We start from the raw sequence: 72,089 nt of genomic DNA on the forward strand, positions 1-72,089 counted from the left end.
AAATAACTCCTCTGAGGGATCAAGTGAGGCGGCTGTGGTGGCTGTGGTGGTAGTGGTGGTGGTGGCGGCGGGCGGGAGAGTGATAACTTGAGAGCAGGTGACCAAAGCTGAGCTGGAGGAGGATGGTGCGTCAAGGTTCTTAGCGGAAGCTGTTGAAGATTGGGTGTCCTGTGTAAGCCAGTCATCTATTTTCTCTGAATTTTTTGGGTTCAGGGTACGTGGCCTCTGAACACTGGGCATTATTCCAGGGCCAGTGGAAATCACAGCACCACGAACACGACGGCCCCTGCGGCGTGGCCTGCCTCTGCCTGTCATTTTTTATTAGATAAGTGTTACTATGCGTGCAAGGTAGTGTGCCACCCTATATAAGTGGTGGGCAGTGGGCACAGTACAGTCTGTGTGGGCCTGACACACACTGGCTTGCAACTGTGATTATATCACAGAAAAATATTAAATAGAATTTTTTTTATCTGAAAGGTATTTGTGAGTAAGTGACACCCTGTAACGGTATAAGTGGAGGCCTAGCCACTAGCCAGTGGCCACAATACAGTCTGTGTGGGCCTGACACACACGGGCTTGCAACTGTGATTAGATCACAGAAAAATATTAAATATTTTTTTTTTTTTATCTGCGAGTAGAGTTGAGCGAACACCTGGATGTTCGGGTTCGACGAGTTCGGCCGAACTTTCGAAAAATGTTCGGGTTCGGGATCCGAACTCGACCCGAACTTCATCCCGAACCCGAACCCCATAGAAGTCAATGGGGACCCGAACTTTTGGGCACTAAAAAGGCTGTAAAACACACCCGGAAAGGGCTAGAGGGCTGCAAAAGGCAGCAAAATGTAGTTAAATCCCCTGCAAACAAATGTAGATAGGGAAATGATGAGTTAACATAAAATAAATAAAAATTAAACAATATTAATTGGAGTGAGGTCCCATAGCACAGAATCAGGCTTCAAGTCACCCACCAATGGAGAAGGTCACTTACTATTATTTTGACCACAGCACCCAGACAAAGGAGAGAGGTCCCACAGCAGAGAACCAGGCATCATATCACCCACCACAGGAGTAGGCCACCATTTAGTTACTTTGACCCCTACACCCAGACGGAGGAGAGAGGTTACACAGCAGAGAATCAGGCATTTAGATCACCCACCACAGGAGTAGGCCCCAATTTAATGGGACCCCGGCAACCATGTCAGATGGCACAACCATCAGCTTCATATCAATCAGCACAGGAGAAGGCGACTTTGAAAGACTTTGACCCCTACACCCAGACGGAGGAGAGAGGTTTCACAGCAGAGAATCAGGCATTTAGATCACCCACCACAGGAGTAGGCCCCCATTGAATCAGACCCTGGCAACCATGTCAGATGGCACAACCATCAGCTTTATATCAATCAGCACAGGAGAAGGCGACTTTGAAAGACTTTGACCCCTACACCCAGATGGAGGAGAGAGGTTTCACAGCAGAGAATCAGGCATCATATCAACCACCACAGGAGAAGCCACCATTTAGTTACTTTGACCCCTGCACCCAGGAAGAGGAGAGAGGCACCACAGCACATATTCTGGCATCATATCAGCCACCACAGGTGAAGCCACCATTGAGTTACTTTGACCCCCGCACCCAGGAAGAGGAGAGAGGCACCACAGCACATATTCTGGCATCATATCAGCCACCACAGGAGAAGCCACCATTGAGTTACTTTGACCCCCGCACCCAGGAAGAGGAGAGAGGCACCACAGCACATATTCTGGCATCATATCAGCCACCACAGGAGAAGCCACCATTGAGTTACTTTGACCCCTGCACCCAGGAAGAGGAGAGAGGCCCCACAGCACATATTCTGGCATCATATCAGCCACCACAGGAGAAGCCACCATTGAGTTACTTTGACCCCTTCACCCAAACAGAGGAGAGAGGTTCCACATCAGAGAATCAGGCATCATATCAACCACCACAGGAGTAGGCCACAATTTAATGGGACCCCGGCAACCATGTCAGATGGCACAACCATCAGCTTCATATCAATCAGCACAGGAGAAGGCGACTTTGAAAGACTTTGACCCCTACACCCAGACGGAGGAGAGAGGTTTCACAGCAGAGAATCAGGCATTTAGATCACCCACCACAGGAGTAGGCCCCCATTGAATCAGACCCTGGCAACCATGTCAGATGGCACAACCATCAGCTTTATATCAATCACCACAGGAGAAGCCACCATTGAGTTACTTTGACCCCTGCACCCAGGAAGAGGAGAGAGGCCCCACAGCACATATTCTGGCATCATATCAGCCACCACAGGAGAAGCCACCATTGAGTTACTTTGACCCCCGCACCCAGGAAGAGGAGAGAGGCACCACAGCACATATTCTGGCATCATATCAGCCACCACAGGAGAAGCCACCATTGAGTTACTTTGACCCCTGCACCCAGGAAGAGGAGAGAGGCCCCACAGCACATATTCTGGCATCATACTAACCACCACAGGAGAAGCCACCATTGAGTTACTTTGACCCCTGCACCCAGGAAGAGGAGAGAGGCCCCACAGCACATATTCTGGCATCATATCAGCCACCACAGGAGAAGCCACCATTGAGTTACTTTGACCCCCGCACCCAGGAAGAGGAGAGAGGCACCACAGCACATATTCTGGCATCATATCAGCCACCACAGGAGAAGCCACCATTGAGTTACTTTGACCCCTGCACCCAGGAAGAGGAGAGAGGCCCCACAGCACATATTCTGGCATCATACTAACCACCACAGGAGAAGCCACCATTGAGTTACTTTGACCCCTGCACCCAGGAAGAGGAGAGAGGCCCCACAGCACATATTCTGGCATCATATCAGCCACCACAGGAGAAGCCACCATTGAGTTACTTTGACCCCCGCACCCAGGAAGAGGAGAGAGGCACCACAGCACATATTCTGGCATCATATCAGCCACCACAGGAGAAGCCACCATTGAGTTACTTTGACCCCCGCACCCAGGAAGAGGAGAGAGGCACCACAGCACATATTCTGGCATCATATTAGCCACCACAGGAGAAGCCACCATTGAGTTACTTTGACCCCCGCACCCAGGAAGAGGAGAGAGGCACCACAGCACATATTCTGGCATCATATCAGCCACCACAGGAGAAGCCACCATTGAGTTACTTTGACCCCTGCACCCAGGAAGAGGAGAGAGGCCCCACAGCACATATTCTGGCATCATATCAGCCACCACAGGAGAAGCCACCATTTAGTTACTTTGACCCCTTCGCCCAAACAGAGGAGAGAGGCACCACAGCACATATTCTGGCATCATATCAGCCACCACAGGAGAAGCCACCATTTAGTTACTTTGACCCCTTCACCCAAACAGAGGAGAGAGGTTCCACATCAGAGAATCAGGCATCATATCAACCACCACAGGAGTAGGCCACAATTTAGTTTATTTGACCCCTGCACCCAGGAAGAGGAGAGAGGCCCCACAGCACATATTCTGGCATCATATCACACACCACAGGAGAAGGCCTCTTTCAGTGATTTAGGCCTTTGGACCCAGACAGAGGAGAGAGGTCAGAGATTAGCTTCATATCCCCCAGCACAGCAGAAGACCGCTTTATTTGACTTAGGCCTCAGCACCCAGACAGAAGACAGAGGTAGCATGGCAGAGGTTATGGCTTCATGTCACCCGTTAGTTTAACCGGCCACTTTCATCTGGTTAGGCCCCGGCGCCCAGACAGAGAAGAGTTTCATTCAACTGTGGGTTTCATAAAATTTGTATCAAATAAAGAAGTGGCCCGTAGCACAACAAGACATGTTTTAGGCAGTTAATAAGGACTACTCTGCACAAGGGAGGGACAGGTCCTGTGGGATCCATGCCTGGTTCATCTTTATGAAGGTCAGCTTGTCCACGTTGGCTGTGGACAGGCGGCTGCGCTTGTCAGTAATGACGCCCCCTGCCGTGCTGAATACGCGTTCAGATAAAACGCTGGCCGCCGGGCAGGAAAGCACCTCCAAGGCATAACATGATAACTCTGGCCACGTGGACAATTTCGAAACCCAGTAGTTGAATGGGGCCGAACCATCCGTCAGGATGTGGAGGGTTGTGCAGACATACTGTTCAACCATGTTAGTGAAATGCTGCCTCCTGCTAACACGTTCCGTATCAGGTGTCGGTGCAGATAGCTGTGGCGTGGAGACAAAACTTTTCCACATTTCTGCCATGCTAACCCTGCCCTCAGATGAGCTGGCCGTGACACAGCTGCGTTGGCGACCTCTTGCCACTCCTCTGCCTTCACCTTCCACCTGTTCCCCTGTGACATGTGGGAATGCTCTCAAGAGCGCCTCTATCAGCGTGCGCTTGTACTCGCGCATCTTACGGTCGCGCTCCAGTTCAGGAATTAAAGTGGGCACATTGTCTTTATACCAGGGATCCAGCAGGGTGGCCACCCAGTAGTCTGCACACGTTAAAACGTGGGCAACTCTGCTGTCGTTGCGCAGGCATTGGAGCATATATTCGCTCATGTGGGCCAGGCTACCCATGGGTAAGGACAAGCTGTCCTCTGTGGGAGGCGTATCGTCATCGTCCACCGTATCCCCCCAGCCACGCACCAGTGATGGGCCTGGGCTGCCACCCCGCTGTGAACTTGCGTCATCCTCGTCCCCCTCCACCTCCTCCTCCTCATCCTCCTCGTCCTCCAGTACAGTGCCTTGGCTGGCGACTTGTGAACCTGTCCTCTGCTGCTTAAACAAACCTCCCTCTGAGCCACTTCGAACAGACTGGCCCGAAAGTGTTAGAAACGAGCCCTCATCCTCCTCCTCCTCCTCCACCTGGGCCACCTCCTCTAACATCATTGCCCTAAGTGTTTTCTCAAGGAGACATAGAAGTGGTATTGTAACGCTGATAACAGTGTCATCGCCACTGGCCATGTTGGTGGAGTACTCGAAACAGCGCAGCAGGGCACACAGGTCTCGCATGGAGGCCCAATCATTGGTGGTGAAGTGGTGCTGTTCGGCAGTACGACTGACGCGAGCGTGCTGCAGCTGAAACTCCACTATGGCCTGCTGCTGCTCGCACAGTCTCTCCAGCATGTGCAAGGTGGAGTTCCACCGGGTGGGCACGTCGCATATGAGGCGGTGAGCGGGAAGGCCGAAGTTCCGCTGTAGCGCAGACAGGCGAGCAGCGGCAGGATGTGAACGGCGGAAGCGCGCACAGACGGCCCGCACTTTATGCAGCAGCTCTGACATGTTGGGGTAGTGGTGAATGAACCTCTGCACCACCAAGTTCAGCACATGCGCCAGGCAAGGGATGTGCGTCAAACCGGCTAGTCCCAGAGCTGCCACGAGATTTCGCCCATTATCGCATACCACCAGGCCTGGCTTGAGGCCCACCGGCAGAAACCACTCGTCGGTCTGTTGTTCAATACCCCGCCACAACTCCTTTGCGCTGTGGGGCCTGTCCCCCAAACATATGAGTTTCAGAATGGCCTGCTGACGTTTACCCCGGGCTGTGCTGAAGTTGGTGGTGAAGGTGTGTGGCTGACCGGATGAGCTGGTGGAAGCAGTGGAGGAGGAAGCCGAGTAGGAGGAGGAGGCTACAGGAGGCAGAGAATGATGCCCTGCGATCCTAGGGGGCGGAAGGACGTGCGCCAAGGAACTGTCCGCCGGGGGCCCAGCCGCCACTACATTCATCCAGTGTGCAGTTAGTGAGATATAGCGTCCCTGGCCGTGCTTACTGGTCCACGTATCTGTGGTTAGGTGGACCTTGCCACAAATGGCGTTGCGCAGTGCACACTTGATTTTATCGGACACTTGCATGTGCAGGGAAGGCACAGCTGTCTTGGAGAAGTAGTGGCGGCTGGGAACCACATACTGCGGGACAGCCATGGCCATCAGCTGTTTGAAGCTGTCTGTGTCCACCAGCCGGAATGACAGCATTTCAAAGGCCAGCAGTTTAGAAATGCTGGCGTTCAGGCCAAGGGCTCGAGGGTGACTCGGGGGGAATTTGCGCTTCCTCTCTAAGGTTTGAGATATTGAGAGCTGAACGCTGCTGTGTGATATAGTGGAGACGCTAGTTGACGGTGGCGGTGGTGGTGGTGTCGGTGGCACATCCTCTGTTTGCTGCTCGGCAGGTGGCAACATTCCTCTCGAGGCGGAAGCCGAGGCAGCAGCGGTAGAGGGAGCAGGGGGAGCCTCAGCGAGTGCCTGGTTTTTAAGGTGTGTACCCCACTGCAGTTCATGCTTTGCATGTAGATGCCTGGTCATGCAGGTTGTGCTGAGGTTCAGAACGTTAATGCCTCGCCTCAGGCTCTGATGGCAGAGCGTGCAAGTCACTCGGGTCTTGTCGGTAGGACATTGTTTAAAGAAGTGCCATGCCAGGGAACTCTTTGAAGCTGCCTTTGCAGGGGCTGGGTCCCTGTTGGCGATGTCCAGTAGCAGGCGAACTCTGGGGGCGGCGGCTCGTCTGCTTTGGCCCCCTGCTCCCTCTTTGGCTTCGCTGTTGTCTCGGTCTCACCACTACCTCTTCCTCTGAACTGTGAAAGTCATCGCCACGACCTTCAGTCCATGTGGGGTCTAAGACCTCATCGTCCTCTGCATCGTCTTCCACCCAGTCTCCCTCCCTGACCTCCTCCTGTTCAGTCTGCACACTGCAAAAAGACGCGGCAGTGGGCACCTGTGTTTCGTCATCATCAGAGAGTCGGTGACTCTGCTGTGGTGGTATTCCCATGTCCTCTTCATCTGGAGACATAAGTGGTTGTGCGTCAGTGCATGGTATGTCTTCCTCCACTGGGGAAGGGCTAGGTGGACGCCCCTGGGAAACCCTGGAAGCAGAGTCTTCAAACAGAAGAAGAGACTGCTGCATAACTTGTGGCTCAGACCGTTTCACTGATATGCTTGGGGGTGATGTGACAGACTGATGGGCTTGGTTTTCAGGTGCCACCTGTGCGCTTTCCGCAGAAGACTGGGTGGAAGACCATGTGGTGAACGTGCTGGAAGCACTGTCGGCCACCCAATCGATTAATGCCTGTACCTGCTCAGGCCTTACCATCCTAAGAGCGGCATTGGGCCCCACGAGATATTGCGGTACATTCTGCCGGCTAGTTGAGGGAGTTCGTTCCCTACTGTGTGCGCCTGGGGCCGAACGGCCACGTCCTCTACCAGCAACAGAGGCTCCACGGACACCACCACGACCGCGTCCTCGTCCCTTAATAGTATTTTTCTTCATTGTTGCGATTCAACTCGCACCACAATGAAATATATTATTTTTTATAAGCAAAATCCCCTCACTGGAATACTTTCATTCTTTTGACTGTATGGATTACAGATGGAATGACTGTTATATGTGAGTACCGCTTTCTTTGACAGATTCTAGTATGGGTACATATATGTTTTCCCAACCCCAGCACATTAGTTTGCTAATTCCAGATGTATGAAACGCAGGCCTAACTGTATCTAGTATATTTAACGCCAGATAAACTAACTTGGCCTTTTTTAAATAAAAAAAAAATTCCCTCACTGGAATACTTTCAGTCTTTTGACTGTATGGATTACAGATGGAATGACTGTTATATGTGAGTACCGCTTTCTTTGACAGATTCTAGTATGGGTACATATATGTTTTCCCAACCCCAGCACATTAGTTTGCTAATTCCAGATGTATGAAACGCAGGCCTAACTGTATCTAGTATATTGAACGCCAGATAAACTAACTTGGCCTTTTTTAAATAAAAAAAATTCCCTCACTGGAATACTTTCAGTCTTTTGACTGTATGGATTACAGATGGAATGACTGTTATATGTGAGTACCGCTTTCTTTGACAGATTCTAGTATGGGTACATATATGTTTTCCCAACCCCAGCACATTAGTTTGCTAATTCCAGATGTATGAAACGCAGGCCTAACTGTATCTAGTATATTGAACGCCAGATAAACTAACTTGGCCTTTTTTAAATAAAAAAAATTCCCTCACTGGAATACTTTCAGTCTTTTGACTGTATGGATTACAGATGGAATGACTGTTATATGTGAGTACCGCTTTCTTTGACAGATTCTAGTATGGGTACATATATGTTTTGCCAACCCCAGCACATTAGTTTGCTAATTCCAGATGTATGAAACGCAGGCCTAACTGTATCTAGTATATTGAACGCCAGATAAACTAACTTGGCCTTTTTTAAATAAAAAAAATTCCCTCACTGGAATACTTTCAGTCTTTTGACTGTATGGATTACAGATGGAATGACTGTTATATGTGAGTACCGCTTTCTTTGACAGATTCTAGTATGGGTACATATATGTTTTCCCAACCCCAGCACATTAGTTTGCTAATTCCAGATGTATGAAACGCAGGCCTAACTGTATCTAGTATATTGAACGCCAGATAAACTAACTTGGCCTTTTTTAAATAAAAAAAAAATTCCCTCACTGGAATACTTTATGGCTTTTCACTGTATGGATTACAGATGGAATGACTGTTATATGTGAGTACCGCTTTCTTTGACAGATTCTAGTATGGGTACATATATGTTTTCCCAACCCCAGCACATTAGTTTGCTAATTCCAGATGTATGAAACGCAGGCCTAACTGTATCTAGTATATTGAACGCCAGATAAACTAACTTGGCCTTTTTTAAATAAAAAAAAAATTCCCTCACTGGAATACTTTCAGTCTTTTGACTGTATGGATTACAGATGGAATGACTGTTATATGTGAGTACCGCTTTCTTTGACAGATTCTAGTATGGGTACATATATGTTTTCCCAACCCCAGCACATTAGTTTGCTAATTCCAGATGTATGAAACGCAGGCCTAACTGTATCTAGTATATTGAACGCCAGATAAACTAACTTGGCCTTTTTTAAATAAAAAAAATTCCCTCACTGGAATACTTTCAGTCTTTTGACTGTATGGATTACAGATGGAATGACTGTTATATGTGAGTACCGCTTTCTTTGACAGATTCTAGTATGGGTACATATATGTTTTCCCAACCCCAGCACATTAGTTTGCTAATTCCAGATGTATGAAACGCAGGCCTAACTGTATCTAGTATATTGAACGCCAGATAAACTAACTTGGCCTTTTTTAAATAAAAAAAATTCCCTCACTGGAATACTTTCAGTCTTTTGACTGTATGGATTACAGATGGAATGACTGTTATATGTGAGTACCGCTTTCTTTGACAGATTCTAGTATGGGTACATATATGTTTTCCCAACCCCAGCACATTAGTTTGCTAATTCCAGATGTATGAAACACAGGCCTAACTGTATCTAGTATATTGAACGCCAGATAAACTAACTTGGCCTTTTTTAAATAAAAAAAAAATTCCCTCACTGGAATACTTTCAGTCTTTTGACTGTATGGATTACAGATGGAATGACTGTTATATGTGAGTACCGCTTTCTTTGACAGATTCTAGTATGGGTACATATATGTTTTCCCAACCCCAGCACATTAGTTTGCTAATTCCAGATGTATGAAACGCAGGCCTAACTGTATCTAGTATATTGAACGCCAGATAAACTAACTTGGCCTTTTTTAAATAAAAAAAATTCCCTCACTGGAATACTTTCAGTCTTTTGACTGTATGGATTACAGATGGAATGACTGTTATATGTGAGTACCGCTTTCTTTGACAGATTCTAGTATGGGTACATATATGTTTTCCCAACCCCAGCACATTAGTTTGCTAATTCCAGATGTATGAAACGCAGGCCTAACTGTATCTAGTATATTGAACGCCAGATAAACTAACTTGGCCTTTTTTAAATAAAAAAAATTCCCTCACTGGAATACTTTCAGTCTTTTGACTGTATGGATTACAGATGGAATGACTGTTATATGTGAGTACCGCTTTCTTTGACAGATTCTAGTATGGGTACATATATGTTTTCCCAACCCCAGCACATTAGTTTGCTAATTCCAGATGTATGAAACACAGGCCTAACTGTATCTAGTATATTGAACGCCAGATAAACTAACTTGGCCTTTTTTAAATAAAAAAAATTCCCTCACTGGAATACTTTCAGTCTTTTGACTGTATGGATTACAGATGGAATGACTGTTATATGTGAGTACCGCTTTCTTTGACAGATTCTAGTATGGGTACATATATGTTTTCCCAACCCCAGCACATTAGTTTGCTAATTCCAGATGTATGAAACGCAGGCCTAACTGTATCTAGTATATTGAACGCCAGATAAACTAACTTGGCCTTTTTTAAATAAAAAAAAAATTCCCTCACTGGAATACTTGGGCTTTTCACTGTATGGATTACAGGTGGACTGGTATAAGTAGGGGTGACACAAGCACACCCAAGTCCCTGATGTAGGATTTCTATGGCACAGACCACTATTACAAGTGATTAATGGACGTTGGGAGAGATTGTGCTGCAGCACTAGTCCCAAGATGGCCGCCGCCTATCAGCCCAGTAACATGTGCCACAAAATGGTCTGCACAACCTTTAAAAAAAATAGCCTTGGACTGTGCTGCTAAATCGCTATTGGTCTGAATCCCAGGTGTAGATGTCTGACTTGTTTGGAGCTTTGGAATGCACACTGTGGCAGCTTCTGCTGCAGCACTACAAGTCGCAAAATGGCGGCCGGCGGTCAGCCCGGGTACATGTGGATGGAAAAATCACTCTGGCCACTCTAAAAATAGCCAATCCCTATCAAAAAAGCAGCTCAGCTGCAGTTGTTCAGATGAATCACAGGTGGAGGAGAGAAATTTGCTTCCAGTTATTCAATTATCCCTGCCTATTCTCGCCCTAGCATCAGCTGCGTCTATCCCTGTTCTATTCACATCGGGAGTGAGCACGTCCCGACGTGCGCACAAGCTTATAAAGAGGCTGAGTCACATGCTGCACTTGGCCAATCACAGCCTTGCCAATAGTAGGCATGGCTGCGATGGCATCTTAGGGCAAGTAGTATGATGCATGTTGATTGGCTGCTTTGCAGCCTTTCAAAATGCGCCAAAATACATGCCGAACGACGAACCCGAACCCGAACTTTTACGAAAAAGTTCGGGTTCGGGTCCGTGTCACGAACACCCCAAAATTCGGTACGGACCCGAACTATGCTCGAACTGTTCGCTCAACACTATCTGCGAGGTATTTTCTGTCACACCCTGTATGAATGGTGTGCACACAGTACTGTCTGTGACTGAGCCTGCAGACTCTCACACACGGGCAGGCAACTGCAATATATATATATATATATATATATATATTTATATATATATATATATATATATATATAAAAAAAAAAAAAAAAGCAGACTGATGTACCAGCCCTGAAAAGGGCTTTTTGGGGTGCTGTCAGGACGCTGTCCTGACAGCAGATGAGTCTGTGGACACAGAACACTGCCCTAGCTAACGCTTTCCCTATTGAATCAGCAGCAGCAGCACTGTCCCTCCTCTCACTGAGAATGCAGATTCTGAATGAATCTAGAATGGATGCTGTCCAGGAGGTGGGAGGGTCTGGGAGGGAGGGTCTGCTGCTGATTGGCTGGAATGTGTCTGCTGACTGTGAGGTACAGGGTCAAAGTTTACTCAATGATGATGTATAGGGGGCGGACCGAACATTGCATATGTTCGCCCGCCGCGGCGAACGTGAACAAGCTATGTTCGCCGGGAACTATTCGCCGGCGAACTATTCGGGCCATCTCTAATAACAACCTCTATGCTCATAATTTTGTTCCCCTTTTCCAGGAGCTTAATCCGCTCATGGCTAAATGGATGCCCTTGCCAATTTCTTTACTGGGGCGCATTGCAGCGGTCAAAATGACCATATTGCCCAAATTATTATATGTGATGGAAACTATTCCAGTACTCATACCTAAGAGGGATATGAGAGCTTTGCAATCTTCCATCCTTAGGTTTGTCTGGAATGGAAAAAGACATAGAATTTCTTGCAGTATCCTTACTGTCCTCAAATCACAAGGTGGTCTGGGGCTCCCTGATGTAACGAAATACTACTGGGCGACACACTTACGTCGTATCCCTGCATGGTCTTCCCTCCCGGCATTCTCTAGATCAGGCATGCTCAACCAGCGGCCCTCCAGCTGTTGCAGAACTACAACTCCCAGCATTCTCAGACAGCCTACAGCTATCAACCTACAGCAGGGCATTGTGGGAGTTGTAGTTTTACAACAGCTGGAGGGCCACAGGTTGAGCATCCCTGCTCTAGATGGATGGAAATTGAGAAGCTATGGTTGGCCCCTATTCATCCTAATGCCCTCTTGTGGTCGTCATTACCGGCCAATTGTACTACCCAATTGTTGGGTCCTATGTCACTAACATATAATGTCTGGAAAAGCTGCAAGCAGAAATTTCCGTTGGTATCTGATAAATCCTCCATGACCTCGTTTTTATTCAATCCCGTATTTCCGTTAGGGTTGCAATGCACATCTTTTAAACCATGGTTCTCTAACAAATTATTTAGATTTGCCGATATAGTGGAATATAGGACCCTTGAGATTATACCATTTGAATTGCTTAAGGAAAGATACAAATTACCTGAGTCCTCTAGATGGCAGCATTTACAAATCCAACACTTGCTTAGAACCCTATTTAATGATACTCCGTCAATGTTTGAGCAACTGTGTAAACTCTCGACCTCCACTAGGGGTCTTATATCAGACATATATGTTCTTCTCTCAACTCCGGAATCCCCAAGGATTCTGAGTCATGCGTATATGTCTAAATGGGAGAGATACTTGGAAAAAGAGATACCGCCGAGTGACTGGCAGCTTATATGGCGTAGAGCAGCAATGTCATCCACTTGTGTGACCTATAGGGAGAATTCATATAAGCTTTTGATGTTCTGGTATCATACGCCCCAGATGCTCAGACACCTGAATCCTACTGTTTCTGGTGCTTGTTGGAGGTGTGGCTCTGGCCAAGGGTCTTTATTTCACATCTTTTGGGACTGTCATGCCATATTCCCATTATGGAGAGAAACCCAACACCTTATACTGCAGCTAATTAATACAAAATTCTCACTAGACCCATATATGTTTTTACTGAACATGCCTCCAACAGTACTAAAGAAACCCGTACTCTGCTTAGTACTTCATATATTGTCAGCAACCAGACGCCTTATAGCTAAATACTGGAAGAGACAGGACATACCGACTCGGCTTGATCTGTTTTCTAGTGTTATGGAGGTTAGAAGAATGGAATATTTAACCGCGCTTATCAATAACACTATAGACAAATTTCATAAAGTATGGCAGCCTTGGGACACATTCTCAGAGATCGCTGAATAGTATCCCTCCCCGCTCATCCTCTGTCCACCCTCTTGTGTCTTGTCTTGTCCTTTGTTCTGAGCAATAACATTGTTATATAATACGTTTGCGTATTTGAGGGCAGCTCTTGCCCAACTATATTATCATTTCCCCGGTGATCGGGTTGTATACAAATTGGTATTGATGGAATTGGAATTGCTTGATATGCCTCTATGTGCTTTATTTGCATTGTCATTTCTTTCATATTTACTGATCATTTGATTGTCAGCAGACTTCATAAGGAAATATGTATGTTTCTTTTATTCTTATACTTTTCTACAATAAAAAGACAATTATACAAAAAAAAAAAAAAAAAACAGATGTAGTGAGAGCCCAGCCGGGCAGATATTTGTTTTGTTTCGATGTATGTGGGAACCACACCACACCCAGTGGTTATTAACTGGTCTATTCCGTGTATGAAAAATGTCCCAATAAATGCAATGTTTGGCCCCGAAAGCTGCGGTGGGCGACGATTCTTGTGAGAATGACCCCCCAAATCCAGCGATCCCTTACACTATGTAACAAATGATCCACAAGGAACAAGTCAGATTAACCCTTGTGTTGCCAATCTATCTGATTTCCTGTCACCTGTCACGGGAGTGTCCGTGACAATACCCCCCTTCTACCGGTGACCTCAGGGCACCAAGGACAGACCTTATCCAGGTGAGATTTGTGAAAGGTTTTCACCAAGCGACTGGCATTCACGTCGGATGCTGGTACCTACATCCTCTCTTCTGGTCCATAACCCTTCTGGTAGATAAGATACTGAAGGCATCTACGGAGAACTTGAGAGTCAACTATCTTGGTGATCTGAAATTCCAAACTACTGTCCACCATGACAGGAGAGGGTGGCAAGGAAGACAGCTCCAAATGTTCAACATATCTCTTCAACAAAGATTTGTGTAACACATTATGAATTTTCAGGGCCTGAGGAAGTTCAAGATGAAAAGCTACAGGATTAATAATGGCAGTGATCTTATATGGATCAATAAATCTTGGACCCAACTTCCAAGAAGGTACCTTCAACTTAAAGTTTCTTGTGGACAGCCACACAGAATCACCCACATTTAGGTCCAGACCATTCACACGTTTCCTGTCAGCCACACTATTATACTTGTTGCCCATATTCTTCAAATTATTTAGAATTTTTCACCATATCGATGACAATGATGCCGAAAAACGTTCTTCCTCAGGGATACAAGAAGTATCAGAACCAGAAAATGTGCCAAACTGCGGGAGAAACACATGTGCCCCAAAAAACAGCGACTCACCAGTGGACTCCTGACTACGATTGTTAATGGCAAACTCTGCCAAAGACAAAAAGGAAGACCACTGCTCCTGGTTCTCAGATACAAAACATCTCAAGTAAGTCTCCAGACTCTGATTAGTGTGCTCCGTCTGTCTGTTCGACTGAGGATGAAAAGAAGAAGAAAAGGACAGTTGTATCCCCAGTCGAGTACAGAAAGCTTTCCAGAATCTGGAAACAAACGGAGTCCTGAGTCCCACAATCAGAGACCATGTCAGAGGGAATGCCATGGAGTTTCACAATGTTGTCGACAAATACTTGTGCAAGTGTTTTAGCATTAGGTAGGCCAGGTAAAGCAATAAAGTGCACCATTTTACTAAAGCGATCAACTAACACCAGAATAACTGTCTTTCCTGAAGAGTTAGGAAGATCAGTGATAAAATCTATGGATAAATGAGTCCATGGTCTGGACGTGATAGGTAACGCAAGTAAAGATTCAGGAGGTCGAGTATGTGTCACCTTAGCACGTGCACAGGTGGAACAGGCTGAAACATAGTCCTTAACACACTTACGCCACCCTGGCCACCAGAATCTATGAGATATGAGGTTGGATCTGCTTCCAGGGTGTCCTGTAAGAATCGTACAATTATGTTCCTCAAACACCTTGTGAAGCAATTCCCGTGGCACAAATAGTTTCCCAGAGGGACACAAATCCAGTGCGTCTCTCTGAGCTTCTAACACCTTCTCCTCAAGGTCAGGGTAAAGAGCGGATATCACCACCCCTTTAGAAAGTCTGGGACTCGGATTGTCAAAATCACCACCTCCAGGAAAACTATGTGACAAGTCATCTGCCTTGACATTCTTCGCCCCAGGATGACAGGTTACAGTGAAATTGAATCTGGTGAAATACAATGACCATCTGGCTTGTCTAGGGTTCAGTCGTTTGGCCGACTCCAGGTAAGTCAGATTTTTGTGATCTGTGAACACAATGATCGGATAAATTGTCCTTTCCAACCAATGATGCCACACCTCCAAAGCCAATTTAATGGCCAGCAACTCTCTGTTAACCATATCATAATTTCTCTCAGCGGGAGAGAGTTTTTTAGAGAAAAATGCACATGGACGCCATTTACCAGGTGACGGGCCTTCCATTCATCCCCTTCCTTGATCCTAACCAGATTATATTCCCCCCTTAGGTACAACTTGGAGAACACCTTAGCGCCAATAATCTGGTTAAACAAATCGGGTATCAAAGGAAGAGGGTTGGGATCATGGACAGTAAACCAATTAAGTTCATGGAAATCCAAACATGGCCGAACACCTCCGTCTTTCTTTTTAACAAAAAAGAACCCTGCTGCCACTGAAGACTTGGAAGTTCTTATATGTCCTTTGGCCAAACTCTCAGTAATATACTCTCTCATGGCCTGTCTTTCAGGTTCAGAAAGGCTATACATACTACATTTAGGCAACTTAGCTCCGGGAATAAGATTGATAGGACAATCATATTCCCGATCTGAAGTTAAATCGTGGCATCCACCCTCAGAAAACACGTCAGAAAACTAAGATATAAAAGAGAGTAAATTCTTGGTAGTTACAACAGAAAAATATATATTAAGGCAATTGTTAATGTAATAACCACCCCAATCCAGAATCTTCCTAGCTTGGCAATCGATAGTTGGATTGTGCTTTCTAAGCCACGGCAAACTTAGAACCACTGGCACAGGGAGACCTTCCAACACAAAACACAAGATAAATTCTTGATGAAAGTCACCCATTCATAATCTGATATCATGCACCACTTGAGACAAACAATTCTGAGCAAGAGGTGCAGAATCAATAGCGAATACGGGAATGTTTTTTTCGAATACACTTGGTGACAACCCGTGCATACTGACAAACTGAGCATCAATAAGGTTCACCCCTGCCCCACTGTCGATAAACACCTCAATCCCCACAGTCTTGGACTATAGCGCCAACTCGCCAGTCAGGAGAAATTGGGTACTGACTCTCCTCTCACTCCACCAAGAGTCAAATTAGAATTAAATGTCTTTTTTCTCTCTTTTTGCCATTGCATGTCTGGAAATACATTGATAAAATGTCCCCTTTTTCCAAACCAAACACAGGAGTGGCTTCACCCAAAATGTCAGAGGAACACGATACATTATGTAATAGATTGTCCTGAGAGAGTGGGCCCTTCGATCTCTCTCTCTCTCAGGCGTCTATCAATATGTATAGCAAGATACATAGCGGCTTCCAAAGACTCAGGATTCTTATGAAAGGCCAAAGCGTCCTTCAGCCTCTCAGATAATCCCTGACAGAACTGACTATGGAGAGCCAGATCATTCCACTCAGTATCTGTAGCCCACCTCCTAAACTCAGAGCAATAGATCTCCGCAGAATGCTCTCCCTGATGCAAGCCACGTAACTTGGTCTCGGCCAGGGAGGTCCGATCTAGTCATAATAGATGAGACCTAGAGCTCTGAAAAATTCATCCACCGATCGGAGGAACTGTGATCCGGTTGGTAGAGAAAAAGTCCAAGACTGGGTGTCCCCTTTAAGCTACAAAATAATCACACCACTCTCTGACTCTCATCCCCAGATGAGTGTGGACGTAGCTTAAAATACAATTTGCACGCTTCCCTGAACCGAATGAAATTATCACTTCCCCCTGAGAATCTATCCATGAGGGCAACTTTAGGTTCAAGATAGGCCTGGTAACCACCACTAGGATCAGTCACCTGTGGGCACTGAATCTGTGAGACGGTAGTGCGGAGGTTAGCTACCTCCAGAGATAGCCCCTGCAGCTGTCCTGCCAGTGCAGCGATAGCATCCATGGCTAAAATGGATACAGACAAACAAAATTACGGTTATTTGGCGGTTTATAATGTCACGGATGCGGTGTGGGTGGGAAACTCCACACCGAGCACAGGAGGAAAGGGGAAAGGAACTAGGCCTGAAAACTAGTGTAAAAGAGAAGGTCAGCTCCTAGAATAAACCTAATCCATGTCCTGACTACCTATCAATATGAACTGACCTTGATGGTAGGAAAGTTCATACACAGGAGCCTAGGGCCTTAACACGCCCTGTAGGGCCCTGGTATAGTGAAAGGACTTGAGACAACCTATTCCTCCACCAGAAGGATGAACAGTAGTCCCCCTCATGCCTAGATACAAAAAAAAGGGAAATACAACAAACAAAATACAAATAAAAAGGGACACTTAACTTCACATGGAGCAAAGGCAGCGCCAGGAGCTCAACCGAGATCCAACAACCAGCTAGGCCAGAGTCCAGAAAACTGAAGCTATAAACCACACCCCCGGAAGGGGTAAGCAGTAATAAATAGGGGAAGTTAAATGACCAAACAAACAACACCTACAAGAGGTGTGGTCATAGCCAAAACAACACAGACACAAATGATCCACAAGGAACAAGTCAGATTAACCCTTGTGTTGCCAATCTCTCTGATCTCCTGGCACCTGTCACGGGAGAGTCCATGACAGTATGTCTTTTATGCTAAAGCTCTATCCCTTTAATTGTCATAGTTTTACCATTTCTAACATTAGACACAAATGATGGCAGTTGAAGGATGGAACGGAGCGTGTAAGACCACCTCAGTAGGTGGACGTGAACATCACTATACAGAATAAACACCAGAGAGTGCCTTTATGATACAGCAAAAATAATACAATTGTCACAGAAAGTACATCACAAATAGTTTTTCATGCTGAATTATATAAAAATAACATTTAATGGTGGCACAATCCGTTTAAGGGGTTACATTCAAATCTAGAAATTGTATATGATGTAAAAAAAAAAAACATACATGCTTATCAAAAATCTCACAATAAGTCCAAAAAGTAGTTCTATCCAGTTCAATACAAGTGATAAACCGTAAAAATCATCAGTATTTAGCAGCTCACTAGCTGGTATCAGCAGGAATTGGTTTTTGAGACCATTACAATTTATCCAAATTAAATGCCTGCTGCTGGATCCTTGAAGTGCTGAAACTAGTTTCCTTTCTAGAATTATATCTCACATTATACATCACAACATGAGTAAATGAAAACAAAATGGGATGACATTTGACTGTCCCCCATGAGGCTTTCAACCTGGAATATATCCAGCATGAATTTAATTATAAGGGATACAACATTTTACTTAGGACAGTGACCAGAATTTTTTAGGTGAATCTTTTCTGCCCAGTGGACCTTGCAGTTCACCTAATTTACCTTGTATGCAAGGACACAGAGGGGCCGGCAATCATTTCTGCATGTCATCTAGTGCCTCTGGATTTAAACCAGCGTCAATATACTGGAGGTGCAACTAGGAAAAGTTGAACAGCTAAGGCTTAGTTCACATCACCGTTCAGCCTTTCCATTTTCCTGCTCCATTTAGGAACAGGAGAACTGAAAGGACGGAGAAAGCACATACAGTTGCAAGAAAAAGTATGTGAACCCTTTGGTATGATATGGATTTCTGCACGAATTAATCATAAAATGTGATCTGATCTTTATCTAAGTCACAACAATAGACAATCACAGTCTGCTTAAACAAATAACACACAAAGAATTAAATGTTACCATGTATTTATTGAACACACCATGTAAACATTCACAGTACAGGTGGAAAAAGTATGGGAACTCCTAGACTAATGACATCTCCAAGAGCTAATTGGAGTGAGGTGTCAGCCAACTGGAGTCCAATCAATGAGATGAGAATAGAGGTGTTGGTTACAGCTGCCCTGCCCTATAAAAAACACACACCAGTTCTGGGTTTGCTTTTCACAAGAAGCATTGCCTGATGTGAATGATTCCTCGCACAAATGAGTTCTCAGAAGACCTACGATTAAGAATTGTTGACTTGCATAAAGCTGGAAAGGATTATAAAAGTATCTCCAAAAGCCTTGCTGTTCATCAATCCACGGTAAGACAAATTGTCTATAAATGGAGAAAGTTCAGCACTGCTGCTACTCTCCCTAGGAGTGGCCGTCCTATAAAGATGACTGCAAGAACACAGCGCAGACTGCCCAATGAGGTGAAGAAGAATCCTAGAGTGTCAGCTAAAGACTTACAAAAGTCTCTGGCATATGCTAACATCCCTGTTAGCGAATCTACGATACGTAAAGCACTAAACAAGAATGGATTTCATGGGAGGATACCACAGAGGAAGCCACTGCTGTCCAAAAAAAACATTGCTGCACATTTACAGTTTGCACAAGAGCACCTGGATGTTCCTCAGCAGTACTGGCAAAATATTATGTGAACAGATGAAACCAAAGTTGAGTTGTTTGTAAGAAACACACAACACTATGCGTGGAGAAAGAGAGGCACAGCACACGAACATCAAAACCTCATCCCAACTGTGAAGTATGGTGGTGGGGGCATTATGGTTTGGGGCTGCTTTGCTGCGTCAGGGCCTGGAGGGATTGCTATTATAGAAGAAAAAAGGAATTCCCAAGTTTATCAAGACATTTTGCAGGAGAACTTAAGGCCATCTGTCCACCAGCTGAAGCTCAACAGAAGATGGGTGTTGCAACAGGACAACGACCCAAAGCATAGAAGTAAATCAACAACAGAATAGCTTAAACAGAAAAAAAATACACCTTCTGGAGTGGCCCAGTCAGAGTCCTGACCTTAACTCGATTAAGATGCTGTGGCATGACCTCAAGAAAGCGATTCACACCAGACATCCCAAGAATATTACTGTACTGAAACAGGAGGGATGGTCAAGAATTACTCCTGACCGTTGTGCACGTCTGATCTGCAACTACAGGAAACGTTTGGTTGAAGTTATTGCTGCCAAAAGAAGGTTCAACCAGTTATTAAATCCAAGGGTTCACATACTTTTTCCACCTGCACTGTGAATGTTTACATGGTGTGTTCAATAAAAACATGGTAACATTTAATTCTTTGTGTTATTAGTTTGAGCAGACTGTGATTGTCTATTGTTGTGACTTAGATGAAGATCATAATTTAATTCAAATAGCCTACTTGTCTAGACTAATAAACTCCCGTTTCTGGTCAATATAAAACTTAACATTTATTTCATTTTATTTGTAAGAAACATAACATAACGGGAGAACAAAGAATAGTTTAAAATTCTAGGTGTGGTAGGGCACTGGTGGCTGGGATAGGGGTTACTTCACCCATATAATCAACCCCATAGCATCCGTTTGTCCCACTTTTTCCTTTTGTCAGCAGTAGTTTTACTTTGTCTGCCTAGGTGAGCATAATGCTAGGAATGCACTTATTCATTCACCCTAAGTCTCTGGAATGTCCAGTGATTTTCCTTTGTGCAATTCTCAGCCACTGGTGTTCAAACACGATCGAGTCTGCAGTTACTCCGTATTGTAACACTTAGTCCTACCTACTCCCAATCTAAAAACTAGCACAAGAGCTCCCCCAACATGTTTCACCACTGGATGTGGCTTCTTCAGGGGATGGAGCTACTGATCAAATCACATTGTATGACCAATTTGTGCAGAAATCCAAATCATTCCAAAGGAATCACATACTTTTTTTTGCAACTGTAACTGAGCCAAACAGAGCCTTTAGGACCCCATAGACTATAATGAGGTCCGTTATGTTTCCGCTCAGAAGATGAATTTGAAGCGAAGACAAAAGTCCTGCATGCTCAACTTTTGTCTCCGCTCCAAAATCATCTTCTGAGCGGAAACATAACGGACCCCATTATAGTCTATGGGTTCCTTAGGCTCCGTTCGGCTTAGTTATGTGCCTTCTCCATGCTTTCCGTTCTCCTGTTCCTAAACGGAGCAGGAGAACGGAATGGCTGATTGGCGATGTGAACGAAGCCTTATGCAGTTTACTCTATAGATACATTATATCCAACTCTAAAGAAAAGATACATTGTTGTTTATACTAAGAAAGAAATGACAGATATTAATGGGCTTGCCCACGTGTCTAATTTTTTATCCTGTACAATAATAAAATAAATCAACAGTCACCTTTGGTCCCCTACAACTCAAGTACCAGTCATCCCAGTTGGCATGCTCAGCCTCTCATTGACCAGAGTGGAGACTTAGCCAGTGATTGTTTGAGCAGTAATTTTCTGTGTTAACAGGAAGCAGGAAGAAGAGACCAGTGGGGCACCAGGAACATCAGAACAGGGATAGTGGAGGATCAAGAATAAAGCATTGATTTAAGTATTATTTTAAACCATAAGGATCCTGCTTTTTTTAATGGACAGCCCCCATTAAAAGAGCATACATTTTGAAGGACATCTGTCAGCAGATTTGTACCTATGGCTGACCTGTTACATGTGCGTTTGGCAGCTGAAGGCATCTGTGTTGGTCCCATGTTCATAGGTGCCCGCATTGCTGAGAAAAATTATGTTTTAATATATGCGAATGAGCCTCTAGGAGCAACGGGGGCGTTGACTTTACACCTAGAGGTTCTGCTCTCTCTGCAACTGCCGCATCCTCTGCACTTTGACAGGGAGAGGAGTGATGATGTATTCACTGCCTTTTATCCTATAGATGCTATAAGATTATCAAGTGACAATGGACAAGTGACTGCCATGAACAATGAGAAATTTCTGAATGATGCCCTGATATAATTGCTTTGCAAGTAGATTTAAAGGTGTCATCCTACCAATTTAAAACTAATTTTCTACTTAGTAATTCGGAGGACTTTCTTCCCTTTTTGTGGGGCTGCCAGCAGCTTATCACATGAGACTATCAAACACTCGAATCTCTCAGGATTAATTACAGTTAGCTCTTGTTAACCCTTTCCTTCCTCGTATAGAAAACAGTCCCTCACCTATAGTCCTAGAGATACATATGGCAGGTAATGCCCCAAAAATGCTCTTCTCCACTGTCTAGAGAGAGATAATGCAATAGATTTCTATGAATTTAGAGGTAAGGATGGATGAATGAAAAGTTACCTCTTATCTCTCACTTTGTAAATTGTACTTATTACAGCTTGATTTTTTTTGTGTACTAAGTTTTCCTTTTGCCTGCCAAAATAAAACTTGGCTACATTATTCTGTATTTGTTCAGTACCTTGAAAACACAATAAGGATGTATGGAATGTCCAAAATGCAATGAGGTTTTACGGCATAAGCTTTTGCTTCCATTAAAATCTAACGAGAAGCCTACTCTCTGGCAAATCAGCAACCAATATATTACAATGAAAATATGCGAACAATAGCAAGGTTAAAAAACAGCCTAAAACAACAAGAAGGTTGGGAGAAAGAGCTGATGTGTTGTGAAGCTTTTTAAATGTTTGGCTGAATTACCCGGCTTATGTGTAAATCATTTAAATGAACTATGAGTCAGGGCCTTTAAGTAAAGGCAATCTCAATAAACCAATTATTCCTGCATTTTAATGTTCGAAATTCACTGACATTTTGTTTTTCATAAAACCTGCTTGAATTTAAATGCAGGAGATGACTTGGCAGATGAACGATTCACAGTTAACTTAAACATTTATGTTTATGGAGTTTGCTTCCTTAGAAAAATGTCAAAGGGGACTTTTTAATGAACAATCCCTATTTGACATTGAGTCAATTTGTATAATGCAGGGATTAGCTTCAGATGTCTCTGCTCTTAACATTTAAGACAATAAGAAAGCTCTTACATAATTCTGCTTGTCATTAATTAAGGCCAAAGGCAGAAGGGGGAAAAGGTGTTCTCAGTGATGTACAGAGGTAGCATATGTTAACTTGATACTTAAAGGGGTTTTATGGTACTTAGATATTGATCAGTAAAGCAGATCACTGGGGCTGACATCGGGCACTTCCACCAATCAGCTGTTTTAAAATTCTGTGCAGTTCAGGTGCAATGCAGCTCAGCTCCCAATTAGAGGAAAGTTTAGCTGCAGTTCCCCTGCATGGCCACTACACAGTGACTGAACCTTGTGATTATGTCCATATCCACTGTATAGTTTCCAGTTGATGTGTGGGGTGTCAGATCCCTTGCTGATCTGATATTGATGAGGTTTAACACTGACAAATGTAAGATTATGCACATGGGAAGGAATAATGCAAGTCACCCGTACATACTAAATGGTAAAACACTGGGTAACACTGACATGGAAAAGGACTTAGGAATTTTAGTGAACAGCAAACTAAGCTGGAGAAACCAGTGTTGGGCAGCTGCTGCCAAGGCCAATAAGATAATGGGTTGCATCAAAAAGGGGATAGATGCCCGTGATGAGAACATAGTCCTGCCCCTTTACAAATCACTAGTCAGACGACACATGGAGTACTGTGTAAAGTTCTGGGCTCCTGTAAACAAGGCAGACATAGCAGAGCTGGAGAGGGTTTAGAGAAGGGCAACTAAAGTAATAAATGGAATAGGTGGACTACAGTACCCTGAAAGATTATCAAAATTGGGGTTATTCAGTTTAGAAAAATATGACTAAAAGGAGATCTAATTACTATGTATAAATATATCAGGGGACAGTACAGAGATCTGTCCCATCATCTATTTATCCCCAGGACTGTGACAAGAGGACATCCTCTGTGTCTGAAGGAAAGAAGGTTTTTACACAAACATAGACGAGTATTCTTTACGGTAAGAGCAGTGAGACTATGGAACTCTCTGCCTGAGGAGGCGGTGATGGTGAGTTCACTTAAAGAGTCCAAGAGGGACCTGGATGTATTTCTGGAGTGTAATAATATTACAGGTTATAGTTATTAGAGAGAGGTCGTTGAGTTATTCTGATTGCCTGATTGGAGTTGGGAAGGAATTTTTCCCCCCTAAAGTAAGGAAAATTGGCTTCTACCTCACAGTTTTTTTTTTCCCTTCCACGGTATCGACAGGCCGAACTGGATGGACAGATGTCTTTTTTTAGCCTTATAATCTTATAAACTATGTTGCTATCATGACCAATTGGATAGGTCATCGATATCAACCCACAGTTATAGCATACGGTAAATTGAATTTAAAGCAGGATTCTGGTTGTTAGAAGTTATCTCCTATCCATAGAATAGAGAATAACTATAACTATTAGATTGGTGGGGGTACCACCCTCGGATCCCCGTTAACTGAATGTAGCAGCTGGTCGCGCATGCATACTGCTGCTTCATTCAACTCTATGGGAGTTCCAGAAATAGCCAAGTGCTTTACTCTGCTGTCTCTGGATCTCCTGCAAACATGAATGGAGCAGCAGTGCGCATGAACAACCTGCTGCTCTGTTTGTTTTGGAGAGCTGCAAGAGGTAGGGGATCCCCATTCTTGTGATCAGTGACTGTCCTAGCGGTAGGACTACCACTGATCTAATAGTTATCCACTAGTCTGTGAATAGGGAACAACTTGTAACAACCAGAATACTCCTTTAAAACTAAAAAAGCCATTAAAAATGTAAAGTTAAAGTTTAATTAACATTTGCTACATCTTTATACCACACTTGTCTGCCTCATTCCAGAGATACAAAATTATTTTATTGTTTCATTGAAGAGTTCCTGAATCCTGACCTTTAAAGGGTTTTTATGACTTTATGAAATAACAATCCTTAACCTAAAAATGCTTAATTTTTTTTTATTAAACATATTCTCTAGATGTGAGTTTATTCACAAGGTGCTGGTCTTCGAGGCATCCCTTACTATTTTCATTGCATTATTGTCCATTGTTACATGACTACTGAATTCAATGGCAGGTCTCATTAGCAGGACCAATGATGACACAGTGGTCAATTAACAATTAACAAAAAAATGACTATGGCAAATCTTGGCTCTTGGAATCAGGATGAAATCTGGAAAAGCTCCAACATTGGATACTTTGGTATCGTCTAGTTTATTCTTATACACAAAAAGAACCACAAAGCATGGTTTGCTACTCAAGGCTTTTGGGCATAAGTGTAACGCACTTTCTCTGTTGTGCATAGGTTATAGCTTCAAATCAGCGGTGACACAAAAATAATTTTAAAAAAATAATCAAGAGTTATATTAGCTACAATACTTCCAATGTAATCTACCTGGCCACCTACAAAATCTGTAATATTCATTGTGTAGTGGGACTAGAAACACATTACAAACATGTCAGATGTTTCAATCTGTAATGCAGGAAAGTAAGCTGTTGAGGCATTTTAGAGGGATACTTGGAGAAGACCTGTAGAGTTTTCATCATATCAAGTATTACAAGTATGCTTAGATCCTTTAGGTGTGGTGACCCTAGAAGGAAAGCTTTAAACAGAGTACTTTTGGATAGAAGGCAACCCAAGGAACTAAAACAATGATATGACTTAATTAATCAAGGTGAATGTAATAGTTTCCAGTGCCATTGTGTCTTATTTGTAGTCATGTGACTTTGCGTGTGTTTTAATGGATGAGCCCACGTTAGGCTAGGACTAAGGCTTAATTGCCGAATCCCCAGCTACACCCCACCAACTAGAGGTTGTTTCACTGAGGCATCCCACCTTACAATTTAAGAAACACTAATCTAAAACATTGGCTCATCATTTGACATGGTTACTGGATGTCCCCAGCACTTTCAGATTTTAGTATAGCTTTGACAGGGTAAATCATATCCATGTGGCACTGAAGCTTTCCTAAGACTATCTGAAGCCAGCAGATGTAAGGCTGCTTTCATACCCGCTCTGTGTATTTCCATTTTTGTGCTCCATTATAGGAGCAGTAATGGGAACGCTTTTGTTTCCGTCTAGGAGACCATGTTTTTGCTTTTCTATCCGTTATTTTTTACATATTCTGTCACAGAAGTCCTGAATCGAACTTCTGATACAGATGTCATCCAAAAATATGCTAATTTTCATTATTTTTTTTTACTAGAAACTCAAAGGAACATTAAATGGCCAATGATGCTCCTCATGCATACTTGGCACTTCCCAGAAGAAGAAATAGTTTCCGAACCAAGGCCTCTGGGCAGCCAAGCAAAGCTTATTTTCTTTAGTAGTGTTGATCATGAATATTCTAATCGCAAATTTTTATCGCGAATATCGGAACTTCGAGAATTTGCAAAGATGTAGAATATAGTGCTATATATTCGTGATTGCGAATATTCTAGATTTTTTTCATCAGTAACCTCCCTTCTTGCTTGTGGGCCAATGAGAAGGCTGCAATATCTTTGTCAGAGCTTAGCAACATCCCTAGCAACCAATAGGAAAGTTGCCTACTCCTTTACTATAAAAGAAACTCCCCAGCAGCCATTTTCTGCTGTTTTTTTGCAGCTCTGAGAGTGAGAGCAGTGACATTGCTGTGCTCTGTGCTTTCATCTGGATCCTATTTCTTATCCAATTACATTAGATAGTTAGCTCATATATATAATACAGATAGTGGAAGATAGTCAGTGTAGGTTAGATAGTGATATAGTGTAGCTGATAGGTTTCAGTGCAGGGTGTTAGGTAGTGTGATAGGAATTACTGTTTCTCTGCTGTCCATACATACATGCTACAGATATAGTTCTGTGATGTCACAACAATACTTAATTCACCAATCAGTAATATCTACTCAGACCTGATAAAATGTGAAGTTGCATGTATTGCGCAAAAAATATGTGCATTTTTAAGTGCCGATTTGCGCAATGACGAAAATAATGACTGGAGATCATGAATTCTAGAATTTGCAAATTTATTGTGAATACTCATCACTATTATTTAGCTTTGTTAAAGGGTAGTTACACTTTAGAAAGAGCTGGATTCCTGGTATGAAACAGGTTTTCTTTTGGAAGGAAAGATAGCTTGCATGTCTCTTTTCCAGAGAAGTGTTATGTGGAGATGCAAGCACATTAATAAATATGAGTCTATTATGAAAATGGGGGAAATTGTTCTATAAAGCACAAGGATGTACAGTCAGGTCCATAAATATTGGGACATTGACACAATTCTAACATTTTTGGCTCTATACACCACCACAATGGATTTGAAATGAAACGAACAAGATGTGCTTTAACTGCAGATTGTCAGCTTTAATTTGAGGGTATTTACATCCAAATCAGGTTAACGGTGTAGGAATTATAACAGTTTGCATATGTGCCTCCCACTTGTGAAGGGACCAAAAGTAATGGGACAATTGGCTTCTCAGCTGTTCCATGGCCAGGTCTGTGTTATTCCCTCATTATCCCAATTATAGTAATCAGATAAAAGGTCCAGAGTTCATTTCAAGTGTGCTATTTGAATTTGGAATCTGTTACTGTCAACTCTCAAGATGAGATCCAAAGAGCTGTCACTATCAGTGAAGCAAGCCATCATTAGGCTGAAAAAACAAAAAACAAACCCATCAGAGAGATAGCAAATACATTAGGCGTGGCCAAAACAACTGTTTGGAACATTCTTAAAAAGAAGGAACGCATCGGTGAGCTCAGCAACACCAAAAGACCCAGAAGACCACGGAAAACAGCTGTGGTGGATGACCAAAGAATTCTTTCCATGGTGAAGAAAACACCCTTCACAACAGTTGGCCAGATCAAGAACACTCTCCAGGAGGTAGTTGTATGTGTGTCAAAGTCAACAATCAAGAGAAAGACTTCACCAGAGTGAATACAGAGGGTTCACCACAAGATGTAAACCATTGGTGAGCCTCAAAAACAGAAAGGCCAGATTTGAGTTTGCCAAACGACATCTAAAAAAGCCTTCACAGTTCTGGAACAACATCCTATGGACAGATGAGACCAAGATCAACTTGTACCAGAGTGATGGGAAGAGAAGAGTATGGAGAAGGAAAGGAACTGCTCATGATCCTAAGCATACCACTTCATCAGTGAAGCATTGTGGTGGTAGTGTCATGGCGTGGGCATGTATGGCTGCCAATGGAACTGGTTCTCTTGTATTTATTGATGATGTGACTGCTGACAAAAGCAACAGGATGAATTCTGAAGTGTTTCGGGCAATATTATCTGCTCATATTCAGCCAAATGCTTCAGAACTCATTGGACGGCGCTTCACAGTGCAGATGGACAATGACCCAAAGCATACTGCAAAAGCAACCAAAGAGTTTTTTTAAGGGAAAGAAGTGGAATGTTATGCAATGCCCAAGTCAATCACCTGAGCTGAATCCGATTGAGCATGCATTTCACTTCCTGAAGACAAAACTGAAGGGAAAATGCCCCAAGAACAAGCAGGAACTGAAGACAGTTGCAGTAGAGGCCTGGCAGAGCATCACCAGGGATGAAACCCAGCATTTGGTGATGTCTATGCGTTCCAGACTTCAGGCTGTAATTGACTGCAAAGAATTTGTAACCAAGTATTAAAAAGTGAAAGTTTGATTTATGATTATTATTCTGTCCCATTACTTTTGGTCCCTTAACAAGTGGGATGCACATATGCAAACTGTTGTAATTCCTACACCGTTCACCTGATTTGGATGTAAATACCCTCAAATTAAAGCTGACAGTCTGCAGTTAAAGCACATCCTGTTTGTTTCATTTCAAATCCATTGTGGTGGTGTATAGAGGCAGAAATGTTAGAATTGTGTTGATGTCCCAATATTTATGGACCTGACTGTATGTATAAATATAGATAGTAGAGATAAGCAGATGATTTTGGATTTCACCCTCAATTTTCCAAAATATTTAGATTCTAAGAACTTAAAGTAGTTTACAGTTGATTTAAGCAAATCAGGAGACATCAATACATGTACAATTCAGCTTTCTATCCCCAAAGGACCTAAAAAAGCTGAGTGCTTCTCAACTATAGTATTACCTTCCATTTAGTGCTCAGCCTTTTAAACAGGCTTCCTAACATAATTAGGATAATCACTAACTCAGCCTCACATCTGAAAATAACACTTTCAGAACAAAAGTCTTTTATCAGTCTTTAAATCAGCTCTCTTGTTGTGAAGCCTTGGGGGACCTCTGGCTGGGTACTATTGCTATTATGGAGACCACTTAGTATGTGTGATTACTATTTTAGGATAGGCAATGCTCCTCTTGGTTTTTGGGAAACTTATATATAAATTAGTATGTTTGACAACAACTGGCATCAGAAAGAATTACTTTATCTTTTTTGTGAGGAACGCAAATTTCATAGCTTTGTGTTTTGGGGAAATATTCAAATTAGCATTTTTGACAAAAAAGAATAAGGCCTCTTGCACACAACCGTATGGCTTTTTCAGTATTTTGCTGTCCACAAAAAAACGGATCCGCAAAAAATACGGATGACGTCAGTGTGCATTGCGTTTTTTGCGGAACGGAACAGCTGGCCCCTGATAGAACAGTACTATCCTTGTCCGTTATGCGGACAATAATAGGACATGTTCTATCTTTAAACGGAACGGAAAAATGGAAATACGGAAACGGAATGCATACGGAATACATTTCGGGTTTTTTGCAGACCCTTTGAAATGAATAGTTCCGTATACGGACCATATACGGAACGCAAAAAACTGAACGTATACGGGGAAAAAAAACGTTTGTGTGCAAGAGGCCCAAGAAATGCAATTCTTTCTGATACCAGCTGATGTTTGACATGTTAATTTGCATATACTGTATATTTCCCAGAAACCAAGAAGAGAATTGTCTAACCTACAATAGCCATCACATAAAATAACTGATCTCAATAATAAAAAAAAGCACCCACCCAGAGGTCCCCAAGGCCTCTCAAATACTGGCTGAGTAATGTTTGGATTGGTGTGCTATAGTTTTGAAATATTTTGCTTTTTTAAGTTCTTTTAGAAAGAAAGCTGAATTACACGTTTTCACCATTGTCTGAAATTAATTTCAAAATATTTGGGCTTGTTAGAATTAGGAAGGATCAAACCTATTCTTATCATATTGGGATTAATATCAGATGAACTGTAGAGAGACCCCCAAAATATTAGTCAACTGATGTCATATTTAGGCTTGGTGCTCATCTTCTCTACAGATTGGAGCCTTTTTGTAAATATACAATTATATAAACAGTGGTAAGGCGTTTTTATGATTGTAAAACTAGATGACAGTTCAGAGAAATCAAATCTAACAAATCTATTTTTTGTAAAGAAAATAAATAAAAAATCCTGACAGAGAATAGATTATAGCACAGTCCTCACCTCTCTTTTGCCAGAACATTAAGAACACTGATAGCTTGCTGGGGAAAAAAAACATTGAAATTTACATTATACTTCAATTGTGATTGATTTTTTATTTTTTCTGGAAATGATTGAAGCTGAAAGAAAAGAGAATATATGAAACACATTACAGTAAGAAGGTAGTTGTTTTTTTTATTTATAATACATACTTAACCGGTTCAAGGCCAGTCCATTTTTGGATCTTTCTTTGGTGATACAGGGAGCTTTATTTTTATGTATTTTTTATTTTAGTATTTTTTTTGTTTTTAGTTTTTTTTTATATCGGGGGAAATGTGAAAAAAAGGGCAAAAAATTGTCTATTTTTTTGCATTTTTTAAAATTTTAATAGCACAAAGTGCAGCTGAAATATTTTTTGCAATTAGGTCTAATTTCCATTATGGTTGTGTTTAAATAGAAAATATAAAGTTTGTGCTTGCTGGGGGAATGATGCTAGAATCTGTAGCTCATGTATCACTTGATCTCTGGGACTGGAAGAGAGAACATCATGGCTTTCTGAATTGTAAACATTTGTAATTCATTGAGTCACAATGATAAATCTGGAAGGAAACTGATTAAGATAGGAAACTACACCTACTTTTTTACCTAGTTTTCAAAATTAAAATAAAAATTCACAAAATGTTTGTGCAAGTGATCCCAAAAAGTCACAAAGCCCCTATTTTACAACTTTTTGAAGTCACAAATCTGAAGTGTCATTCACCCAATAACTATTAGAATGTAAATAATGGGTGGTAAATCGAGGAAGTGTTAGGAGGGAAGCAGCAGGAGTTTAATGAGGTGGAGTATGATTATTTTTAATATTTTTGCACGGGTGTATTTCATCTATTTCATTTAATGTTTTCGACAGTATCCACTATAACAGTGACATCTACAGTACCTAGCCACCTTAACAGTGCCCTCCACAGCCCCCCATCCCTTAACACTGACCCCCCCTCCACAGTGCCTCATCTCCTCAAAATGGGACCTACACAGCAGCCCACCCACTTAAGTTTGAACTTCAAAGCAGCCTGACCCTTTAACAGTGAGTTCCACAGCACCCCACCCCCTTGACAGTGACCTCCACAGGGGCCCACCCCCTTAACAATTACATACACAGTGAACACCTCTTTAACAGTGACCTCCACAGTGCCCGCCCCTTTAACAGTGACCTTCACAGCACCATGCCCGTTTAATGCTAGGGCTACATGACGACATGTGTTGCGCGACATTTTGTTTCAACAATTTTTATAATGATAGGTAGAGATGGCCTTGCGATTCGCCCGGCCGTCGTTTCGCGTGAACTTTGCGCATTCATGATTCGCCGAACATGCGAATATATGGGGATGTCCACCGGCGCCATATTCTTTTGCATTGCGCTGAACTTTGACCCATGACATACACATCATGTGGGACAGGACAGCCAATTGAGACATTTCAGCAGATGGACACACCCCCACTCTATAACAGAACACGATCTGGCAGCCATTTTACATTCTGTGTTTTGCCAGTGTAGGGAGAGGTTACTTTGTGGAGCAGGGACAGACTGTTAGGGACACCAAACGCTAGATAATAGGGCCACAAAAGTCATTTTGTGAATAATCATTTTTATTACATTTTATGGAAGTTGTCAATGAACAATAAAGTATGTCTTTCGTTATATAGATAATGTGTTCAGCATACAAGTAACACCTGCTAGAAGTAGTACAATAAGCTCTAGAATTTACATAAGAGTTTCCTCCGACAGTAACATTGAAGCTGATACATAGATCTTTCCGAGGGAAAGGTTATTCAATTCGCTTTCCCTCAGAGGTAAATACATCCTATTAACAGTCAGTTTGTAATGAACAAAAGGAAGAAAAAAAATAAACAGGGGTAAAAGAACATTTTTCTCAAGCAGTATCGCAATATCAAAAAAATTCAAAAGAGGCGCAAAGCACTCTTCATGGGTGTAAAGTGAATGAGCCAGCCAAGGGGCCCAGGTGTTATCTCTCTTTCGGGGATCTATAATGGAGGGTGGAAGACGTCTTTCATATCTGCATGTGGTATTTACCGTGAGTATAACTTCTTGTATACTTGGAGGGGTCACTGACTTTCAATGCTGAGTGATAACTAGCTTGGCTCTCAATAATATATGTCCCATCAGATTTATATGAGTGTGGTGGAAATTATGAATGCGATTAAATAAAAGGGCTAGTGCCGGGGAGGGAGGAGTTGAGGCCGAAGAGATCTGAGACACCAAAGTGAAGACAGTAGTTATGCAGTTTAGGGCATGACCACAGGATATGGTATAAAGTGCCAGTGCCTCCGCATTCTCTCCAGCAGCAAGCCGATGCTCCCGGATACATTTGGCTCAACCTGTCGGGTGTGAAATACCATCTCAAGAAGGTCTTTACTCCTGCTTCATAGTGTGTGTCGCATTTGAAGTTGGAAGAGAGAAAACCAATGGTCTTAGACCACTCCTCCTCTGGGTATATTTGTCCTAAATCTGATTCTCATGTTAAAATGGGTTTGGATTTAACAAACATTGATTTGTCACTAATCAGGTCGTATATGTGCCTAGTGGGTTGTTTTTTATGTAGCATTGGGTGTTGGAAGAGCTTAATTATGTCAGGGTTAATCTTTAAAGGCATTTTCTAGCATGTGTCATAGTAATGTCTCGCTCTTAAGTATTTATAGAATTCCCTATTAGGGATGTATTGACTTAAAAGAAAGCAGTGAATCCCCTTGGACAATCTGATCCAAGGTGTGTATACCAGTGATGCGCCAAGTAGAGAGGTCAAGACCCTTAGAGACACTTTTTAAGGTGTGTGTAGAAGCTAACACATCCGGGAGTCTACCCAGCTCTCCATGGGAGTGGTAAAATTGTTGCAATATAGTCCCCGCATGAGCTACTGAGAGTAAAGTAGGTTTAGGAGGCTTGGGGTTCCATAGTAATTGAATCAAGTAGTTTTTCAAAGAGCAATTCTTCATATACTCTGATTCGATTTGAATCCAAGGTTTAACAAATGAATCACTCCACCATTCTCTCAGGAATGATAAGATGATTGCGCAATGGTAATCTTTTATGGATGGAAGGCCGAATCCTCCCGCTCCTCTTCTCTGCATCATTAAATTGAGAGCTATCCGGGGGTGACTCGATTTCCAAAGAAATTTATTTTGGAGCGTCTATGCTTTTGTAAAGAAAGATTCTGGTACAGGAATGGGGAGAGCTCAAAATACATAAATAAGTTTAGGTAAATTCATCATCTGAAAAGAGGCTATTCTACCCACCCAGGATACGTCTTTCATAGCAAAGCTGTTAAGATCTTGTGCTAAGGTCGATAGGAGGGGTTCATAGTTCTGTTTGTATATAAGAGAGCAAGGATTCATGAGTCTGATTTCCAAGTATGCTAACTCTGACGTTTGTCAATCTAGGAGATAAAGAGCTTTCAGGCATCTCAGGGAGGGGAATGTTGATCGGAAGTGCTTGTGATTTTGACTCGTTAAACTTGTAATAGGACAGAGAACCGAAGTGAGAGATAACTTTCAGTGTGGCTCCAAGGGACCTGAGTGGATTGAATAAGGTGAGTATAATGTCATCCGCGTATAGCGAAATGGTGTGGGTAGATGATCCCACAACAAAACCATCTATCCCATCTGTACTTCTTATGTGTTGTGCTAAGGGCACCAAGGCTAAAATAAAAAGATGGGGAGAAAGTGGGCATGCCTGACGAGATCCATTAGTGATTGGAAAACTGTTAGATATCACTCCATTCACAAAAACCTTCGCAGTCGGGTTGGGATATAGGCTAGATATGGCATTTAAAATGGGGCCATGAAATCCCATCCCATTCAGAACAGAGAAGGCAAATGTCCAGTGTAAATGGTCAAATGCCTTTTTGGCATCTAGTGCCACCGCAAGTAAAAGGGAATTTATGAGTTTTCGCATAATTAAAGAGATTCATTACCCTACGAATGTTGTCTGAAGCTAGATGTCCTTTAATGAAGCCAGTTTGGTCTGCCTTTATTAACGAGGGAAGGATGGGAGAGAGCCTAGTGGCCAGCAATTTCACAAATATTTTAATATCTGAATTCAACAGGGAGGTAGGCCTAAAGTTGTGTGGAATGTCATTAGGTTTGCCTGGTTTAGGAAGCGTTATGATCCTTGCCGCCTGTAACATGTCCTTCGGAAAAGGGATGCCCCGCATACACTGCTTAAAAATAGACAGGAGATGGGGGCTTAGTATAGAGTGGAACTGTTTGTTATATTCATTCGATAGGCCATCAGGTCCTGGGGATTTTCCCTGTGTTAGGGCTGAGATCAGTTTTTGAATTTCCAATACGGTAGGAGGGGAATTTAGAGATTCCAGCTGGGCTGGAGCGAGTGAGGGTAGTGCAGACTTCGTTAGGAATTCTGATACTAGAGAGGTATAGTTTTCTGGACGTTTAATAGATTCTCTGAGGTTGTAGGGGTTCATATAGAAAAGTCTAAATTGTTCAGCAATGTCTCTGGGATCTATCAATTTTGCCAGGGTATGGGGATGAGTTATATAAGGAATCCGAGATTAGATTTGTTGGGATTTGAGTTGTCTAGCTAGCTTTCATCTGGCTTTATTGCCTTGTGCGTAATATTTGGATTTTAGTTTGAGTAAACCCCGTTCATAGTCCTGCAGAAGCATCAATCTCAATTTGTCCCTCTCTGCTCTCAACTCTGGGATTGGCTGAGGGATTTTGCTTATTTATCTTTTCTAGTTTGGAGATTTTTTTGAATAGTGTCTTGACTGTCTGCTCTTTTCTCTTCTTCTCTTTATGATTTATTTTAATAAGCAGGCCCCGAATAAAGGCCTGCCAGACTATAAAAGTGTCTGAAACTGATCCTTCGTTGAATAGGAAATATTCCTGCAGTGACTGTGTGATCTCGACCTGATAGGAAGGGAGGTTAAACAGGAAGGAGTTATTTCTCCACACAGGGGCTGCATGAGTCTGGTATTGGTCTTCCAAAGTAATTGTAATGGGGGCATGGTGTGAGCTGCTAATTAGACCGATTTCCGATGAAATTGCGTGAAAGAGAGTGGTTTGATATACCAGGAAAATGTCTATACAAAATATGACCCATGGAACGGAGAGAAAAAGGTGTAGTCTCTCTCGAGACTGTGCTGTGCGCGCCAAAGATCAATAAAGCCTTCAGAGTGGATAAAGGAGAACAAACCGCTTGAGGAGCGTCTAGAAGGGTTGGTGGAATCTAAGGAGGGGTCTATTATGGAGTTATGGTCCCCACATAGGATCAATTTGCCTTGTCTACGACTATGGACCTGTCTCATTACTTTATGGAGAAAGGATAGCCTGCGTTCATGAGGGGCGTAGATGTTGACCAAGGTATAAACAATATTATTAATGGAGCAAACCATAATGATATATCTCCCACTCTGGTCTACCTTTTGAGAAATGAGTGCAAAGGAAACTGAGTTCTTAATTGCTATGAATACTCCTCTAGCTTTTTACGAGTTGTGTGAGTGAAGTATGTTGGGGAACAAACTGTGTTTAATGTGATGGGCATCGCTACTCAAGAGATTAGACTCTTGTATGCGTAAGATATCAGCTTTCAAGAACAATGCTTTCCTCCATACAAATGCCCTTTTTTGAGGACAGTTCAGCCCCTTGACATTCAATGACATTATTTTGATTCCCATAGTGCAGAGTGGCTCCACTTGATAGGGGCATTGCCTGAGAGAATCAACATAATGTGCCTGTAAACATTTTAAAGAAGTTAACAGTAAAAAGAAACATAACCAATGTAATGACAGAAAGAAAAACATAGCAACCTGAATGGTTTTACCTGTGTAAGGCTAGCTAGGGCAGAAGTCCTTGGAAGGAAGCTGAGAGATTAGAAATTTTAGGATGATTCAGCACCCTGCAAAGCAAGTGAAGAAACTGCACCTATGAACAAACACAACATAAAAAGAAAACCTCCAGAACTTCGAGTTATAAGGCACATCCAGACCTATTTTCCTCCACATTTAGGTCTTAGTAGGTAAAAGTCCTACAGTAAGTTACAGTAAGTTGTAAAGAACAGGTATGGGGCCATTATAGAGCCGCTCAAAATCCCCTCAGGGATTCTCCGGCTTCTCCTTTGGGGCAATTGTTTCCATTCTTGTTAAATTGAGGGAGACAGTGGGAGAGGACTTGGATTCCAGATGAGACATTGGGATTCTCCATTCTTGGAGCAAGCTTTTGCCTTCCTCATGGGTGTAGATTACATGCATATGTCCATCTCTGGTTATTAGTAGCTTTAGGGGGAAGCCACAATGATAGGGGATATTAGAATTGCGTAGGGAAAGGGTGATAGGTAGGAGAGTGCACCTTTGTTTTAGGGTCGTTGCGAACAAATCAGCGAATATTTTTACTGACTGAAGGGGAGAAGGTAAAGTGCCGGCTTTTCTGGCTGCAGACATCATAGCTTCTTTTACATTAAAAAAGTGAACCCTTGCCAGTGTATCTCTAGGGATATCAGAACCTTGGGACCCTGTGCGCTCTCTCAATAATGAGATCTTGTTCTGTCAGCTTCGGCAAGAGCTTACAAAAGAGCCTTTTTATGTAGGCAGACAGGTCTTGAGAGGGAACATCCTCAGGTATGCCCCTAAATTTGATGTTGTTCCTGCGTGAACAATCTTCAAAGTCTGCCATTTTTCTTTTGAAAGCTTCAACCTCCCCTGCAATGTCATCTATCACAGTGTTCTGAGATGCGGCAAATTCGCCCATTTTTGTTTTCACGTGCATGACTCTATCCTCCATCTCCTGTAATCTAGCAGTCATTGGGTGTATCACTATGTCCTGCTGTATGGAGGCTTTTAGCGCCATTAACATGTATTTTAACATTGCCTCAGTGGGTGGTTTGTCTGAAGTAGGTAGGTTAAAAAGTGAATCAGCTTGAGCATCATGGCGTGCACAGCTCTCTGAGGAGGCACTGACCTGTGAAATGTCCGGTTTGTCCAGCCTTGGATTTTGCTTCTGAGGGCTGCCAGACGGGGATGACGCGGTCTGCTCATGTTGGGCGCCATGTTGCGAGTCCGTCCCTGGCAATGGCGGAGGTATCAATCCTTCGGGGGTAGGAGGTAGAGACGGTATGGAGGGTTCTAGGAATGCTGGGGAGTCTGGTCTCGTCAGCGGGGATATCGATCCTGGAGATGGTTCTGAAGACATCCTGCGGATTGAGGCGGGAGACTCTGCCTTGCTGTGGGAGTCAGCGCCATCTTTGCTTTTGTCCTTCTCGAAATAGGTCTTCAGGTTTGCTCTGCTTATCCTTGGCAGGGTTCGCTTAGTCTTCCCCATGATGTTAGGGAGAGACCTGGGCTGTGGGACAGCTGAATAGGGTTTTTGGTGGAGGTTTTGCTGAGTAAAAAGTTGCTCTGGTGCAGGAGCTGCTCACACATGCGTCCATTTCCTTTGGCAGCCAAGCCATGCCCCCACAAAAGTCCTTTTAAGGACTGGTATAGGTGTGCTATCGATAGGTGTGATATACTGAGAGGTGTGATATACTTATAATATACTTTCTAACATAGAAAGTATATTATAGTGTATTTGTATTGTGCAGCAGTTGTGTGCGGTTCTGCTTTGATACCACAGCTATATAGAGGGCCAAACGCTATTGGAATAACTAATTGCAACTGGCGTGATATACCTGTTGCCCCAAAAAAACTGATTGAGGGGTGTGATATACCTATAATATACTTTCTTTTTTTTCTTTTTTTTTTTTAAAGCATATTTTATTTAGTCAAGTAATAAGATACATCATTCGAGTGTTGGAGGTAAAACAAGCCTCCACACTTCTACATATATTAAAACATATAAAAATAACAAAGCAGAAACTGCAGGTCAGACAATGCAGTGCGTATGAGACAAGTATATCAATCCAAGATATAGAACATGAAGCAAAATAAAGAAATAATAGCTTAATATCGACAGTACCGACAAAAGTCATCTATCACTATTATTACCAGGTGTCTCTGTGTATCGCGATAACTCCCATCCGAGTCAGGTTGGAGCTAAGGAGGGGGGGGGGTCACATCTGTCAATGGGTATTAGATAATGTTATAGAATGGGGCATAAAAGAGGCTGAGAGACCAATTGTGTGTGATTAGTCCACACCCGTGTATTCCCTGAAGTGAAGTTAGTTGGCAATAGTCTTCTGATACCCTCTAAATGAGGTCCATCTGTCCCAAGGAAGATATTTCCTCAAGTCTGTAAATCTGATCGATCCTCTGAAACCATTGTTCCAAAGGAGGAACATCTGTGGATAGCCACAATAGAGGGATCAGTAATTTAGCAGCATTTATTAGGTGCTTAAAAAGTATCAAGTTAGGAGGGGTAGGGTCTCGTGGGAAAAGGTTTAGTAGAGCTACTTCAGGAGATGTTTTAATGTTAGAACCACAAATCTCATTGCTTGTTTGAAAGATTTTCTCCCACCATGCTGATAACAATGGACATGACCACCATATGTGAAAGTAGGTACCTCTCTGATTCAAGCATCTCCAACAACTATCAGAAGCTGTACATATATGTTTTGTCAGGGGTTTTATACCATCTTGTGATAATTTTGTAGTTGGATTTTGACACACCTCGAAGCTTTATGAGAAGAGTTAAAAACAGTAATGATATCATCCTGGGCTAAGCAGTAATCTAAATCCTTTTCCCACAGTCTAATAAAGGCCGGTGTCAGGGCAAATGGGGGGGGGTCCTCAATCTTTTATACCACTGAGAGATCATCTTATGGTTCGAGGGATTATGAGTGATTATGTGTTCGAACCAGGTTATGGGCCTTAGTAGGGTATATAAATGGGCATTTTGGGACATGTAGGCCCTTAGAAAATGAAGGCCTAACAAGTTTGATCCGGGGACTTTCAGAAGATCCTTCATATCCTTTGTGGAGAGTAAATGGCCTTTTCTGTAGAGGTCCACCAAACTCATCGACGACCTGCTAATTTCACTGGGAAGACTATCCCTTAGAGCTTCTGGGCCAAGTGGCAGATATCAGCTACCTTGAGAGTCGGTGACGGAAGCGGAGAATTTAAAGGGGTGTTTTGCAAGGAGTACCAAGCGTGTAAGGTAGCTTTAATGGAAGGGGAGAGATTAGGGTGTGTAGGTATCTTGGATATATGGCCTAAGAGGATCGCTTTAAAAGGTGTTCCCAATAAGGATTCTTCCATTGCAACCCAAGATTTGTGTTCCGGGGCCACCAACCAGTCCACTACCCTAGTGAGCAGGACAGCTTGACCATATAATTCCGGATCTGGTAAAGATATGCCACCTCTCTCTCTCGGGTAGGACAGCAGTTTATATGACAACCTAGCCCTCTTTTTGTTCCATATGAAGGATCTGAACATTGATTTGAGCTTTGAGTAGTAGTGGGAAGGAACGGGGATAGGTAATGTCTGTTGACGATAGGTAAGTTTAGGGAGAATAATAGAGAGTAAAATATTTTTTCTTCCAAACCATGAGAGTGTAGGAACATCCAGGGAATTTATATCCTCAGTTAGTTTATTCAGGAGAGGGGTGTAATTTAGGTTAAAAAGATGATTAGGATCCGCGCTTATTTTCACCCCCAAATAGGTCAAATAAGGGGAAGACCAATTAAAAGGCGAGCGGGCCTCGAGGTGAGACTTAACTGATTCCCTAATGCCTGTGGAAATTATCAGTGATTTATTATGATTGATTTTAAAGTCAGAGAGAGATCCATAAACTTCCAGATGACCGTATATCTTAGGAAGAGCCCTTTCGGGATTACCTATTATCAATAGGATATCATCCGCAAAGGCAGCAACTTTGTGCTGCTGGTTTCCAAGAGCTATTCCCTGGATGTCTCCATCTAGTCTGATGGTCTGAAGAAGGGGTTCAAGGGCAAGGACAAATAATAAGGGGGAGAGAGGGCAGCCCTGGCGAGTACCATTTCGTATTATGAAGGGATCTGACATAGTATCATTAACCCTAACTGAGGCAGAGGCATTTGAGTACATAGCTTCAATAGCGCTAATGAAGGGGGGGGGGGAATATTTCGAGAGCGCAGTGTTGAGTACATAAAGGACCATTTGACTAAGGGCTAAGGGAAGGCCTTTCCTTTTGACATGATGGATAATGTTAAGTACTCTAGATGTATTATCTTTCCCCTCTCTACATTTCACAAATCCTACTTGATCTCTATGGACTAGGGAGGGAAGTACTTTTGCCAGTCTGTTCGCCAGCATCTTGGCTAAAATTTTCAAGTCTATATTGAGGAGGGATATGGGCCTATAGTTAGGACATAAGGAATGGTCTTTACCTTCTTTGGGGATTAACACTATGTGGGCTTTAGTCATGTTTGCAGATAAGGGAACGCCTCGTAAGGAGTCGTTGTAAATTGGCAAGAGGTGAGGGATCAATATTTCATGAAAGGATAGATAATATGGTATCGGGAGTCCATCTGGCCCTGGACATTTCCCTCTGGGGGAGTTTTTCAATGCATCTAAGATTTCGTCATGAGAGAAAGTGGAAGCTAGATGTATTCTATCTTGTTCCGTGATCAGGGGGAGTGCCAGATTCTCCAGGTATGAACTAGAGGGTGTCGAGCCATCTGTGTCACCCGAGAGAGAGCGTGAGGAATCTAGGTTGTAGAGGGATTGGTAGTATTCTTTAAATAATGAAGCTATTTTGTTAGATTCAAAAGTTAGCCCGCCTTCTGGGGTTTTCAGTTTGTGTATATAGTTATTTGATTTCCTACTCTTAAGTCTAGACATCATATAAAGGGAGGCATTGTTCCCATGGGCAAACATTTTGTATTGGGAGTGTAAAAATAGTTTGGCTGATGCCATATTCAAAAGATTTTTGAGGGAGGCTCTACATATGGATAGTTCCTGTAAGTGAGCTTCCAACAGAGATCTTTTGTGAGCACTTTCCAAGGAGCTAATTTTAGCATGTAAGGAGTCTATCTGCTTCTGCCTGTCCCTTTTAAGGTGAGCCCCTAAACTGATACAGTGGTCTCTAATAAATGCTTTATGGGCATCCCAAATAGTCTGTGAAGAAACCTCAGGGGTACAGTTGATGTCAAAGTATTCTACTAGAAGGTGTTGTAGTTTAGCTCTACTGTCCTGAGAGCCTATGAGCATTTCATTAAACCGCCATTGGCTAATGGGTTTATGAGTACGAGGGGGCTTTATATGGATGTAAATGGGGGCATGATCCGAAAGGATAATAGACCCAATGGCTTCTTCAGAGCAGAGCTGGAGATGTTCCTTCGAGATAAACAGATAGTCCAGGCGTTGATAAGACTTATGCATTGGTGAGAAAAAAGTGTAATCATTAACGTCTGGATGCATAGTACACCAGACATCTATTAAGTGAGCCTTGGATAGTGCCCGGATAAGGGAACGGATGCCTTTCTGGGATTGGACAGATTTATGGGAGGAGGAATCAATAAGTGGGTTGAGGACAAGATTCAAGTCTCCCCCCATCACCGTAACTCCTTCACTAAAGGATTCAATTTTTGCTATCAAAGATCTAATCCAGGGAATCTGTCGGTTATTCGGGGCATAAACATTCACGAAAGTATACAAATGCTGGCCTATCTTCCCCTTGACCATTATGAAATGGCCATCAGGGTCACACAATTGGTCGTTTAGAATAAAAGGTATCTTGCCTAGAAACCCTATGCTTACTCCTTTTAAGTTAGATGTAGAAGAACCGCAATGATACCAATTAGAGAAATATGAGTAAGATAGATTTGGGAAGTGTTGGGATTTAAAGTGGGTTTCTTGTAGAAACACAATGTTCGCTTTATCTTTCCTCAAAATTCCGAAGATCTGGCTTCGCTTAGAAGGGGAGTTGCATCCCTTCACATTATAGGAGGCAATTTTAATGGCCATCATGGGAATATAGAGGAAAGACAAAATGCTGAAGCATGCGAGTCTGGGGAACAATCAAGAAAAGAGTTTGAGCATAAATCTTAGTGTCTATATGACTTATCAGGAGAGGAGTATGATGTTTAGGTGACAAGGCAACCTGTCTCGGATGGGTAGTGCTCCACACAATGAGAGACCTGCGAAAACAATTGAAAAACATGTTAAGAACAAGCAAAATAAAAATGAGAGTTGCAAATAGGTCCTGATGGACTACAATGGAGGGGGGAGTGGCATTCGCCAATTTTTGGACCCGGCATTTAGGGGTAAATATAACCAGTCGTTCGAACAACAGATTGTTTAATACACATGTTAATAGGACAAAAGCTGTCTGAGAAAGGGCTCTAAATGTCTAATTATGTAAGCAGGACCTACAATCCAGGACATCCAGTCGTGAAATATCCCTGAGACTTCAATACCCAAGCATATTTTCCTAGAGTCGGCTCGACACTAAGCCATGACCTCAGGAACGGGCTCTGGCATAATGTATAGCAAAGTCTGCTACCAGGGGATGTCGAAGACCTAATATAGTCTAGCGATGTTGTACATATTACAGTTTCCTATAGACACTTATGCATAAATCAACACTTCCGGAAAAGAATGAAACATAGATTCAAATTGTATACCAGGGCAGCAATAAATGTAAGATAGAACCCATATGTTCCACAGAAATTACAAATTCTAAACCTTTAGGTAGCCCCTGTGCTATGACAAAAACAACTATACCAAATATCACCAGGGTATATCACAGGTCAAATTGCATGTTGGGGCGTGGCCGGATGCCGGGAGGAGAGGTCGCATAGTGCCAGAGCTCCGGCTGTGGAACTCCGTCAGCGGCACATAGCGACTTAACTACAGCACAATTTTAATATACTTACCTGTCCCAGGACAGCTCTTGAGCCGGCAGACTTGCCGATGATGACCAGAGGAAGGAAGAAGGATCCGCAGCCGCAGAAGATGACGGCGTTCTTTCACCCAGCTCCTGGGGCTTCACAAGATGGCGCCGGTTCCCGCCACACAGGGGGAGAGTCCTGTCTGTCCTCTGCAGCGGCACCAGTCCAGCGTCCTCCTGGATCTCCCTCTTCAGCAGGATCCGGTTCTCCACCTCCACAGGGACCTAAAAAACAAAAAAGGGTGAGTGAACAGCAGCCATACAGCCCTCCCCTTGATACTTACCCTGCTTCACCAGATATAGGCCCTGGTTTAACAGTTGCCACAATGCAGGACATGCTGGCAGATCTAAAAAGATCTATCCATGGTGATTTCAAAGAGACAATCTCTGTTATTCATACAGACATAGTCGCCATAGGAGAAAGAACCGCACATTTAGAAGAAAAAATGGAGGAGTTTGTCACAGCGCATAACTCATTAGTAGACAATCATAATGCGGTTGAAGATGACATAGCAACCATCAAACTTAAAATTGCTGATCTGGAGGATCGCTCCAGAAGAAATAACGTTAGATTCAGAAGCATTCCTGAAAGCGTTCTGGACTCTCAGCTGCATGATTTTATTGCAGACCTTATAGTGTCATATTTACCAGATACCCCAGGGTCTGAGTTAATTATAGACCGGGTTCACCGGGTTCCTAAACCCAAAGCTCTACCAGCCTCTATCCCTAGGGATGTATTAGCCAGAATCCACTTTTTTCATCTAAAAGACTCCCTGATGAGGGAAGCTCAGAAAAAGAGGTCGGATATTCCTGAAAGATTCTCTAATGTACTCCTATTCACCGACCTTTCACCAGCAACGCTGAGCAGAAGACGTGAATTTCAAAATTACACCAAAGCATTAAGGGATAACAATATCCCTTACAAATGGGGTTTCCCTGTTAAGCTGATTGTGAGATATCAAAACTCATCAACTGTCCTAGTTTCTCCTCAGGAAGCGTCAAAAGCTTTTGCCAACTGGAACATCACCTTGCCACCGGAGGGCGCTAAAGACAAAGATAAAGCTATGAACTCTCCTCCTAACAGGAATTCCTCTGACAGAAGTCACCTAACCCTAACACCAGAATGGACCAAAGTGGGAAGAAACCCTCCGTGATACCTCCTCTGGACAATATCTATATTACCTTAAGTATACTCCCATGTTATACTATTTTTACGGGGTTCCACACCCTGTTGCTCTACCTCTCAGAACACTTATACCATCTCAGTGTTCACATTCCCTAATCCACTGTTTCCCTAACGCCTCCCATACTAAGTGAGATACATCACATCTTGTGGTCACTGTTAGACCATTGTTATGTTATTGTTATTTACTATTTATTTTATTTTCTATGTTTTAATCTGTTGTTTTATAAGGTTACACAAAAAAGGTTTACAGCTACCTCCTCAAACAACTGAAACCAAAGGTACAAATCTACGACCCCCACAACTGACATACGGTAACATTTGGGTACTTTATTATGTTATTCACACACTACTAGTCAACCAAATCGGATTAGTAACACTAGCATGCTACCTTGTAGATCAAGATGTCCAGTAAAGGTATAAAAATATTCTCTGCAAATGTTAGGGGTCTTAATAGCCCCTTTAAACGTTCAGCTTGTTGGAATGAGGTGAGGAAACAGAGAGCTGACATCATTTGTATTCAAGAGTCTCACCTTAATGAGGAGGACTCCTACAGATTTTCTCACCCCTCCTTTCCACATACTTTTTTTTCACCAGCTTCAAAAAAAAGAAAAGGTGTGATCATAGGCTTTAAGAATTCTATTGCTTTCCAATGCCATAAAACAATAATAGATGAAGAGGGTAGATATGTTATCATTATATGGGACATAAACAATTCTAGATACACAATAGTTAATCTTTATGCCCCAAATGCTGATCAGATAAATTTTATCAAACGCACCATTAAACTAGCTCAGGAGTCTAAACAAGGATCTATATTGATTTGTGGCGACTTCAACATGTGTCCCGACTCCTCAATTGATAGACTCCCGTCTCCTCTCCCCTCTCCCAAAAACTCGCAACTCAGAGACTTCCTATTTCAGGAAGGACTTCTAGATATCTGGAGGGTCCATCACGCCAATGAAAAAGATTTTACTTTTTTTTCTCACCCACACAACACTTACTCTAGAATTGACCTCTTCGTATCTGATAAATGGCTTCTTCAAAAAGTACTAGAGGTAACAATTTCTAATATAACATGGTCTGACCATGCGTTTATATCTCTTACACTAGACGACATGTATAGCAATAGAATATATTCCCCATGGAGGCTGAACAATTCTTTACTCCAAAATGCCTCTATACGCACAGATGTAGAAAACTCTCTAAAAGAATACTTTAAAACAAATGATAATAATCTGGTATCAGATATTACACTATGGAGTGCGCACAAAGCATTTATAAGAGGTGTACTACTAAAACATGCAGCTATTCAAAAGAAAAAAAGAAGGGAAATCCTAGATAAATTATTAGCTAATATCAAAACCTTGGAGGACTCCTCTAAGATTTCTCTAGATCCCAAAACCCTTAGCAAATTAAAAACAGCCAGACATCATCTATATCTTCATCTACATGAAAAACATGAATTCTACCTTCGTAAAGTCAAATCAGATCATTATTCTCAAGGTAACAAAGCATCAAAAATTTTAGCTAATAGAGTTAAGAAAAGAGAAGCCAAATCAAGAATCCCCTTCTTATATGACAACCAGAACCAAAAACTATATAACCCTAAACACATAGCAGAGGAATTCGCTAAATACTATGAAAATTTATATAATTTAGAGAAATCAACTGACATTGTTCAACCAACTTCTGAATATATTAATGACTTTCTCAATGGCATTTCCCTACCTTCTATAACCCCATCCCAAAATCAATCTCTCAACTCTAAAATCACACACCTGGAAATATCCGAAGCAATTCATTCCCTTAAAAATAATAAGTCTCCTGGCCCAGATGGACTTACAAACGAATATTATAAAAACTTCTCCAACATTTTAAATCCCTTCTTGACTAGATCTTTCAATTTGATAGCAGAGCAAAAATCAATCCCCAAGGATATGTTAAATGCAATGATAATTACACTCCCAAAACCTGGTAAATCTGCAGATAAACCGGCCAATTTCAGACCTATATCGCTATTAAACTCTGATATAAAGATATTTGCAAAAATTTTAGCAAAGAGATTATCTACCATTCTTCCTTCCTTAATAGCCAATGATCAAATTGGTTTTGTTCCCAACAGACAATCATCAGATGGTACTAGGAGATTCATAGATCTCCTAGATGTGGCATATGCCACCAAAACGCCTTCTTTGCTCCTTTCCTTGGATGCGGAGAAGGCGTTCGATAGGATACACTGGAAATATATTCAGGCTACTTTGGAAAAATACGGTTTTGGAGATTTCTTCCTTTCCGCAGTAATGTCCTTATATTCCAATCCTAGTGCCTCTATATATTCTTCTAGTTTTCTATCTGCTCCATTCAATATCAAAAATGGAACTAGACAAGGCTGTCCCATGTCACCCCTAATATTTGCCCTGGCAATGGAACCCTTTGCGGAACATATCAGATCTTCCCCCCTTATTAAAGGGATAACAGTAGGAAATACAGATCATCGCATAGGACTTTTTGCTGATGATGTTTTAATTCTAACGTCAAACCCAACCACTGCATTAAATGCTATTAACAATATTATTGCTAATTTTGGTAAGGCTTCCTTTTATAAAGTGAATATTAATAAGTCCCAAATTCTTGACCTGGGTTTGACCAGAGCCACCAGGCGGTCAATTTCTAACTTGTATAAATACCCATGGGCTGATGAATCATTGACATATCTGGGCATACAACTCGCCTTCCCTACTAACAAACTATTTAAAGTCAATTTTTGGCCACTATATAATAAAATCAACGACTCCTTAAACAACCTAAGAATGGACTCGCTTTCATGGTTAGGAAGAATAGCTGCAATCAAAATGGTGATTCTACCCAAAATCATTTACATGTTCCGTAACATTCCAATTGCTATTCCCAACGGTTACATAACAAAGCTACAAGCTTTAATCAACAGACACATATGGGGAAAATACAAACCCAGAGTGAAAGGACCTATACTTAACAAATCACTTAAAACAGGTGGTCTTAATGTCCCTTCTATTAAACATTATTATGCCTCCGCTATACTTGATCAAATGAGATACCTGATCAAGAATGATACTTCAAAAAAATGGGTTTTACTGGAAAAAAATATAATGGGCTCCCATGATATAAATCTACACCTCTCTGCTACAGCGGTCTTTGGCATTAAGAATATTTCCTCACTCGCAACTCTGAAAGCAATACACAACATCTGGTATACCATTGCTAGAATAGAAAAACTAGTTACCACCTCAGTTTTTTCCCTGCCCTTAGAAATTTGTGAATTAGCCATTCCTGACCTAAGGATTGACAATTGGATTACTTTGGGTATCACTAATATAGGGCAACTAAAGAAAAATGATGTTTTTGTTGATTTCGCTTATCTACATAAAGAGTTTAACATACCCAATACAGATTTCTATAAGTATCTGAGAATAAGACATCTACTTCAATCCCCTAGAAATTTTCACCATACTTCTCTCAATCACTCTTTATCGGACTGGATTCAAATGACACACAGATTAGATAAAGGTATTACTAAAGGTTATCATTTACTAAAGGAATCAAATACAAACCCCTTACAGCATATTATAGATAAGTGGAATGTAGAATTGGGTTCAGCTCTCACAGATTCAGAGTGGAACGAAGTTTTTACCTCTGTCTCTAAACTCTCCAAATGCTCTGATCACTTAGAAGGAGCAAGAAAATTATTATACAGATGGTATAGAACCCCTGTTTATATAAACAGAATCTTTCCTGAGGTCTCCCCAGCTTGCTGGAGATGTGGCCATGATTCTGGAACATATCTTCACATGTGGTGGGAGTGCCGTACAGTAAAAAGTCTGTGGATCTCAATTTTTGAGTTCTTATCTTCTCTAGCAGGTTATCCTATTGACCCCTCTCCTAAGATGGCTTTACTTTCTGTAGGCCTTATAGACCTGCCATACCACTTTAGAGTAATTGCCAGTCACTTAATATTTGTTACACGTCTGAAAGTTGCTGCCTGCTGGAAAGCTGGTGCACTCCCTAATATCAAGAGAATTTTTAGAACGCTTGACAACAACTGCTTATTTGAGGGTCTTTGGGCATCAGCTAGGAACTCAAAGTCTGTCTTCCTAAAGAATTGGGAAGTGTGGCTAAGTGATAAGAAATGCAACATTCCTCCTAATGCAGCTATTAGATTATGATCTTTTAGCTCTACTCTATTACTTGAATATTAGTATGCATCCCAGTATTTATGTACCTTAGTGACATTTTCTGTTAATGGTACCAGTTTATCTGTCGTGTGCAATGTAACTACCTTCCCCTATTAGAAGATGTCACAAGTGCCTTATTATCTGCTGTGATACAATCTTGTACATGTGAATGTTTACATTTAAATGTAACCTATGTTTATGAAAATCTTAATAAAAATTATTGTTCAAAAAAAAAAAAAAAAAATTGCATGTTACACATAACCCGATGATATTAAGCAAACCTTGGGATTAAAGTTGTCCGTTCGTGTTATGCGTATATGAAGAATAGTCAGACTTTACAAATGAGCGCGGCTATAATTAAATCGCATCTCCTCTAGCATGAGACTCTATGTGGTCCAATAATCTAATCCTACGCGTTATTTAACTAAAAGCGCTGGTTACAAGATGAGTATGGCCAAACATAAGCCAAATTTCAATTAGTAAGATTTAGGAGAGTCGCATTATGCGGCGATGTTAAGGACCTAAGTGACAGGGAATAATCGTACTATGCAATGAGCGCGGTTGCAAATAGATCGCATCTCCTCTAGCATGAGACCCAAAGTGGATCGGTAACCTATCACTACACATTATTTAACTAAATGCGCCGGTTACAAGATGAAAGTGGCCAAATATAAGTCGTATCTCAGCTAGTAAGATTTAAAGGACTCGCATTATGCGGTGGTGTTAAGGACCCAAATTATTCGCGACATGCGAAAAAGATGAACTAGAGGAGCGCAATTAAGTGCCACAGATGTCAGATTTGCAAGTACGGAGGGAGTGGTAGGGAAGCGATATTATGGGGAGGATTAAAGGTGCACTAGAGAAACATCATATAAGGCAGGGGCAAAGATTAGAAGAAGGAAGAAAGTGTGACTGATACTTATCCGATGCAATAATGATTAGTACGTGACAAAAAGTCCCAACTTCAAAAGTCATCGGAAGCAATGTGCCTCGGAGTAAGAGGGTTATTCTTTTTCTTCTCCTTCTGCCTCTGAGCTTTAGGGGTACCCCTCATCTCAAACGGCATCACTTTGGGTAGTTTCGGCAGTGCAGTGATGTCCTGTACAGCGTCCCAATCCTCGATGTCCAGGGGATTTATCTCCAACATATCGAATGCAGGGCCTAAGTCCATATGCGACTTGATGTTTACTCTCCTGTCTTGATGCGAAAAAGACAAACCGAATGGGAACTGCCATCGATATAGGATCTTGTTGTTTCTGAGCCAATCGGTGAGGGGTTTAAGAGTCCTTCGTTTCTGCAGGGTCACCGGAGCAAGGTCTTGAAAAATACTGATCGGCACCCCCTTATACTTAGCTCCACCAGGTAGACGAGCTTTATTTATTATAGCCTCTTTGTCTTGGAAGTGGAGGAAACGGCAGATTATATCCCTAGGGGGCTCATTGCCTTGCGGTTTTGGGTGCAGTGCCCGATGGGCTCTCTCGATCACAATGGAGGTAGATCGTTCCGGGCCCAGTAAGTCTTCACAGATCTCTTTCACTATGACAGAGGCATCTTGCGCGGAGTCTAATTCTGTCACTCCTCGGAATCAGAGATTATTTCTTCTTCCACGATTCTCCTGGTCTTCCAGGGCATTAAACGCCACATTCAGGTTCGATTGGCATTTTTGGAGACTGAGGGCTGTTGCCGCTTGAAAATCCAGTATTGCGGCCTGGTTGTTTTCTAGAGCCTCCACTCTGTCGCCTATGTGTCTGACGTCTTGTCTCATAGAGGAGAGTTCGCTAACAAGCGGTTCCATAGCCCTTTGAAGAGCAGAGTCCAGGTATTTTCTGGAGATCGGTAGATGTTTGCGATGTCTTGAATCTTCAGCGTCGCTGCCTTCAGCTTGTATCTCGGCCTCACTCTCTTCTATCTCTCTGCTTGGCTCCGGCGCCATTTTAGCTTTCCTCGTGGCACATATCGCTGCAGCTTTTTTAATAAACTTGTCCATGTTGCCGCAATTTGATGAGAGCTTAGGAGGCAGGGACGAGTCCCCTTTCTGTTGCTGGCCAATCTTGCCCATATTTCAGGTCGAATAACTGACTTTAGCTGATGAAAAGCCGGGTCTGAACAGCAGAGCTCAAGCGCACACGTCCATTCAGGTCTGGCGCTAGCTCCGCCCCCCTATAATATACTTTCTAACATAGTGCAGTTGTATTGTGAAGCAGTTGTGTGCGGTTCTGCTACGATACCGCAGGTAAATAGAGAGACAAGCGCTATTGGAACAACTATTTGCAACGGGTGTGATATACCTGTTGCCCCCCAAAAAACTGATTGAGGGGTGAAATATAATGGCTTCCACAAAATATTGATTAGGGGGTTTGATATATCTGCTTCCACAAAATACTGATTGAGGGGCGCGATATGCCTGCTACCACAAAATACTGATTGAGGGGTGAGATATACCTGCTTCCACAAAATATTGATTAAGGGGTTTGATATATCTACTTCCACAAAATACTGATTGAGGAGTGCAATATACCTGCTTCGACCAAATATTAATTAAGGGGTTCTATATACCTGCTTCTACAAAATATTAATTGAGGGGTGCAATATACCTGCTTCCACAAAATACTGATTTGAAGTGTGCGATATACCTGCCTAAACCAAATATTGATTAAGGGGGTCTATATACCTGCTCCCACCAAATTATGATTGAGGGGTTTGATATACCAGCTTCCCCAAATACTGTTCGAGGCCTACGATACACATGCTTCTACAAAATACTAATTGAGGGGTGCGATATACCTGCTTCCACTAAATATTGATTAAAGGGTTCTATATACCTGTTTCCACAAAATACTGATTGATGGGTTCTATATACATGCTTCCACAAAATACTGATTAAGGGGATTGATATACTAGCTTTCACCAAATATTGATTGAGGCCTACAATACACCTGCATATATAAATGGAGAGGAAACCAGGCGGCACAGCTCACATACCCTAATGACCCCCTATGCATGGATCATTCAAACACGGATGTCCAGCGCACACTAATTAAACTGCGACTCAGTGGTGCAACACCTTCAAACAGACAGTCGTAAATTCCAAGAATAGGAGAAGATAATAAAGCGATACTCACCCAGCAGTGATGTATACGAAAATCCTTTATTTCACCTGGAATGCGAGTAACACTTGCAGGGGACAGCAATTCTTACATGCACAGTGGCGACGGCCGTTTCGCGCACAAATGCGCCTCTTCTGAAGAGGCAAATGGCAGTGGCCATACGCAGGACGCTATGGAGGACATCTGCATCACTTCTCTCGGAACAATATACATTGAACTCTGAACAGATGAGTATATTTGATTATTGTTCTGAGCATTTGCGTATACTATGCTGGATATATATGGGACAAGTTTTGGCGATATCTGGCCATAACACTTTGTTGAGTTTATAGTATTGATTGTGGACGATTTTTTTGAGCATTGACTTGGGTGGATTATATGACATCACCCTTACTGGGATGATTAGACCCTAACATTTTTAGGAGCATGGACCACCCTTGTGTATATAATATACTCTGGCATCATTTAGCCACAACAGCATACTGGTGTCACGAGGGTGTCAAGAGCCACGTCTGACTCCGTTATACCCGGGGTCAGGAAGTCGCAGGGGGTGGCTGCGCGCTCTTTGTCTAAAGACAGTGCTGTTTCTTAATGGTAGCTTTCTGGGTTTGCCTTGCAATCCTTTTTGGCTCACTCAGGGATCCGTAGCTTCTTCTCCTCAGCTGTTTCTTGTCCAGCAATCCCAACCTCCTTATATCCCCATCTCTCACTTCTCTGGTTCCCAGATATAGAGCTTCCTGCCTGGACTTCTATACTGACCCACTGGAGCTGTGTAGCTGTGATTCCTGGTTGTTGTTCCAGAGCGTTACCCTCCGGATCCCTGTTGGGCTTTTGTTGTCCGCTGTTGTCGCCCACCTGGGATTATATGTTTGTCTGTATTGTCTGTCCTCTCCTTGGTGTTTCCCTTTAGTGTTAGTGGTGCGGACTAGTGTTCCCACCGCCCTATTCACTACGTAGGGCACATCTTAGGGAAAGCCAGGGTTTAGGCACGTGATCGGTGTACGGGTGAGAAATCCGTCTAGGGACGTCAGGGCAGTCAGGTGCCAGCCTCAAAGTGAGTTAGGGGTCACCACCTTTCCCTCTCCCTTGGACAGGGCCTTCCCATTTCCCTCCCTTTGCGTCACGTATGTGATTGGCACGCCAGTCATGACAACTGGTCCCCTGATGAGTCGGCAGATGCCGATGAAACGCGTTGGAGCAATTGTTGGTGCACTATTTAGTGCGCTTTTGATTGGGACATTTTTTTTGTAAAATTAGGTGCTTCCTGTATTTTGGTACACACAACAATGCTGGTGTGATCAATTACCTGTCAGATGCAGTTAGGCAGGAACACCAGGTTGTTTATTTTGTGTATATCAAGGTGCTCAATTTGTGACACTTAATAGCGTCAGGTGTGGAGGACCCATTTCACACCTGTCTGACGAAGCTGGGCAGTCTACACTGATAAGAGGGATTTTTCAGGGTTGTTTAGTGAGGTTTGAGATCTAGGGCAAGAGACCCAGCATTGTGTCCCTCTGCCTATTATTTCCTCTTGCACTATTGTATATTACTATCCTCTGTTTGGGTCCTCTTTGTTTGCCCTGCATATGGTATATTCATCCTTACAGCTTACAGTTGCTTTTTTACGAATTATTTTGGAAACTTTATGGGCCTATTTTATATGCTACCAATAAAGGTTACGTTTTAAAGGCTACCCACTAGTTGTGATTTGATCAAGGAGTCCCTCTATGCCTTCAAAATAACCCATAAATAGATTCACATATGAGCGTGCGAATTTGGTGCCCATAGCTGTCCCGCACTGTTGGAGGTAGAATTTGCCTTTGTAGTGAAAGTAGTTGTGGGTAAGTATGAAAAGAATGGAATCTAAGATGAAGGTGCTTTGCTTGGCTTGCAAGAACAGATCTTCCTTGAGAAAGCTCTTAACTGCTAGGATACCTTGGTGCTTTTGGATGTTACTATAAAGTGCAGAGACATCCAAAGTGACCCACACCATCCCAGGTTCCCAGGTGACGTCCTGAAGAAGTGTAATAAGGTGGCTGGAATCTCTCAGGTAGGAGGGTAGGTGTCTGACATATTTCTGTAGTATATGGTCTATATATGCTGAGAGGTTAGACGTTAGAGAGTCAACTCCTGAAATAATGGGCCGGCCTGGGGGGTTGGTAAGGGACTTGTGAATTTTAGGTAAGTAATAAAAATAAGGGGTAGAAGGAAAATAAATTTACAAAAACTGAGTCTCTTTTTTGGTGAGGATCTGATCTGTATGGCCTCTATCCACAAGGAGAGTTAGTGCTTTCTTGAATTCATTGCTCGGGTCCTCTTTAAGTTTAGTGTAGTATTTTGTGTCGGAAAGAATTCTGATGGCTTCTTTGTCGTAAACCTCAGAATCTAGAATGACTATCCCCCCACCCTTATCAGCATTTTTAATAAATATGTCCCTATTGGATTTTAGTGACTAGATGGTCCTGATCTGTGTGTTAGTCAAATTGTATTGTGACAATGAGTTGGTCTGACCAGAGTCAGCAAGAGTTTTAAAGTCAGTGAGCACCATATTGTAAAAAGTCTCTAAGTGAGGGCCCCGGTCCTCTATTGGGTAGAACGTAGATGGGGTAGCTGGATCCGACCCGTGGGTTTTGAGGAGAAAATGACGTTTGAGTGTGAGCTTCCGTATATATTGGTTCAGGTCGACAAACAGTTCGAAGATATCTGGCCATTTGGATGGACAAAATGATAACCCTTTCGATAGAACTTGAATCTCACATCTGTCAAGATGATAGTTTGATAAATTGAAAATGCCTTTCTCTTTCAGGGAGGACATCAGATGTTCTATAAGTTCTTTAGAGCTGGCTGTAATTTTTTGTTGTTTGGGCCTATTTCTTTTTCCTCCTCTACTCCCTCATTGTCGGATATGGTTCTTTTGTTTCTGCGAGAGGGTGGTTGGATTGGGCAAAAGAACTGGGTGATTTTCCGGTTTTGCTGTGGGCGGGGATATTAAAAAGGATTTGGCCGGGCTGATGGAGAATTAATAAGGTAAGGGGATAATAATTGGATGCTCGTTAGAACTGGTCGGGATGGAGAGGGACCAGTGGAGGTCCCTGTAGATGGTGATAAGTGACACAGGGAGGATTGCTCGGCCAGATTGGTGGGTAGGGCTAAAAAAGGTTCAGGGCTGACTTCCGGTTCCGGCGCTGGTATGGAGTGACACGCGGGAGAGAAGCTCCGTGCACCTCCGCAGCTTTTCTAATTTCCTCAGACCGCCGCAAGGCTCCGTTTCTTCCCGCAGTGTGGGGAACCGATCCGGAATTGATATACATTGCAGATGGAGAGGTATCTGCTTAGGAGCGGGAAGACCATGGGGGATGGAGAGGACGCGGGCCCCGAGCCCAGCACACCTAACAAGATTGCGACAGACACACTCATCGCGTCAGAGGAACAGCTGGTGAGATTGCCAGAAAAAATGCCACTCTCCTCCCAAGAGGACTTATTTAATACTAACGCCCTCTCACCCCAAGACCTAAAAAAGCTAGCCCTGGAAGTGGCAAGTCATCTGGCCCTGACCTCAAAGCCTCGTTATCAGCCACGGTGCAGATGGCACTAAATGACCTGCAGGAGGCTTTCAACCTACAGGAACACAGGCTAGAGGAGCTAGAGCAGCGCACAACATGTGCAGAAGAAGATATCGACAGCACTAAATCATCTATTTCTGCGCTGAAACGCACAATTGGGGAACTCACTGAGAAAATTGATGACCTGGAGAACGGCTCCAGGCGCAGCAATGTGCGTATGGTGAGGTTACCAGAGGAAATAAAGCGCCCTGAATTGCGACGCATCTGCAAATCAGAGCTGCCCAGAGCTCTGGGTTTATATATCCCACGCAGAGTGGAACAAGTACACAAATTGGGGCCGCTCAAACGGGGAGAGGAGGGCCAACCAGACCATATGCCTAAGGCGAGGCAAGTAATTATGAAGTTCTTAGACTTCACAGATAAGGAAGAAATCATGCGGGCGTTCCGGGCTCGGAAAGAAACGCTCATCTTTTAAGGATCCATGGTTATATTGTTCAATGATTACTCAGCAGCTGTAACGAAGAAAAGGAGGGCATTTAGTGATGTCTGCACTTCTCTCTTTTGTCGCAATATCCGTTTCCAGCTGCTCTATCCCGCTCTGCTTCGGGCCCGATGCGCGGATGGATCTTATAAAACTTTCAACTCTTCGAAAGAGGCCGAAGCCTTCTTTGCTCAAGGCCCCTATATCCGGGATGGTGAGAAAGCTGCAGCGACGACCACTGGGGGATCCAGAGTGTCAGAAAGACCCCCAAATGCTAATACATCATCACAAGGGCGGCGGGACAAAGACACCGCCAAGATGCCGGCGAAAGAACAAAGGAGACCGCGTCGCTGAGGACTTATGTTCTTGTATGTCCTGGGACTTCTACCTGTCGGGCAATATGTCTAGTGGTTACACCCCCTGAGGACCATTGTTTTTCTTTCTGTTTTTCTCTCTCCTAGGTCTTTTTTTACCACTTTAGAGGAGGAGGCGGAGTGCCATTAAGTACCAGAAAAAAGTGAAGTTCATAATGCATAAAATGCTGAATTTTGGTTTAATTAACCCGATTTATAACACCAGTTTTACAGGGTACTGGTTTTGCTGTCTATGTGGGGAAGGCGACCAAGGGTTCATTGTATGTAGATATCATATCATGCTTAATTTAATAACGTGGAATGTTAAAGGCCTACGTTCCCCACAGAAGCGCATTATGATTCTACGTCATCTGAAGCGCTTAGGCGCTGATATAGCGATTTTGCAGGAAACCCATCTAGAAGGGACAGATTTTCATAGAATGGCTAAATTGTGGGTAGGTGAGGTGTATGGGTCGTCTGCTGTTCAGGGGAAGGTGGGAGTCCTTACTTTGATACGCAAGAACCTATCACAGAGGACCCAGGCCCTCTTTAATGATGATGAGGGAAGAGTATCTGCTTTTACATTATCTTGTCATGGGGAAGATATGGCTATATATAACATTTATGCCCCTATTGTATCTCAGGGCCCCTTCTATGCTCAGTTAAGCGCTATGATACTGCAAGACCCCATGGGGGACAAACTTTTGCGTGGTTACCTAAATGCGGTGGTGAGCAGGTTAGAGGACCGACAGAGGGCGACTCGAACAGGGCAGACGAATAAACTGGATACAGAAATAGTGAGTCATTTCCTTTCAGACTCTGGCATGTTAGATTCCTGGAGGGTCCTTCATCCTGATGAACGACATTTTACTCACTACTCACATGTACATGACTCATGGTCACGTATTGACTACTGGCTGTTGAGCCCCCATCTATTACATAGGATACAAGATGTTTCCATAGGTGACTTGGTGATATCCGACCACTCCCCGGTGATACTGACTATGACCGACTCCATCCCACATGGCACGGATTTTTTGTGGAAATTCACGTCTTTCATGGCAAAGGATGACTCCTTTGTGGAACTGGTAAAAGGTTGGTGGTTAGAATACAGCTCTTTGAACCAGGAACATTCCTCAGATCCCCTGCTTTTCTGGGAGGCAGGTAAGGCGGTCATGAGGGGTCGACTGATAGCTTATATGTCAGGCTTGAAGAAAGCCACAAAAGAAAAATATCTGGAATCCAGCTATAGGGTTAAAAGAGCGTATGGGGATTTTATACAATCCCACTCTCCCCACCATAAACAGATCTGGCTTGAAGCACACAGGGATTTTGACCTATGGGCTGACAGAAGGGAGAAATTTTACAAGGCCCAATGGGAACTTGAGTTCCACAAATTCGGCAACAAGACGGGTAGACTGGCAAATTTAGCAAAAGGTCGCCGCCCAGTACACCATTTACATAGGATTCGGGACCACACTGGAACGGTCACGTCTGATCCAGTTGAGGTATTACAGGTCTTTAGAAATTATTACTCTAGACTCTACAGCGAGCCTGATGAGAGGTTGGGGGACAGGACGGACTTTCTGGATGGGGTAATGTTACCGACCCTCCTGCCGGAACATCTAGATAATCTGAATAGACCGATAACGGAGGAGGAGGTACAGGCTACTATCGCTACACTACCGGGAAATAAAGCGCCAGGATCCGACGGTTACTCAGGTGACTTCTACAAAATGTTGGTTTCCCAGATATCATCAGTGTTAGCCTCAATAGGCAATAAGACTCTGCAGGGTGGGAATTTCACCACTCAGGTGACCATGGCTGAGATCAGACTGTTACCCAAACCTGACAGGCCCACTTGTGGGACCCATCTTCGTATCGTCCGATTTCCTTGATAAATAAAGATGTCAAAATACTGTCTAAGCTTATGGCTAATAGGCTGGCGCAAATACTACCCAGTCTGATAAACCCAAATCAGGTGGGATTTGTAAAAGGGAGATCGGCGATTGCGAATATGCGACGGGTGTTGGCGGCCATGGATGGAATGGCCGGTGGGGTCTGGTCGGTTTCGGCGCCTGCTCTAGTCACTCAAGATGCCGAAAAAGCTTTTGATAGCATTCATTCGGAGTGGCTGGAGCGGGTGCTGGACAGAATGGGTTTCCGGGGCCCATTTCGCACATATCTCAAGAAATTATATGACAAACCTCAAGCTCGAATTGGTACACCAGGATATCTGTCTGCTCCCTTTGAGCTTCATAGAGGCACCAGACAGGGGTGTCCTTTGTCCCCCCTCCTGTTCATCATTGCGGTGGAAACCCTGGTGCGGTACCTTAATAGACAAGGGCAGTTCACTGGTATCTGAGTGGGATGTAAAATGCTACAGGCAATATTCTTTGCAGATGATATCCTACTTTTCGTAGGGAAACCCACTGAAGAACTTCAGATGATATTAGATAAAATAGAAAATTTGGCCATTTTTTCGGGCTTTAAAATAAACATACCAGTAGCTAGACACACTATCAAGTATCTAGGAATCAGGCTAGGACACACGGCAGATTCATTATATAGACTAAATTATACCCCTTTGTTCCATAAAATCTTGCAGGAACTACGAAGGTAGCAGGGTCTCCCTTTATCCCTTTTTGGGAGAGTACATTTAATCAAAATGATCAGTTTTTCCAAACTTTTATATCCGATGCAAACGCTGCCTTTATTAATTAAACATACGGATATCACCAAGCTTCACAGCAAAATGATTCACTTCTTGTGGAAAGGCAGACGCCCTCGGATTGGAATCAGAAAGCTCATGGCACTTAAAATCAAAGGTGGCATGAATTTGCCGGATGTTAGGTTATACAACCTATCCTGCTTATTTAGGCATATAATAGATTGGGTAAGGGAGACCAGCCATTACTCTGATTTTGATTTGGAGAAAGCCCTGGTAGCACCTTTTGCTCCTTGTACCCTGTTACATACGAGTATGAAGGGCCTGCCGATGCACCTGAAAAATTCTATTCTCTTTAGTCACACTTGGGCCGCCTGGAAGGCTATCAGGAAACTCTTTCACCTTAGTCAGAGAATGTCCAAATATTTGTCTCTATGGGAACACCCCGATTTTGGGCAGGGGAGAAACAATAAACTATTTTGAGAGTGAACAGATAAGGGGATACTGACAGCGGCACATCTGATGCATCAAACGGATAACAGATGGCTAACACTTCAAGAAACCATAGACACATATGGGTTAAACCCCTTTTAAAGCATACAGTATGCGCAGGTTCACCATTTCCTTTCCAGTTGTTGTTAAACCCTTCAGAGGAAACCAGACAGAACGCTTTCGATAGAATAGTGCGCAGAGGAACAGGACCACAGTCAATCTCTTTTCTGTACACCCAAGTTAGGGAGGTTTTGGGAGATGGGCTGCCTAAACAAACTTTCAGGACCTGGGCTAGATTGTTAGAGGATCAGGAGGTGGAAGAGAAAATATTGAAAGGCTGGTGGGCAATGAGAAACCACATCATAAATGAGAAATGGAGGGACACGCATTTTAGGATCATGCACAATGACATTTGTGCCTTTAATCTTCCCCCAACAATAGATAAACCTGACAGATTGACACAATGTCCGAAATGTCAGATGCAAAAGTCCGACTTATTTCATGGGCTTTGGACATGCCCAAAATCTGCAGAATTATGGGGACAGGTTGCAACTCTCGTTAAGGATGTCTGGAAATTAGACATACATCTTACGCCCATAACCTATCTCTTCCACTTCTGGGAGATGGAGGGGAATGATGGCCGGTTGGAACAGAAACTGCAGGTCCTATTCCATGCAATATGTCTGGTAACTAAGAGGTGTTTACTACAGCATTGGTTACAACCTTCATGCCCCACAAAGGAGAATATACTTAAGAACTTAAAAGACCTGCTGGCCCTAGAGAGAAGGGAGGTTGAAAGACATAAAGAACAGAAAGTGGGGAAATTTGTTAAAAAATGGCGTGGTTTTTTAACACATAGTCCCTCTGATGGGGAAATAGAAAGCATAATGAGGCTTTTTACTTTGACGAAATAGTATCTAATGGAGCAATTAAAAGGTTCCTTGGGCAGATTACAACAGGGACCTTGAGGAGTTTTCTTGTCCTTAGCGGGAGCCTTATGATATATGTGGAGTATTGTGTAGAACATACCCTTGTCGATGGACAGGGTTTTAAAACCTAGGGCCTTTTGATGATGATGTATCCCATGGAGACAGCTCTGTTTCTGTTGTGTTTTATGTTTTTGGAGGGGAAAAAATAAAGAGAGTGGGAAACAGAAGGCAAAAGATCACTCGCATGATTTCAAGTGCTAAGGCGGATGTAACTATACATTTTAACTATACATCTCGAGAAATGTGAAAATGACAATTGTGCAATTTTCAACTATGTTGTGTGGCAATGTAAACATTGAGGTGTTGTTTCCCCAGGTTCCAGTCCGGGACTTGAGGCATGCTCATGTCCAGGGATCCTATTTAATCCTGCTACTGGATCTTTGGTGTGTCTCACTCTGGAGAGTGTGCAGACAGAGGCCTGGTGAGGCTCTGTCAGTGTGGTCTCAGCTAGGCAAGGCTGAGGGGCCACGAGGCTATGCAATAGCCTGGACTTTGGGGGACTCAGCAACACCTGGGAACAAGCATTGACAAGCACAGCCACAGGTTTCTCGTATCATGTGAGGTGGTATGGCCGTTACATCGACGACCTGATCTTTATCTGGTCGGGCGATGTGGCGGCCATACCGCTGTTCACGGATTATCTGAATTCATGTGTAAATGGTATACAATTTACCGTTCAACACAGTACCAACAGCATTGAATTTTTAGATCTCAGACTCAGGGGGGACTCCGCCACAGCCTCCATATACACCAGCACACACAGAAAGCAAACAGCTGGTAATACACTATTGCATGCACAATCATGTCATCCCACACACACCATCAGGAATATACCCAAGGGAGAATTAATTAGAGCCAGAAGAAACTGCAGTGACGAGTCAGCCTACAGAACAGAGGCAGAAAACATTACTAAAAGATTGACACATAGGGCTTATTCACAAAAAATGTTGGATAAATGCAACAGAGAGGTATCAAACATTGACAGGAATTCATTACTAACTACAAATGTGAAAAAACACAATCATAATACCAGAGAGACACTGAACCATGAAAGAAAAAATATTTTTGTAACACAATATAGCAAAGAATACACCCAAATCTGTAATATTGTAAAAAAACACTTTCCGGTTCTGGCATGCGACAAAGCATGGGCAGCAATGGCACAAAAAGGCGTAAAATGTGCAGCCAAAAAAGCACCCACCATAGCCAGCTCAGTAAGTCCCTCCCTCTTTAGAAATGATAAATCTCGCTCTACCCAGAGTACATGGTTATCCACAAAAGGGAACTACAAATGTGGTCATTCCATTTGTGTTTGTTGCAAATACATGAAAATTAGCCAGAACTTTGAATCTACTGTTAATGGTCAGGTTTTTAAGATACACTCTTTTCTCAATTGTAATACCACCTTTGCCATTTACTGCATAACATGCACTAAATGCAAGTTGCAATATATAGGATGTACAACAAATGCCATAAAAACGCGCATTAGAAAACATATATCAGATATACCGCACCATGCAAACCGCAATGTATCTGCGGCAAGTCTCCACTTTGCCACAGTGCATGGTGGGGATATCTCATATATGTCAGCACAAGGTATTGAAAAAGTTAAAAAACCTTTAAGAGGTGGTGACAGAAAACGCAAACTTCTGAACAGAGAATCTTACTGGATTTTCCAGTTAGAAAGTCGCCAACCCCATGGTCTAAATAAAAAACTTGACCTTATCCTACAATATTGATCCTCAATTTATCGATCATATAGTATCCCTCCCTCTCTTATTTTCCTCACCCCGTTCCTTTACCATTACTATTATTTTTCTGAATATGTCATTGTTATTTCTTTGAACATATGTTTTTATGAATCACATAAATTTATGGTATGTTTTTAATTGAGTGTTGATTTGCGGACGGGAGTGGTTGAACCTCAGCCTGATTATTTCAGGTGAGGAAGTCAGTCCCTCCCTCCTCTCTATAAAAACCTCTTGCAGTGTACTGGAAATTGTCATGAGTAAGGGCTAAGATTGTATTGTGCCCGAAACATGTAGACCTGCATTCCTGTACCTGGATTTTATTGAATATTGAATAAAGCCTTTGGATTACCACGAATACAAGCTGGATCAACCAATCCTTTTTTTTCTTCATATTCTATTTCTCCTACTTCGGGTGAAGGAGCTGGTCCGTGCTATATCAGTGGAATCCCTGGCAGGTGAGAGCTGCTCAAACCCCTGACTTTCACTTTACTGATCTTTGTACTGGGCTCCTTAAGGGGGAGAATGTTTTTTGGGGTACTAATCCTGTCTTTTTGTTACTGTTCACAGAACCATGTGTGGTATTCCCTTTGTGGGGGAGGGTCAGATTGTCATCGACCTTTGTTGGGATGGGCTGTTGTGGTTTGTACCTTCTATAGAAGGTCTTCCCTTGGTTTATATTTTGAGTAGGGGTTCCAGTGTGTGGGCCGTTGCTATGTTGTTTATTGTTAGTGTTGTGTAGTGGATAGTGGGCACTATTCCATTGGGTGTTTTTCTGAGGATGGTGGCCTCTAGATTGGTCTTTTATCATATGACTGGTGGTGACATTCCGTGACAGGTTGTCCCTATTGGGATTAATATTATATATATTTGAACTTGTGAATGTGTTTGGTAGTGGGTAATGATTGGAATCCGGTGATTGGGTTTGTGTGCTGGGGGGTTGGGTATGATACTGCCATCGCCTAATGTGGTCCGTTCTATAGTAATGTAAGTCTTGTAATAATTTCTTACACTTCTTCCTGACCTCATTGTATTCTATTCTCCTAAAGAAATGTCTTGGTGTGAGAGATTGTGGCCCTAGATTGTTAAAGGTTTGGATACGGTCTCCCAAATCTTTACATATATTCTGGCGTTTAACTATAAGGGTGGCACTCATTTAAAGCAGTACATCGCACTGCTATGGGCACACACCTCAAACCACTGGTGCTGACAGCACCTGATCTATATCTGTGTGTCCTCCACATTTCCTTCCATCTCCAGCGGCAATGGTAGGTCCTCCTGAGTGGGGATTAGGCTACTTATTCATCTGACTGATATGTTATTTTATTATCATACTTGGGGTTATTCCTTTGTCCGATATGTTGTTCTCATCATTATACCTGTAGTGTGTGACTTTCTAGGGGGTTATTCATCTGTCTGATATGTCATCCTCAACATCATACCTGTGGCTATTAATTCTAGTCTGTAACCAATTAGAATGGACATCATACTTCAATTAGAGGACTCTGTTTAGATTTGGCTTTTCCTTAATCCGATCCTCCAGGAACCATCGCATCGCCATGCAAATCCTATGTTATATACCAGTATAATATTATGTAGCTACTGAATTATAACTCTACATCAGGATGATTTCTCATCGATTATCTGCTTGCCATTTTTCATTTATGTTGCTTGTTTGTTCTTTTTTTTCTTCTTTTTCACCTTTTATGTTTCTTTTTGATTTACTGTCGCCCATGGTGTACCACATAAGTATATGTATATACCTTGTATATGTATGTGTATATATATGACACTATTACTGTATGCTCTGTTCCATAGTGTCTGATGAAGGCTAATACAGCCGAAAACGCGTTCACATGAATGTCGCATGTCACTTGCACAAAATAAATCGCAATCAAAGAATACCTCTCAATGCTGTGATTTTATTATACTACATTCTGGGGTGGGAACCCTATACACAGCGGAGAAAACCCGGTGTGAACAAATTTGTTCTTCATAACTATAAGGGTGGTCATGAGTTTTTTGGAGCTCCCATCAATATGGTTAAACCATACAGTGTCATTTAAAAAAACTGGTTTGAAAGCAATACGTAAACCTCTTGGAATAATAGCCAAGTATATATAGAGGCTAAGGAAGATCCAGTCTAATTCATGGTGAATTAAGTTCGTAATGTCCTTAGAAGAAATTCCTGTCCCACTCGTTAGAAGTGGACTTCTGGTAAGGTTGAGGACGTTTTTCTTTCCTGGAGATGAGACCTCCAAGCGTCCAAATCTTTAGGAATGTCTAAATTTCCGATTTCTCTAGAGATTCTCAGTATTAGATCTGGTAGGTCTTTCTGTAGATATAGACATCCCGTGGCGCCCGTCTGAACACGCTTTAAACTCCCCTCTTCCTGTCCCTTCTCCGAGTGATCTGTCTGAAAGGACGTTCAGCACAGCAGGGAAGATCGTGACCAATAAGCGCACTCGCCTAGCTCACGACAGTTTGGACTACCTCACATTTGTAAAAATGAATGAGGCATGGATCTCCGAGGAATTCAACACCTGTGACGACCACGTATAATTGAATTTCCTCATGCCAGCCCACACATATCCGCCACCACAAAAACAAAGAATGGTCCTTGTCTTATGTATATACAGCGGCATAAAAGGCTTTTTCTGTCAGGTGAATGTCAGATTTTTGGGGCCTATACTGGCCTACAGTAACATTTTTATCCAGTGACCGCCTAATGTACCTCCAGCCACATAATCACAAGTTCTTTTCTGTCAGGTGAATGCCTAATTTTTGGGGCCTGTACTGGCCTACAGTAAAAATGTAATCCAGTGACCGCCTAATGTACCTCTAGCCACATAATTACTTGTTCTTTTCTGTCAGGTGAATGCCTAATCTTTCAGGCCTCGAATCCAGTGGCCTACAGTAAAAATTTTATCCAGTGACCGCCTAATGTACCTCCAGCCACATATTCACAAGTTCTTTTCTGTCAGGTGAATGCCTAATGTTTGGGGCATGTACTCCAGTGGCCTACAGTAAAATTGTTATCCTGTGACCGCCTAATGTACCTCCAGCCACATATTCACAAGTTCTTTTCTGTCAGGTGAATGGCTAATGTTTGGGGCATGTACTCCAGTGGCCTACAGTAAAATTGTTATCCTGTGACTGCCTAATGTACCTCCAGCCACATAATCACTTGTTCTTTTCTGTCAGGTGAATGCCTAATGTTTGTGGCCTCTACACCAGTGGCCTACAGTAAAATTGTTACCCAGTGACCGCCTAATGTGCCTAAAGCCACATAATCACAAGTTCTTTTCTGTCAGGTGAATGCCTAATGTTTGGGGCCTGTACAGTAAATTTTTTATCCAGTGACCGCCTAATGTACCTCCAGCCACATAATCACAAGTTATTTTCTGTCAGATGAATGCCTAATGTTTAAGGCCTGTACTCCAGTGGCCTACAGTAAAATTTTTATCCAGTGAGCGCCTAATGTACCACGAGCCACATAATCACAAGTCCTTTTCTGTCAGTTGAATGCCAAAATTTTGGGGCCTATACTCCTGTGGCCTAAAATAACATTTTTCTAGGCTCCAGCAAGCACATTTTTGAGAGTTTCCCTTTAGGACGCATAAAAATGGCCCCTGATTAAAATACATATTTTTTTGTGGGAATTTTTGCGATTGATTCCCCTTTGGTATGTCATTGTCCATTTTGTGGGACTATTTGTGCACTTCTAGTAAGTATTTGGTGGCTACAAATATGACCTGAAGGTTTTTTAGGTTTGCCTGTCATTAAAGTGAATAGGGCAACCGCGAACACACGGTTTACAAACATTTGATTGCGAACGCGCCAATGTTCGTCCATCACTAATGATAGGCTATGGTGTCGCACTGCGACATGTGACATGCTGCAACTGTGACACAACAGTTGCAAAAAATCCATCCAAGATGGATTTTTCTGCGACTGTTGTATCGCAGTCGCAGCATGTCACATATCGTAATGCAACACTATAGACTATCATTATAAAAATTGTCGCGCGACATTGGTGCAACATCAATGTCAGGCAACACATGTAGCAGTGTAGTTGTGCCATATGTGTCTTGCGATTTATTGTCGCGCAACACATGTTGTCGTGTAGCCCTAGCCTAAAGCTGACCTACAGCAGTGAAGAAAAATGGCTGGGTTGTTATGGAAACCTGGAGTAAAACTGTGTGTATGTGAAGACTAAAGGCCTATTGTCTAATGCATTTCATTTTTTGCTAATACCTCAGGAATGGTAAATCCTAGAGAGCTGTGACACCCACAAGATTTCTTTCCAGGTAGCAAGGGATGTGTATACCAAGTTTCGTTGAAATCGATGGTTGCGTTTTTGCGTGATCGCGGAACATACATATCGTACATACATACACACACATATATACGTCCTTCTTTATATATATCAATATATATTGTGAGACAGTGACAGGTCTCACACAGGTTAGAGGCAAGGAAGGGGTGGATAGTTCGGTCCACACCCCTATTCCACCACAGGCGAGACCAGCAGGAGGTAATAAAGCTGGCACAAGGCACCTCCCAAAGTGTCAGCAAGGGGGGAGTGTGCTACCTGTGGACAGAGGCCTGTAGGCTCTGTCTGTGTGGTCTCAGCCGAGCAAGGATGAGGTACCACAAGGCTGGGAGATAGCCTGGAGTTGGGTGACGAAGCGACACCTGGGAGGGTTGCAGGGCTATAGTCAGGCGGACTACTAAGCCCCAATCCCCCACAAGAGACACTGGTCTGGAGGCAGTGGGCGTACTGTGCTCTGTACAGCCAGGAGGCTGTGGGACATTGGCTGACAAAGCCGCATGGGTTCACAGGGTGTGAACTGTAACTTAGGTGAGTCAGGAACTTCATGTTTAGTTAGAGCCCAGCCGGGCAGGTGTTTATTTTGTATTATTTATGTTTGGTTTGCTGAGGCATAATAAATGCACTGTTTGGACATGAAACCTGGTGTCCTGAAGACGATTCTTGTGAGAATGACCCCTGAATAAGAGACGATCCCTTACAATATATATACAGACATTTATCATATATATGTCACTTACTTGAGCACCATGACCAGGGTATGACTCTAAGGAGTAATGCCATTCCATAGCTCAATCTCACACTCGCCCCAAACTCAGGCTACCACGTAAGCAAAACATGTACCCACAAAAAGTCTACACCTGCTGCCACCAACTGCTTGAACATGCGCTCTGGTAGCAGGCATGCAGTAACGCCAGACACACTTATACAGTACTCTACAAAAATGCCTTGGTTAGTTGGGGCAACAAGGCAAATTATTAGAGTTTTAGGCTTTAATGTGCAAAAGGTACAGTACGTAGTTACAAAAATGATGAAATAAACAAACATACAAACATGTGCAAAGACAGTTATAAAATAAAAAAAAGAGGAAAACATAAAGTCTAATACTTATCAAATTGCGTGGTAGAAGTCCTTGCTGTCCCAGAGACAGGATGAAGATGTACACATTCCAATCAGATCGAGTATCCTAACTATAAAAAAATAAAAAGTCCACGGTCACATTTTTTTCCCCCCTAAACTAAAGGGGAGGGTTTGGGAGGACAACCTCCACCATCCTAGTTCAACCGGGGGGGGGGGGTTCTTCATTATTCATGTTCACCTCTCCTCCCCAACCAACTGGCAGAAATTTGACTCCAAGTGTGCACAGAAGGAGGTACAGGCACAGGCATAAATCTATATTTTTTACTAGCAGAAGGACCCGGCTTTGCACGGGTATATTTAATCTATTTCAGTTAATGTTTGTGTGTGTCGTTAATAGATATCAACAGTATCCTCAATAACAGTGACCTCCACAGCCCCCCACCACTTAACACTGACCCCCCACAGTGCCCTGCCTCCTTAAAATGAGACCTCCACACCTCCTCCCTTACCAGTGACTTCCACAGTGCACGCCCATTTAACAGTGACCGCTACAGCGGCCTTCCCCCCTTAACAGTAACATACACAGTGCCCTCCTCTTTAACAGTGACCTCCACAGTACCCTGTCTCCTTAACAGTGAAATCCACAATAACCCGGCCCATTAACAAAGACCTCCACAGCAGCTGTCCCTTTAATAGTAACCTCCACAGTCCCCCACTCCCTTAACAGTAACCTCAACAGCGCCCGCCCCTTTAACAGTGACCTTCACAGCAGCCTGCCCTTTATTTGTGACCTCCACAGTACCCTGTCTCATTAACAGTGATTTCCACAATAACCCACCCCCTTACTGTGACCGCCACAGAGCTCCCTTACCTTAATATGTGACCCCCACAACACCCCGCCCTCTTAATAGTGACCTCTACAGCACCTGCTCTGAAGAGGGGAGGGTGTCTGGTTTACAGAAAAAGGTCAGAAATTGATGGAAACACCACTGAAATGGTTAGGGAACAGCATGGGGAGGATGTCTGGATGCATCTTGGACTCCCAGGTAGTGATGTCGCGAACATAAAAGAATGCAAATTTCTGCAAATGTTCGCGAACGGGCGAACCGCCATAGACTTCAATAGGCAGGCGAATTTTAAAACCCACAGGGACTCTTTCTAGCCACAGTAGTGATGGAAAAGTTGTTTCAAGGGGACTAACACCTGGACTGTGGCATGCCGGAGGAGGATCCATGGCAAAACTCCCATGGAAAATTATGTAGTTGATGCAGAGTTGGATTTTAATCCATAAAGGGCATAAATCACCTAACAATCCAAATGTTTTTTGAACCACGTGGTTTAAAACATCCAGTGTGTGTATACGATCAGGTATGATGTTGTATTGATCAGGTAGTGTAAGGGTTACGCCCGCTTCACAGACATTGACAGACCAAACTCCCCTTTTAATGCACCGCAAACAACCGCAAACAGTCCATTTGCCCAACCGCAAACTCCCCATTTGTTCAAGGTTGGATACCAAGCTAGCCATGTCCCGTTGATGTCATTGAAGGTTTCTTCCTCCACCCAGCCACGTACAACACCAAGGGTCCCCGAAAGGTGAATTGAATTGATTTTTCGAATGGGGAGATGGTTAAAAAAACGCTGGCTCCCTCCCCTTTGTTTGAATCCACGGTCACTGCGTCTGTGCCGTGCAATTTACTGCCCCACCCGATATGAGTGGTATTTTCTGTAGTTCTCTCTTCTCATCAGTTTAATCCCTGTTACGTCCCCAATCTGGGGTAAATTTATTAAATACATTTTTCGAACGGGTAGATGGTTAAAAAAAATGCTAGCTCCCTCCCCTTTGTTTGAATCCACGCCACGGTCACTGTGTCTGCGCCGTGCAATTTACTGCCCCACCGGATATGAGTGGTATTTTCTGTAGTACTATTCTCATCAGTTTAATCCCTGTTACGTCCCCAATCTGGGGTCAATTTATTAAATAGATTTTTCGAACGGGGAGATGGTTAAAAAAAATGCTGTCTTCCTCCCTTTTGTTTGAATCCACGCTACGGTCACTGCGTCTGCACCGTGCAATTTACTGCCCCACCGGATATGAGTGGTATTTTCTGTAGTACTATTCTCATCAGTTTAATCCCTGTTACGTCCCATATCAGGGTGGGATTGCCTTTTGTGAAAAAAAATTTAGGCCGGGTACCTTCGACTGCCTTCACAGTGACAGACCAAACTCTGATACACCAAAATGAATTGATTTTAGGAACCGGGAGATGGAAAAAGCAGCTTGGTCGGTCCTCTTACTCAGTCCCAAGTTGGGGCACTGCGCATGCACGTAGCAATGTGCTGTGACACCCTATATGAGTGGTGTCTTAACTAGTACTATTCCTATCAATTTAATCCCTGTTACATCCCCTATCCGGGGACGTGTGTCGAATTGATTAACCATTGTCGAATTAACGAACCATTACGACATCCTGGAATAATTTAGTTCTGAGCTTTGTACTTGCTTTGTATTGGAATTGATGGGGATTTTTTAAATTGTCTGCATTATTTCTAATAAACTATTAAGAGACTTTATTATGATTTTTTTATTTTATGTATTAAAAACCCACCCATACAACTTAAAAAAATAAATTAAAAAAAAGATATGTTTTTTCTATGAAAAATTATCCAGCCGATCGCTTTTGGTCTGATCATAATGAAGCAACGGCCTTATCATCTGGGGTGTGGCAACATTGCCAACACACTCATAGAGGTGATGATCGCTTCATTGTGATATGCAAGCCCCTTCACCACAACAAGGTAACGATCACGAAGGGGAATTGACACTTGTATGTGCCTTTTTTTTTTGTTTTGTTTTTGCAGCCACAGTGCAGCACCAGAGGCCAGAAAAATTAGGCATGTACACATGCCTGAAAAATAATGTTATTGTTGCAGCCGCTGTTGTGGCAGTGGCCGGAAAAATTGATGTTTTCAAGGCAGAAAGGTGACTAAAACATTGCGGCTTGAACCCTAGTTGGTGGCGGAGAATTCACGAAAGTCATCCGGTATGCAGACATTAAATACAGCAGCGTGGGGACCATTTTGAGGCCAAGGCATGTCATCAGGCCCTTTGCTAGTCAAACGTATCCCCCACTGTCAGTCCATTCGGGATCCATGCCTCATTCATCTTAATGAAGGTGAGGTAATCAACACTTTTTTGACCGAGGCGACTTCTTTTGTCAGTGACAATGCCTCCTGCTGCACTGAAGGTCCTTTCTGACAGGACACTTGAAGCGGGGCAGGCCAGAAGTTCTATCGCAAACTGGGATAGCTCAGGCCACAGGTCAAGCCTGCACATCCAGTAGTCAAGGGGTTCATCGCTCCTCAGAGTGTCGATATCTGCAGTTAAGGCGAGGTAGTCTGCTACCTGTCGGTCGAGTCGTTCTCTAAGGCTGGATCCCGAAGGGCTGTGGCGATGTGTAGGACTGAAAAAGCTCTGCATGTCCTCCATCAACAACACATCTGTAAAGCGTCCTGTCCTTGCCGCCGTGGTCGTGGTAGTAGGAGGATTACTTTCACCTCTTCCCCAGTTAGATTCCCGTTGTGCTGTGACATCCCCCTTATAAGCTGTGTAAAGCATATTTTTTCGTTTTGTTTTGAACTGCTGCATCCTTTCTGACTTTCTGTCACGAGGGTGTCAAGACCCACGCCTGACTCCGTTATACCCGGGGTCAGGAAGTCGCAGCGGTTGGCTGCGCGCTCTATGTAAGATAGGGCTGTTTCCTTATGGTAGCTTTCTGGGTTTGCTTTGCAACCCTTTTTGGCTCACTCAGGGATCCGTAGCTCCTTCTCCTCAGCTGTTCCTTGTCCAGCACTCCCAACCTCCTTATATTCCCCTCTCACACTTCTCTGGTTGCCAGATATAGAGCTTCCTGCCTGGACTTCTATACTGACCCTCTGGAGCTGTGTTGCTGCGTTCTCTGGTAGTTGGTCCAGAACGTTACCCTCCGGATCCCTGTTGGACCTTTGTGGTCTGCTGTAGTCGCCCACCTGGGTGTATGTGTTTGTCTGTATTGTCTGTCCTCTCCCTGGTGTTTCCCTCTTAGTGTCAGTGGTGCGGACTAGCGATCCCACCGGCCCGTTCACTATCTAGGGCTCATTCTAGGGAAAGCCAGGGTTTAGGCACGTGATCGCCGCACGGGTGAGGAACCCGTCTAGGGACGTCAGGGCAGTCAGGCGCCAGCCGCAAGGTGAGTCAGGGGTCACCACCTTTCCCTCTCCCTTGGGCAGGGCTTTCCCTTTTCCCTCCCTGTGCGTGATGCCGGTCATTACATTATATCTGGCCCTTATTTTGTGTAGGTAAAAAAAATAAAATATTTTTTTTTACCTACTTAGAATCCAGTATGGATCCAATTGCTGCTCTGTCCAAACACTTTCATGGCCTGTCTTTGGAGGTGGCAGGATTGAAGGCGTCGGTCCTCCAGCAACAGCAGCAATTACAACTGACCGCAAGCCCAGCAGTTGCTACTGGTAACCAGGTTGTTGCGGAACCCAAGGTCCCTCTCCCTGACAGATTTTCTGGGGGAAGGAACAAGTTTTTGACATTCCGTGAGGC

The sequence above is a fragment of the Bufo bufo genome, chromosome 6 (assembly GCF_905171765.1).
Source record: "Bufo bufo chromosome 6, aBufBuf1.1, whole genome shotgun sequence".
In the NCBI taxonomy this organism is placed as follows: domain Eukaryota; kingdom Metazoa; phylum Chordata; class Amphibia; order Anura; family Bufonidae; genus Bufo; species Bufo bufo.